At 37.7% G+C, this 60,948-nt stretch overlaps 2 protein-coding genes across 4 annotated transcripts; both read left to right on the forward strand.

Annotated features, from left to right (window-relative positions):
* Positions 1-12,323: 12,323 nt before the first annotated feature.
* On the forward strand, positions 12,324-40,152 carry LOC110956659 (neuroblast differentiation-associated protein AHNAK). Of its 3 annotated transcripts, none has more exons than XM_051947345.1 (8): positions 12,324-12,947; positions 24,202-24,251; positions 25,726-25,836; positions 27,070-27,177; positions 27,296-27,449; positions 27,766-27,926; positions 28,016-33,632; positions 34,071-40,152. In XM_051947345.1, the coding sequence occupies exons 1-8, from the start codon at positions 12,890-12,892 to the stop codon at positions 39,245-39,247; spliced, it is 11,436 nt and encodes a 3,811-aa protein (XP_051803305.1). In that variant the 5' UTR covers positions 12,324-12,889; the 3' UTR covers positions 39,248-40,152. The 3 variants fall into 3 exon arrangements, with proteins under 3 accessions (XP_051803305.1, XP_051803308.1, XP_051803304.1); XM_051947348.1 differs by having other exon boundaries at positions 28,016-33,194; XM_051947344.1 differs by having other exon boundaries at positions 28,016-40,152.
* Positions 40,153-42,198: 2,046 nt separating this feature from the next.
* LOC110956649 (protein LBH-like) lies at positions 42,199-60,672 on the forward strand. The gene is made up of 4 exons (XM_022202267.2): positions 42,199-42,379; positions 54,004-54,082; positions 56,980-57,154; positions 59,707-60,672. The coding sequence occupies exons 2-4, from the start codon at positions 54,005-54,007 to the stop codon at positions 59,766-59,768; spliced, it is 315 nt and encodes a 104-aa protein (XP_022057959.1). The 5' UTR covers positions 42,199-42,379; position 54,004; the 3' UTR covers positions 59,769-60,672.
* The last annotated feature ends 276 nt before the right edge of the window (positions 60,673-60,948 follow it).

A 60,948-nucleotide genomic window follows, 5' to 3' on the forward strand; every position in this document is an offset into this window, starting at 1 on the left:
GAAGGATGGAAGGCTGGAAGGATGGACGGAAGGAAGGAAGGAAGGACAGAAGGAAGGATGGAAGGATGGACGGACGGAAGGACGGAAGGAAGGAAGGAAGGATGGACAGAAGGAAGGAAGGATGGAAGGACGGAAGGAACGAAGGACGGAAGGAAGCATGGAAGGATGGAAGGATGGAACGATGGACAGAAGGAAGGAAGGATGGAAGGAACGAAGGACGAAAGGAAGCATGGAAGGATGGAAGGATGGACAGAAGGAAGGAAGGATGGAAGGACGGAAGGATGGAAGGCTGGAAGGATGGACGAAGGAAGGAAGGAAGGAAGGACAGAAGGAAGGATGGAAGGATGGACGGACGGAAGGACGGAAGGACGGAAGGAAGGAAGGAAGGATGGACAGAAGGAAGGAAGGATGGAAGGACGGAAGGAAGGAAGGATGGAAGGAAGGCTGGAAGGCTGGAAGGATGGACGGAAGGAAGGAAGGATGGAAGGATGGACGGACGGAAGGACGGAAGGAAGGAAGGATGGAAGGAAGGATGGAAGGATGGAGGGATGGACGGACGGAAGGAAGGATGGAAGGATGGAAAGATGGATGGAAGGAAGGAAGGATGGACGGACGGAAGGAAGGAAGGAAGGATGGAAGGACGGAAGGATGGAAGGATGGAAGGACGGACGGACGGATGGAAATAAATACTCGTCTAACCTTGTGGAAACCATCGTTTGGACTGTTTCTGTGTTGCTCCTTCAGACAGCCGGGACAGAACAACGTTTTGTGGACTAAAGGCTAAACTCTGATGTTTTTAGAGTGACATGTTATACTACAGCCTTTTTTAATTGACATATTACTATGACGTTTTTATTGTTTGTTTTTTTTAGCAACACATAAGAATTCAAACAGTTTAAAAAATTACTATACTTTTACTTGTCCAATGAACTATTAGTCTGTGTTTTTTTAGACCACATACTCTGATGTTTTCTTGAATAACATACTATTTTGACAATATACTGCACTATGACATTTTTTGAACCACACATCATGTATGACAATTTTAAACAACATCCTATCATTTTGTGCTTTTTGAACCACAAAATAATCTATGGTTTTTTGCTGACATGTTGTACTATGAACTACAGGCCATACTATGTTATTCTTGAAAAGTAAACTATACTTTGACATTTTCTGAACTTCATCCTATACTATGGCATTATTCACAGAGTGCTTTGGTTACATGTTGATTTATAATCTAGTTTTTTTTCTGTTTTGTTTCTGACAGGATTACCACAGACCTGACCGTGAACATTGTTGACACCCACCTGAGGGAGACGCTGCCTCAGATCTCCAGGCTGCTTGGTCGTGGTCTTTCTGCTCCAGAAAATCTTCATCAACTACGTCTTCTTTTGAAGAGGCCCTCAGATGCTGCAACCTCTGACCTTAAGGAGGAACTGCTGCTTTCACTCTGTAATGAGACGACGGTTATTTTAAAGACCCAGCTCCTGGAGGCTTTGAGGGAAAATTTCACATCCATCAAAACGGAACTACAGACAGTTAAATCTGAGCTGTCGGTCAGTATTTCAAACATCAAGTGTCCTACACCATCTAAGGAATGCTGAGTCCATCTTTCCAAAGACGAAAACCTTTTAGGGTGAACATATCTTCTCTGATTGGCCTCAAACCTGTTGAACCCTGAGGTAACTCTTCCATAATTAAGCTTAGCTACAAAGATACAAGTAAATAAAATGAAAAAAATGTTTGCATTTCTAGAAATTTAGAGGGCTAACGAGTAGAGAACTTTCTTGTCTCTGCTGGTTTACACATCCAATGACTCTACTTTTAACATGAAGAAACACCTTGAGGTACGTTTTGTTTTTGTGTGGCTAAAGGAAAATGCTTGCAGGTCTCGTAGCGAGCTACCTGAGAAGGAAAAACGCCTTGTATTTCAATTTTAATTTTTGTATTTTAAAACGAAAATCAAATAACCACTCGTTTTTTGTTTTTCAATACCCGTTTCAGAACGGAAAATCCAATTGCCAGAAAAACACACAGACCCGTAAGGCTTTTGGTTTATGATATTTTTCAATGCACATGTATTTTATTTTGAATTATTTCCCAGAATTTCTACAATTTCTTTTTTTTTACGTGACAAATTGTGGAGCCTTAAAGGGCTGCAAACTTTTAGACTTTAGTGGTGGTTCTAGTGCAGCGCTGCAGCACCACATGCTGGTCTGAAGTGCTGCTTCAGGCCTTTATTTTCCTGAAAATAAAGTATAATTCTGGCCATAAGGAAACAAATCATTAAAGCCACTTGTTTATGCTCTGTATGAACTGCATAAAAATGGCAGCACGTCCTGTCATAGTTCTGAATTTTGTACTCTAATGTTTTCTTTTTAAGGTTGCAAGTAACAACTAATAAAAATTTTCATTGGTATTTTTTTATCCTGAATGCATTATTTGGTCTGAAAAGTGTCAGAAAATAGTGAATCCACCAAAAGATGAAGCAGATGCTGCCTGATTAACAGAAAAAAACTCAAATTAATGATTTGCTACTACATGTGAGTGATTAAAAAAAACTGTAAATCTTCAAAGTAATCTAGGATAGTTGCTGGAAAAATTATTTAATTATTTTGCTCGCGAATTAATTCAGTTTCAGATATATTATATATACGCGGTTCTCATTCTGTTCAATGCTTTTGCATCTCATGTTCACTTGTCTATCTGTTCCTGAAAGGTGTTGTATGAATAAAGTTTATTTAAAATGTTTCAATCTGGTTTAAATACACACAGAAGGATTCAAAGCGAGCAGTGGAGACCAATCTGTACATGAGTCGGGATCAAAAAGCGACTAAAATCTTGTAACATGGAGCAGTTCCTGAGTTTTGACTCGTCTCCTAAGGAAGACATGTCAGATGCGTCGGACAAACAAACAAGCGTCTCCACCCTGCAGCAGAAATTCCTTCACCTCGGGTCATCTGTAAGTGATTTACGATTTCCTGCAGACACCGTGAAGGCTCTGGGTCTGGTCTGGACCCTCATGGTCGTGTAGAAATGAATTTGAACCGGACATCTTCCCTCTAAATAGGCTCCCATTCACTTTTCACAGGGAAACAAATTAGCTGCTGGTATGTTGTTTTTCCTGATCCGAGGCCTCCTTGGAAAGGCTGAGGCCCTGAAACCACGTGGACTCGCTAATTGAACGGGGAAATGAGGGGAAGCTGGTGACCAGGTCAACTGCACCGACACAACTTTAACTCTCAGAGGACCTCACTTGACTCGGAGCACATTAAATACGACAAACTGTAGAAGTGGCCGCATTTTGGTGAATAATATTCAAGAAATAATGTTTTGAGGTGGCCGACATTTAACGAAAAAACAAAGCGCGATGATATTAACTTCTAATTTACCCAGAAAATTCCAGAATGACAGAATTAGTGTTGGAAAGTAACAACAAATGTGCTTTTACCAAAACACTTGTGTGTTTGGTTAAATGTTGTCACCCAGGCAGAAATACTACTGAGTTAATCCTCCTGTTGTATTCATTCATGGACACCAAAAAATATTGTTTCCTTGTCTGAAAAAAATCCAAAAATTCAGCAAAAAAATCTTAAAATTTCAGAAAATTTATAAAACCTTTGGGAAGAAAATTCCAATAATTCCTTAAAAGTTTCCCTTAAAAGTTTTATTTAAAAATTATTTTAAAAATCCCCCAAATTTGGCAAGAAAATTCTTGTAAATATTTTGAAAAAAAATTCTAAAAATCTTCCAAAATAATCTTAAAAATATCTAAAATGATTACATATATATCAGTAAAACTTCTAATATTCTCTTAAGAACATTCACAAAAAAAATGGATTTTGGTTGATTTTTTTTGTGAATGTTCTCGAGAAATATTTTTAACTTTTCTTTTTTTTACACACAAAAATGTTGAAAATGTGGACATCAGAAGTTTCACTGTGAAAATTATAATTTTTTCCCACATTTTCAAACTTTAAAACGGGTCATTTTGACCTGCAGGACGACACGAGGGTTAAAATAATTATTAATATTTTATAATTTTTTTAAAATAATTGTTGCATCTATTATGTTATGGAGTTAATTGCCAGGATGGTCAACAAGGTGAAAAGCAGGACAGAAAATAAAAGGAGTCAGTATGTTGATCTAGAAAACGAAAACAAGCAAGTATATAGAATAAACTGGAATATAATTGCTCAGTATGTCAATCTTTTATCGATGCATGTTTCTAAAACTGTGAAATGACTTAAGATGAAACTTTTGCTTTCAAATAATTAACTATATTTTTGTCACAAAATCTCAGATAATCTTTTAAAATTGCTGACCAGAAGGCTAAGCTGTGAAGTGAAATTTTAAAAAAAGGAGCAAAGATTTGTCATTTTTCTTCAATAAATGACCCCACTCGGTTCCCATTTAATTCCATCAATCAACTATTCAGTTATTTGTTTCAGAGTTTCAGGATTGATTTGTGTTCAGCTGATCTGGTGTCATTTAGATAAACTCTTCAGCCAGACAGTTTCTCCAGCGTGATAATCCACACAAACGAAGCTCTGTGGTTTCCACATGACGACACCGCTGATGATGACATTAATGAAGATAACGACGGTAAGTCTTGGCTGGAGACCAGCTGCAGTCCTGGAACAACACCGACACTGTGGCTCCTGCCTGCACGGTTCAATCTAATTTTCCCCAAATGAATTATAAATGTGGCTAATTAAAGGCAGAGGAGAAGCTATTAGTCACGTCTTCACTGCTCAAATGCAGATGAAGCTCATGTATGTGGAAGACGTGCGTTCACTGACATACATGACAGGCCGTCATGTGAGAAGCACATTTTAGCCGGCATGCTGTAATCACATTGATTGGCTACGAGACGCTCCGTCAAGCACAGCGATGCCACACCACATAGTCTTTACTTAGTTTTTAATCACTTTTGCGATCGTATTCATTTGATTTTTGATGGCTTCTCTGCTTGTATTACTTTCTACAGGCCACACTGTTCCTTATTTTTATGCTATACTGATCATATTGTCATTATTACTTTGGCTGCGTGAAATTAAACCTTCTTCAAAAATGTACTTTTTTCCCCCAAGTTGGAATTCTATTTACGTCATTTAACAGCTACCAGGTCTGCTTGACCAGCTCTGAAGTGCCTGAAGATATATTTTTTGATTTTAAATGGTTTCTTAAATTTTTCAGGGATAAATCATACACGTTTTGAGAAATAACAGTGAAATTTTCAAGATTTATCTTCAACAGTTCTTGACATATTGTCGTCCAAACACAGCCTCAAATTTCAATGCGCAAAAAAAAGAAAAAAAAAGCGCTAACTTCCAGCAGTTTGGACACACCTTCTCATTCAATGGCTTTTTTATTTAATTATTTTATACAATGTAGATTAATACTGAAAACATCAAAACTATTATACTAACTGAATGACAGTATTTTACTCTATGATCAAAATGACAAAAGTCAGACAAAAACAAGACACAATATTACAAAAATGAGACACAAAGCGGCAAAAAAGAAGACACAGAAAGACAAAAACTAGACACAAAACGACAAAGAACATATTAAAAGTTTTACTGATGTATATGTAATCACTTTAGACACTTTAAGGATTTTTTTGGAAGATTTTTACTCATTTTTTGAGAATTTTTTTGCCAAATTTGGTTGATTTTTTAAATCAAACTTTTAAGGGAAACTTTACACGAACAATTGGAATTTTCTTCCTGAAGGTTTTGCACATTTTCAGAAATCTTGTGGATTTTTTTTGCTGAATTTTTGGACTTTTTTCAGACAAGGAAACAATTTTTTTGGTGCCTGTAAATGAAGTCAGCAGGAGGGTTAAACTAGGGATGGACGAAGGGTTTGAGATGCTCAGTATATAATCACAAACTCCTGCTGTCAAGATGGACTGAAGACTTTTGATCCTTCTATGTTACTTTCACACTTTTGGCTGAAGACTTTCATTAGGATCATCCAAAAAAAAAAAAAAAAAAAGGTAAAAAGCACCAAAATAAATCTCTGTCAGAACACACCAAAAGGGCCAAATCAAAGTCTTTCAGATTAACTAATTGAATAAATGTGAAGCCATGAATGAAAAAAACACCTTCTCTTGCTTGTGTGCCTCGTTGTTATGTTTTTACATATGACGCTATAGAATTAACAGAATTAAAAACTGCTGACATGTTTCAATCTGGTTCATGCTGGTGAACAACTGGACTGAGCTACTTTAACCCTCCTGTTGTCCTGTGGGTCAAATTGACCCATTTTAAAGTTTCAAAAATGTGGAAAAAATATATATATTCTCACATTTTCAAATTTTTTTTAGGAATTTTTTAAACATTTTTTGGTGGAAAAAAAACAAATTAAAAAAATCTTTAAGAACATTCAGAAAAAAATCAACCAAAAAAAAAATTGGAGATTTTATATTTAAAAAAATAAAACTTTTGAGTTAAACTATTCAGGAATTTTCTTCCTGAAGATTTTGCAATTTTTTTTATAAATTTCAGGGAAAATTTTTCTGAATTTTTGGACTTTTTTCAGACAAGGCAACAACATTTTTTGGTGAAGACAAGAGGAAGGCTAGAGTGAGGAGTAAAAGTGATTTTAGACCCAAGGTAACCAGGTTATCTTCTGTATTTGTTTAAGCTGACTTGTGTAACTGAAGTACAGGAATGTGCAGTTTGCCCTGAACTCAGCCTAACAGAACCATCTGCTGAGCACCAAGCACTGAATGTCTGACTTCAAATCGGTGGGACTCCAGCGAGTTTATGGATCATTTACAGTCCCATCCGTGCACATTCCTGCAGAAATGCAAAGACTGAAGACACATCTAAGAATATATAGTATAAAATCAGAGGAATGTGCGCGTATACTGCTGTGTAGTCATGTGATGCCGGCTGGAATCATCAGGTTTGTATTTCACACTGTGCTGTGTGAAACTGAACGCTCGTTTCTCTGAGAACTGAGAAGTTTCTTGACACTTCACAGCGCTTTACCTGCAACAAATCGACAAGCGCCGGTTCAAAACCAGCAGTTAAATTGTGAAAACCAAAATAAGAAAAGCAGATTTTTTTTATTTTAGGAGCTGCACAGTGGTTTGGTGGTTAGCACTGACGGCTTGCAGCTAGAAGATCCCCGGTCCTTTGGGGGTCTTTCTGCATGAGTTTGCATGTTCTACCTGTGCATGTGTGGGTTTCCTCTGGGCTTCCACGGTCCAAAAACATGCTGAGGTTAACTGGTGATTCTAATTTGTCTGGAGGTGTGAATGTGAGTGATTGCTTGTCTCTATGTGTAGTTACCTGTACAGGTGTCTCCTGCCTTCACCCTCAGTCAGCTGGACTAGACTCCAGCCCTCCATGACCCTAAAGAGCATGAAGCAGTGTTTAGATAATGGATGGATGTTTATGTTAGTGAAGTCAGCCAGAGTTACCGTAGGTACAAATCTAACGGTCAACTTTTGATGCAAATACTTACTGTTTGCTAAAATGTTTGGGATTCAAACATCATAGAGAGAAAACACTGTCATGTCTGTGTCTGTTCGATGTGTAAATAAGCAACTGTTTGCTAACAGGCTTACGACATCATTATATGTTGTGTTTGTCTGCTGGTCTGGTGTGACATTACAGCCGTTTCCGATTTCAACCGCTCCTTCAGATTCAGTGTCACTAAGCTGTTCCAGCAGCTTCTCATTCATTCAGACCTGTTTTGGGGCGAATTTTGGTTGACCATCCTGACCAATCGTCTCTCAGCAGCAGGTGGTAGTTTGTGTTTTATTCCTGATGGTGGCAGTAACACAACTGGACCATGAACTTTAACCTGACAAACAGATGATTTTGGGATCTGAAGCTGCTTTGAAATGGCTCCAATGCCTTTGCTGACTTGCTCAAGTCAACGATTTCCTTTTTCAGATCTTTGCTGAGCACCTTAAGCTTTACCGCCGTAGATTTTACGGCTTGGGGAGTCTGTTGATTGGATCAAATGGGCCTTATTTAAACTGGCCCAGAGGAGTCAGCAGCTGTAGTCAACTGTAATCACTCGCAAGAACTTAAGAGGTCATGAAACTAAGAAAACCGCATGTGTCCTCAAAACAAAAGCTGATTTTAGCCTCCTGTTGTCCTCATTTACAGGCACCAAAAAAAATTGTTTCCTTGCCTAAAAAAAAAAAAAAATCAAACAATTCAGCAAAAAAATATTCCCAAATTTAAGAAAATTTGTAAAACCTTCAGAAAGAAAATGTAAGTAATTCCTTAAAAGTTTCCCTTAAAAAATATATTCAAAAAAATCTCCCAAATTTGGCAAGAAAATTCTTGTAAATATTTTTTAAAAAATGAGTAAAAATCTTCCAAAAAAGGAGTAAAACTATCTCAAGTGATCACATATTTATCAGTAAAACTTCTATTTTCTTTAAAAACATTCACATAAAAATCAACCAAAATCCAGCGAATTTCGCTGGATTTTGGTTGATTTTTTTGTGAATGTTTTTAAAGAAACGTTTTTAACATTTCTTTTTTCCACCAAAAAATGTTCAAATATTTCCCAAAAATGCTGAAATGTGAACATCAGAAGTTTCACTGTGAAATTATATATTTTCCCTCCACATTTTCAAACTTTAAACCGGGAATAATGATAAATAAATGTCATTTCTGGTGCTGATCCATATCGTTTTGCTCATATCTGTTTGTCTTATAATAAGATTTACCAGATATGTGATCAGAAAGTGGACAAAAAGCCAGAATGTGGCGTCACGTCACTGTTTTATTTTCCAGATGGATGACAAAGAAAACTGCAGCTGCTCGGCTTGTGGCGAAGGCTCGTTCTTCTTCTTCTTCTTCTCCTCTGCGGCCAGAAATTGATTTAGGTTTGGAAGTGATTTTTGATCTGGAGCCAAAACTAAATGCTGTGTCACTTTGGCTGCTCACGGCCAAAAAGGAAAAAAAGGCAAAGAGATTATCTCATCTGTCTGGACATGACCTGACTTGAATGCAGAAAAAAATACTAAAACGCGTTCAGAAACTGGAACATTTATCACGGAAACGGTAAAACTGAGCGCCGATCTTGTGTTTGATGGGATAACATAACATAGCTCTCATTACTCTCCATTATTATTTTATTTTATCAGTTAGATTCGTTGCATTAGAGGACAGTAAGTGATCCCAGTCTGAGTGTGCACCTAAAAATATCTGCACTGAAACCTGATATTACTTTTGCCCCGATGGAGCGGACACACCCATCCTGAGCTCTAAACGCTGCAAATATGATTCAGAAATATTGCTGCAGTGCTGTTTTCCTCCCTGCCTAGCTGTTCTTTTCTTGTAGCTTTGCACACGCGTGTAAAGCCCGGCTGATAATCAGATTTGACACGGGGCCTGGACAACATGAGCTACCTGACACTTGCTGCCAGTCACACAATGATGCTGCCTTTGCATTTCTGCCCCATCGATCCGAGCGCTTGTTCCAACGAGGCTAATGCACCGCTAGCTTCACTCTCGGGTCCAAACGTCACTTAGTGCTGAAACACAAAGGCGGTGAGTGCAGCCATCGCTGGTCGGGCCGGCCGGCAGGTGAAATGGATTTTCTAATAAAGCCTGACGCTGACGGAGGGGATGTGAGCAAAGTTTTGAGGGACGCCGTGCACTGCAAAAAAATTAACTTCACAAGCGACGTTTCAGGAAGATGGAGGGACTTGTTTTAAGACGATGGATCTTAAATAAATTGTTAGGTCAAACAATCTTGAAATTATCTTGTTTTGAGTTGAATTTTACAAGAAAACTCAAAATAAGTTTAACCCTCATGCCGTCCTGCGGGTCAGATCGACCCGTTTTAAAGTTTGAAAATGTAAAAAAAATATATTTTCACAGTGAAAATTCTGATGTCCACATTTTCAACATTTTTGGGAAATTTTTGAACATTTTTTGGTGGAAAAAAAAGAAATTTTAAAAATGTTTCTTTAAGAATATTCACATAAAAATCGACCAAAATCCAGCGAATTTCGCTGGATTTTGGTCGATTTTTATGTGAATGTTCTTAAAGAAAATATGAGAAGTTTTACTGATATATATGGAATCACTTTAGATATTTTTAGGATTTTTTTTGGAAGATTTTTACTCATTTTTTGAATTTGAAGAATTTTCTTGCCGAATTTGGGGGATTTTTTTCTTTGTTAAATTAAACTTTTAAGGGAAACTTTTAAGAAATTATTGGAATTTTCTTCCTGAAGGTTTTGCAAATTTTCAGAAATTTTGGGAATTTTTTTTTCAATTTTTTTGTATTTTTTTTCAGACGAGGAAACAATATTTTTTAGTGCCCATAAAGGAAGACAGCAGGAGGGTTAACACATCTCAAATTAGGAGGCTACATGAAAGTGAAAATCTATTTTTGAGTGAAAAACTGCTTCTTTTTCTTTTTTTGCATATCTGGCTGATTTTAAGACACCTAAGCTTGACAATCCTGGTAAAATAAAGCTTAAAATAAGTTTTCCAGCTAATTTTGAGATCCTAAATATCATATTTTAACAAATCTTACCAAGCCACTTGTTCTATTGGCAGATTTGTTCACTTATTTCAAAGTAAACGTTCCTTGAAATAAGCTATTTTCTTGTTTTGAGAGGAGCATTTTTTCCAGTGTGGTGTTTAGCAGCGTTTAGGTAAATATATGGTCGCATCAGTAACCTCCCCCCAAGGGGTACATTTTTTTTTCTTCTATTTTTGGACAGCAGCCATGTCGTAATTGCGGTTTTAAAAGGCTCTTTACCTGCACATCACAGAAGGGATCCCTGTTCTCATTTGAACTCACATGTTCGCTGTGTTTCAGGAAAGAGGCCTAATGAGTGTGTAGCCTCAGGGCTCCAGGACTAGCAGCCCACACAGTCTGTTTAGGGAATAATCAGCCCTAAAGCAACGTAAAACTCCTATAAACATTACCAATGCAGGGGTTTTTCATGGCTCAGAATGGGTCTGCGTACAGTAAAGATGATGAGTCTGTGCTACCTCTGGATAGATTACTACCTTACAAAAATAACTTTGCATTTTTTTGGTATTTATTCAGTGTTCTTTTTTTTAACTTATTAACTATTCAAGGTGTTTGAGGAAATGTGTGGTTTTACGTCTGTTATGAAACCGCTGTGGAACTGTAATTTCCTGTAAAGGAGTATTAAAGGATCCATCCATCCATCCATCCATCCTTCCATCCATCCATCCATCCTTCCATCCATCCATCCATGTTCTTGGACATGAAGTGATATTTTGTCTTGAATAAACCTTTAAAGCCAGAACTTGTTAGAAAGTACTGTTTGGGTGGAATAAAACAAGTGTTTTGGCTGAATAAATAAGCACTTTATCGGGTAGTATTTTGTTTGGAGCACTCCTTGAATAATCTTTTGAAAGTACAAGTAGTATTTCGTGTGGAATTAGCCTTTAAAAGCGCGTTAAGTTCGCTTTTTGTAATTGATTTCTGGGGATAAAGGATCAGGCAAAATAAGACTTGTCTTCTTTCTGCTCCCTTTCATTCTAGCTTGGAGATTGTTTGTATTTACATAAAGCATTTTTCCGTTTTACAAATGAATGAAATAAAGAATAAAATGAAATGAAATAAAACTGTAGGTCGCGTTTATCCACTGCAGTAGGTGGCGCTGTTTCTAAACGAAGGGCTCCAGATAATTACTAATAGTTAAATCTTATTACCTTCGCCAAGGAGGTTATGTGACACCCGGCGTCTGTCTGTCTGTCTGTCTGCCTGTCTGTTATCAAGATAACTCAAAAACGCCTGGGCAGATTCAGATGAAATTTTGAGGGGATATAGACTATGGTAAGAGGAAGAGCTGATTTAATTTTGGTGGCAATCCGGAAAGGATCCTGGATTCTGGATCACTTTGAATTTTGTAGTATGTTTTAGTATGTGGTCCAAAACATGACAAAAACATCATAGGTTAGTATGTCGTCCAACAAATTGGAGCAAGGTGTCCAGATAGCTCAACTGGTTAAAAAGGTGATTCGTAAACAGAACTGTGTCAGAGATGCAGGTTTGATTCCAGCTCATGATCTTTTACAGCATGGGTTTCCTGTTTTCCTCTCTATCCTTGGCGGAGGTCTGCACTCTCTGAGTGCTTTTCTAGTTTTTCCACTTGATTCTTTCCGTGGTCCTACAGACGCACAGTTTTTCCGGCTCTTTGCCATCTGATCACAAAGTTACCGTTTCTATTAGTGATTTTTTTTGTGGTCTCAGTACAAATTAGACGCATCACATTGAGGGACGGGATCGAGTATTGCCAGAATATGATGTGCTAAATCGAATTAATCGTCGAAGAATCAGCCTCGTGGGAAGCTCCCCTGACTGCTCGAAGAAGTTTATCGGGCCATCGCGACACATGCGACACGACACGCGCCGCTTTAGCTTCACGTCCAGACCGAGGGGCTTTAAAGCGAGCACACAAACTGAGTCCATGTCAGTACAGTGTGTCACCTCCTCCCATCGCCGCTGAAGCCTGAAGCTGACATCCAGCTTGTCCTTGTCGGATCAGGGTAATCGATGAGACTGACCAGGAGAGAGGGTGAAGCAGAGGAAGAACTGAGGGATGTGTCTGTACTTGTGAAGGAGGAGGAGGAGGGGGGGGGGGCAGCTCCTCCCATAATTAAGTTAGTGTGCTGCGCTGGAGGTCCATGTTTACGGGACGGGCGAGGGAGTTTCCTTCAGTCGGCGGACAGCTCTCAGAAGGCAGCTCGCTCTCTGCTCTCTGCTCTCGCTGGTTATTCCTGCATCTTTCTCCTCCGACAGGCCGATAGAGGACGAGGCGGAAGGGAAGAAGCAGCACCTGCCTTAACCCTCCACCGCCACCTCCGTCCGCTCTGCCTGCCCGGCCCAGGACCTCGACTCGACCGCCATCATGTGCGACTGTTTCCACCTGGCCTTCCCCAACTGGCACGCTGCCTCCTCAGGAACGGGTGGGCATCACTCTCTCTGCTCTGTTTCTTTTTTTTCACCTCTTTGTCTGTGCTGTTGTGCTGTGTCCCCCCCCCCTTCCCTGAGCAATTCACCGATCCAGCAGCAGGGTTCAGTAGTGCAGTGCAGTGGGAGAGATTGGAGTGTGTGTGCGGTGATGGAGGGAGCGTGAGGCGGCTGGTGCTGATGCTGAGTCGTGCTTGCTGACCTGCAGCAGAGCGCTGGGTGTGTCTGTGCAGCGTTTGAAGATGGCATCGTCGAGGATGTCAGGCAGCGCCGCACGTCTCCCCGCTTTCCCTCCCAGCTGTGCGTTTGAAGCTCGGGCTGAAAAAGGCAAACACAGCCGTCGGTTACTGCAGCGAAGGAAAGGAATCGAGGGGGGGTTGCGAAAAATAGCAGCAGAGGAGAAGTTTTCTCGGGGGTGGAGATGAAAAATGACAAAAACTGCTCCCCAAAATTAGCAGCACGGATGGCGGCAAAAGATAGAAAAACATGGATGTGAACGAGGGAAAAACTGCTGCCTGTAACTGTGCTGCAGTTTTAGTATAAAGTTCAGACTGCTGACGTGTTGCTCACAGTTTTTCTCTTTTATCACATGTTGATCTTTTTCACGGTCAGAAAGTTTAAATGTATACTGATAAGCTGCTGATTTAAACACACCTACATGCCATGTAAATAATATCTGAAACTACAGTAAAGACGTTGTGTGTATAAGTCTGCAATCTTTAAATCATGCTGATAGCAGAAAACAGATGCGTCATTCACCCTGATGAAAGCAGAAACAGCAAATTTATATAAAGTTTATCTTTGGCCGTCAGCTCTCGGTTTAAAATCCTGTAGATTTCACGTGTATATGATTGATTCTGCTCGTCTGAGTGCATGTTTTGCTGGTGCAGCAGCAGCAGAAGCACTTTAATGGACTACATATAAACGACAATCATTCCTCCCTTAAAATCTGCCTACTGAGCACTAATGGAGTGGACGCTTTTACCGAGAATAAACAAGTCGAGCACTAAAATGAGCTCAAGAAATCGCTGCATCACCGCCACGACAGGTGGATGATCTATTCAGGGTCAGGAGATAGAGACGCTTCCTGGAGATTATCTAGTTTCTCACCGTTTTGTTGATCATTTCTTGTGATTTTACACTATACTGGTGACAGCATAGTGTTAAATCTTCTTATCAAGCCCAACCCCGTCTCCCACAATTCTGCTGATTTTCCTCTGCTGCTACTTTTAATTAAGTCTGCCTGAAGATGCAGAGAGGTTTCAAGGTCAGGGAGAGAACAAATGAGAGACAGAGATGAGGAAATGATCCAGACGATGAGGCTGATCTGCTCCTCAGTGGAGCTGAAACAAAGCAGTCCTGATCCATTACATCAGCGTCAGATGGAGACGAATCCTGCCCTAAAATCAATTTTATTCCACTTGAACACTTTATGTGTGTGTGGATGCTCCTACAGTCAAAAAGTCGATCTGTGCATTTGCTTTAACTTCATTCTTTTATGTTTCTTAATCCTCCTGTTGTCCTCATTTACGAGCACCAAAAAGTATTGTTTCCTTGTCTGAAAAAAAATTCTCCCAAATTTCAGAAAATTTGCAAAACCTTCAGGAAGAAAATTCCAATAATTCCTTAAAAGTTTCCCTTAAAAGTTTTACTTAAAGAAAAAACAAATTTGGCGAGAAAATTCTTGTAAATATTTTCCAAAAAATCAGTAAAAATCTTCCAAAAAGTCCTAAAAATATCTAAAGTGATTACGCATGTATGAGTAAAACTTCTAATATTTTCTTTAAGAACATTGACACAAAAATCAACCAAAATCCAACGAATTTCGCTGGAACACGAGGGTTAATAACTGGTAAAGGTTCGACCAACTGAGGCTCCACAGACTTTAAGAGTTCATCTGGGGTTGCATCTGTTTTGAGTGATAATTGCATTTTCGCATTTAATCCATTTGCCTCTAGATTCTCAGCAATCCAGAGACTCTTTTGAAGCTCTAATCTCCTGCTATAATTAAAAAAAAAAAACACTGAAAGTAATCCATTATTGAAGAAGCGGACATACCATGTTAAATAAAGATAGTGCTTGGAGGAATTTTGAAACAAGTAACGACTTTTTTCCAAATTAACTTACATATTCATTATGTTTTCAGTTACATGACGGTTCCTTTACGGGACAAAGGGACTGAAAAGCAGTAAAAAGGGGCTTTTATATGTTTGAAGAAACTCCCTGTGACATCTTGAACCAGATCCAAGCAAGTAAATCTCATATTAAATGTGCCATATAACATTTTAGATGCTGGAATCAGAGATTTTTTTTGCATTTAAAGAGGAATTTATGGCAACTAAATCAGTGTCGTTTCCTTTTTTTCCCCTTTAACAAGTTGACTGCTTCAGTCTGACGTGAATTAAATTTGTATATCGTGCAAAATAATCCAACATTTAATCCCAAGATAATGACAAAAACAAACTGAAGTGTAGGTGCTCAGCAGCTGATTCTCTCTGTGGTCCGACATTAGCATCTATTATTAATCGCACACTGTTTTAAAGTGACTACTTCCCATCAGATTTGTTATTTTAGGCCATTATAGGACAATTACACACATCGAAAAGCAGACTAGAGGATCTCGTTGTTGCAAAGAATCAATATTTAAAAACACAACTGAATTAAATACAAATAAAAACCCATCAGTGAACATTTTCGTCAGTAATCGGTTCATTTAGTCCACATTCTAGCTAACATGTCCATCAGGTCATTTGAGTAGCTCGACTATTAAACTGTTTGTATAAAGAGTCACTTTAGAGCCAGTAGTGTGCCTAAAGTTCATATTTCTGGGTGGCTAACTCGACAGTATTGCTTTTATTTCTTCCTAACTGCACGTCGTGGGAACACAAGCAGATTAAGATGTAAATTCCAGAGCTGTGATGAAACTTGCCGTAAGTTTGCAGCAGATTAATAGATTGAAAACATGCGCTTTTGCAGTCTCATGCTCATGTAATCCATGCAGAAAATCTAATTCTGTTTTTTTCCCCCCACCCTCGCACTCAAATCTCATTATAATTTGGATCCGAACAGACTGCCGTCGAGTGAAAGGAGCTTGTGTCCGTCTTTTGCACACACACAAAAAAAAACAAAAAACGAGCGGAATCCAAATCCAAGAGCACTGATAATGAGCTGTGTTATATTACACCGGTTTGGTGGAGGTGGGGGAGCTTCGGGGAGCCTTCCAGGTGCTTTTCAAACAGGAAACACAAACTAGAGCAGAAGGTGATTATGTAAGAGACGAGCTGAGGACAGGCGACTGACACAACACAGTGAAGATTCTCAGTCAGCTTTGGTTTGTGGGATCTTGTTATTTCAGGTGAGTCTCGGTGCAGGTGCTGTTTGAGGCTCATTCCCTGCTACGTTAGAGGAGCGCCGAGGGACGAACCGCGCCCAAATCCAGAGCTGCAGTTGCACCCAAACATGAATCATGCAGGATCTGCAGCGCAACAGACGCCACCTCCCGCTGCTTCTGTTTAGGTTTCCGCAGAGCGCTGCAATCAAAGTCAAACTGCACCGGAAAAAAAAACGCTCCTCTCAAAACAACAAAAAGACAAACTTATTTCACAGAACTTTCACCTTGAAATAAGTGAAAAAAATCTGCCAGTAGAACAAGTGAAAAATGCCTTGGTAAGATTTCTCAAAATAAGATGTGATATTTAGAATATTGAGATCTTAAAATTAGCAGGGAAAACTTATTTTAAGCTTTATTTTACCAGGATTGTCAAGATTAGGTGTCTAAAAATAAGCCAGACATGATAAATAAAAGCGGTTTTCACTCAAAAATAGATTTTTACTTTCATGTAGCCTCCTGCTTTGAGATGTGTTAACGCTCTTGTTGTCCACATTTACGGGCATCAAAAAATATTTTTTCCTTGTCTGAAAAAAATTAAAATATACAGCAAAAAAATTCCCAAGTTTCTGAAAATTTGCAAAACTTTCAGGAATCAAATTCTGATAACTCCTTAAAAGTTTCCCTTAAAAGTTTTATTTTTAAAAAATGAGTAAAAATCTTGAAATGGAGGTATGACACCTGGTCCTGTGGTACGTTGATTTATCGACATTCATTGAACATTTAACACCAACATGCACACAACTTATGACTGAAATTATTCAATTTTTCAATATAGACTTGTTTCGTCGTCTGAAAAAAATCCAAAAATTCTGCAAAAAAAATCCCCAAATTTCTAAAAAATTTGCAAAACCTTCAGGAAGAAAATTCCAATAATTCCTTAAAAGTTTCCCTTAAAAGTTTATTTAAAAAAATCCTTGTGAATATTTTCAAAAAATGGGTAAAAATCTTCCAAAAAATCCTAAAAATATCTAAAGTGATTCCATATATATATATATATCAGTAAAGCTTCTAATATTTTCTTTAAGAACATTCACAAAAAAAATCAACCAAAATCCAGCGAAATTCGCTGGATTTTGGTTGATTTTTATGTGAATGTTCTTAAAGAAACATTTCTAACATTTCTTTTTTTTTCCACCAAAGAATGTTCAAAGATTCCCAAAAATGTTGAAAATGTGAAAATCTGTGAAAATCTGTTTTTTATCCCCACATTTTCAAACTTTAAAGCGGGTCAATCTGAGCCACAGGACCACACGAGGGTTAATATTTACAATCTATGACAAGTCAAACAACCAAACGGTTCTGCTCTGTGATTTCATTTTAACGTCTCCAGTGAGAGCTGTTATCGAGGCCTCCGCAGCGCCCACATAGCAAATATTTGAGAAAGGAGTTCTTGTGCATGTGCGGTGGCAGCAGGGATAGTGGACATCCGGCTGTGTGAAGCGGTGAGGAATCAATCATGCCGTCATTCTACAGCAGCTCTTCAACCCGCCCGTAAAACTCGCCGCGCGCACCGTCAGCGGCTGTTTACTCGGCACATGACGCCTTCCAGCCTTCAGGGATCCCAACGCCCCGCTTAAAATTTAATGAAGCTAATTTTGTTCAGTTCGGCTTCCGGAAGACTTCACTCAGACTGAACGTGGACACGCAGCAGCTGTTCAGACCTGAGCATACGTTTATATAATGGTGATAATTGCGAGGTGGGAGGAGAGGTGCAGCTGTAAACACTCAGAACATCAGAGGAAAAGCTTTACTAAGTCAGTACTTCTCCGCATTTGTCCTCTACTACTTTCTCTCCAACTAATCTCTTCGTTATGGATGAAACATGGCGTCTCTATGGGGACTGTCTGCATTTAAAGACGCATGTTTAACATAAACTTTTTTCTTTGGGGGAAGTGATGCATAACATGATGTATCTTCAGTAGCTTATGGTGTGAACTGGAAACAGACTGGAAGCAGAACTACCACTAAACCTTATTTTTGCTCCTTAAATCAGTAGTTACGGACTCAAATTTTAAACTATTTAAATGCAGTGTGACTTTTAATGGATCTAATGCTGCTTATGTGCAATCTCCTATTCTGTTTTATTGGTTTTTATGTGATTTCATTGGCCTCCCACACTGTATTGTATATATGTTGTAATTCTTAACACAAACGAACATATTTCCCGAAAACACACCATTTCTCCCAGAAATTGTTGCAATTTCAAATGTTTTTGGTACACACAAGTTTATTTCCTTGATGTGCATTGGAAAAACGCAAAAAAAGCAGAAGAAAAAAGCCAAAACTGACATAATTTTACACAAAACTCAAAATTGTTGGCACCCTCAATTACTGAAACTGAAATAACTGAAACCAGTCGCTTCCTATAACCATCAACAACCTCTCAAACTGAATTTTGGACCACTGTTCTTTTCTTAAACCGCTCCAGGTCTCCCAGATTTGACAAAAAAAAATTGTAATTGCAACAATTTGGGAGAGAAATTAGCTTTTTCTGGAAAAATTCCAGCGGTGCCAATGCTTTCATCCATGACTGTAAGTACATTTGGCTTTATTATTTATTGTTGTTAATTTAGCTTTTATCAATGCACCGTCCAGTGGTAGTTATGTATATTTTCATCATGTCCCCATATATGATGACAGTAAAGCTATTCTATTCTATTCGATAGTCAGTCCCATTAACAATAATTAATGAATGAATAAAATGCTAAAATGCAATGGTCATTTTCCAACATTCGAATGATTTTTTAACCACTAAACTTTATGTTTAATGCAAAATTAGCTCATGTGCTTTAGAAATTTAACGCACAGATGAAGTAAACACCAGTCACAGAAATTAAAAGCTCAATATTGTGTAACGATGTGCCGGAAAGAAACGCAGTAAAGGAGCTGATCTTCTACAGTAAATAATTTTAACAGTGGTTTGATATCAGAATAATCTTCATCGCTGCAGCAACTTCGTCAGTCCAGGAAACCTGTCGATATTTACTGCCACCTCTGAAACTGATTTACACTCAGAGCAGAGCATCTCCAACACACTTCATCACTTTAATGTTATATGAAGCATGTTAGCTGCTGGATGTTAGCAGCTTCTCTCCTGATCAGACGCTCGGCTCCTGGTCTGTGTTAGCGAAAATCTTAGCTTAGCATCAGCGTTAGCCTCAGGTAGCTACCTAAACCTAACACCCTTTCACAATTGGCTTATAAACACGATTGCAACAGTTAGCCACTAAGACAGCAAACACACTTGTAAGTCCACCTGACTAAACAATAAAAGGCTCTACCTGGTGGTGCATCCAGGTACTGCATCCATGTCCCTCATCTTCTGCCATATCGAATAACGGGTTTCTAATTAATTACATTACTAAGGGCGAACAATTGGTTAGCAATGAATCATTACCATCCCTTACTACAGATGTTTTGTATATTAATACGACAAGTTTACAGCTGTGCTAGCATTTAAAGCTACACATAGGCTAGCAGTGTGCTAACATGCTCACAATAACATGAGGTTGTGTAGCAGTTTTACCAACTTAATTTAGCCTGTGTGTATGCTAACATTAGCTAATTAGTCTGAAACTCAAAGTACAGCTGAGACAAAGGGAATGTTGTTGGTGTTGGGAGTATTTGCTCATAAACAAAGTACTGAAGTGACGTTTTCAACTGAGAATGGTGGTAGATATAAACTTCCGGTGCCACTAAAACTTTTCAAATTTATTCTGAGGGCAACGTGAGAATCTAAACAAGATTTATTCAAGACCCAACAAATAGAGAGATATTTGGGCAAACGTCGGGACATGGAGGATTTATAGGTTTGTTTACAGAAACTCTAGTGATTAAGGGACTGTAATTTGTTCTGTTCTTTGGTGTTTAATTGATAAATGAGAAGAGACTCATTAGGGATCTCCGGAATCTGTTAATTAACCCTTGTGGGATTACTTTCAAATGCACTTAAATTGGCAACCAAAAGTAGCACTCTCTTAATATGAAAGTCTCGTAATATCTGCACTGAAATGTAGTGATTAAACTAATTTAAAAGATTTACAAGGATGTGGAATTACTTAGCTGGAGATGACTTTAAAACTATTCAAAGTACCGTGTTGTAAAGACTTAAATCTGTTACCTAAAGGCACCACGAGGACCTTTTAAAAACACTTAGTTCAGTTTGGGAGCGACAACATAAGACAAGGTATTACTGTAGCCTAAAAGTGTCCCGCCTTCTTTGTCCATGTGAGGCTCAACAATCACTTTATCAGTCAGACTCACATCAGGAATGCTTCAGGGCAGTTTGGCAAACGTCTTTCTGACTCTTTGGTTCGTTTTGAGGAGTTACACCTACAGCAGCAGCAGGTAGGTGAGAGCTGTTTGATAAAACTAAATGAGATAAAAACGAAAGAGAAAGACGGTGATGACTGCACGATAAAGATTCCTACACTTGACTCGACACTTGACTGAACGGTGTAGGCAGCTGTGAGGACTTCTCTGATTATTATGTTTCACAACACGTCTAGACTGTGGCGTCTTCGCTCAGCGTGAGTTCACAGGGTGAGGCTTCTGTTCAGACAAATGTTCTGTGGTGTTGTTTCTAATCCTGGTGTCAGAGGGATGTGATTCTATGACAACGGAGCGCGTTGTGTTTTATATTCCTGTTTGTCTGCAGAGCTTTGGTTTTTCTTGAACCGTCTTGAATTATCAGCCTTGAAGCGGCGATGCATCCTGATACCGTAGGAGGTCATTAAACCGTCAGTCTCTTGTCTTAACTGCCTTCTAATGCACTTATAGAGGCTGTAAGAGCTCTTCACATGACATGCATTACTGTAAGGCGGTGGGTAGAGTGGATAGTTTAGAAGCTATAGGGTGTTACACTTCATATTGTCCAATACTGTGCATAGGCAGCACTATTATATCATAAAATAATGATAAGAATAGCACACAGTGTTTATATAGTGCTTCTAAAGACACTCAAAGACGCTTTAAAAAGTAGCAAAATAAATGAAATAAAGTGGAGAAAGGAGCATTATGAGTCGTAGGCGATATTCAAAAGATTTATGGATTTCTTGGTAATATGGAGGAAAAGTCTTGATTCAACACAGTTTTAAGGTTTTGATGGAAAAATTACAGTATTTTGCACCAATTATTTGCCATTTGCAGCATGAAAGGCCTAAAGAAAGTAGGTTTTATAAAAAATTCACACAAAGTTTGGCCTATTTAAATTAAGATTTATGTCATTTTTTGTTAAAAAAAAAATTGGTCGCTGATTAACGTAACAGTTTTATTATTTCTTTTTGGAGTCAACAAACCTCCTTATCTAGCTTTCATTAGGGTTGGCGGGTGTTGTTTCCTGTTAGTTTCTTGATTTGAGGAGCTACAGTAAGATCGTAGTCTTACAGCCATGGCCATAAGTTTGGACACAGCATGACTTACTATGTCTGTTTTGATGTCTATTACAGAACATAACTAATATTTTTTGACAGCACCAGTTTAATTAGTCAACAAATCAACAAGGGGTATAATATTATCAATAAATTCCAACAATTGGAACAACTTTGTTCCCAAAACATAATATTAGAAGAAAATAATAAAAAAAATGCAGTACTTTCACAACCGAATTTGGTAAGAATAACAAAATGACACCAAACTCTTTTGATGTTTTTTTTAAATATGAAACTTAATATAGTTCTCAGGAGTTGTGTACTGTATTGTAAGTGACAATTTTGTGGTATTTTCTAAGATTCACAAGCGTCATGGTACTTGTGTCCAAACTTATGGCCATGGCTGTAGTTTACAACTTATCAGCTATCACTTAATATGAAAAGACTGAGCTGCTCAGAGATAAAACATTTTATCTGTTATGGAAACAGTTTGATTTTCTATATTCAGTCTGACTGCATTTATTCATTACTAATTTATACAGTTGGTGTCCCATCTCTTGCTTTCGATAATGTTTATGAGCCAATGATGCTTTAAATCCACAGAAAACATCTAAAATTTCATTGTTCAGGACTGTGTAAATCCATTTCTTCTCTTTTTCTCGCCTTATTTAACTCTAATATATCAACTTTATGCTGTTTTTTATCCAAAACGTGAGGAATGAACGGCATCCTGACACAGCAGACTTCTCAAATGGCCTGAATAACAGGGTAGATGAAAGTGGAATCAAATTAAATAGAGTTTGGGTATCAGAGCAGGTAATAACTTGACTAATCGGATTCATCTGGAGTCAGACTTTCCCTTTTCGGCAACCTTGAGGGGCCGAGCTGAGAGGCTGCAGAGTCTAATCTGCGGATCGATGCGGTGGATCACTTAACGGTCAAAGGAGGGTCTCTGGGGGAATTATTGCCAGGAAGAACTCTAAATAGTCTCATCTTCGGCTCCAGTGTCTCTCTGAGCCTCAGAACAACTGGCAGGAGTCAGACTGAGTCTCAACTTGCTGCTGAGGAAACACAAACCCAGATAAACCAGAGTGCTTCGTGGAGGATTTGTAGTTTCTTTAAAAAGGCAAACGTTCTTATTAAAACAATGTGCTAATGATAAATGTATTATAGTAGGATGCATCTTATTTGCAGTGGTCGTGAATGTACAAGTCACAGTTGAAAAGCAACATTCTGTAAGTGGAGCTTTACAGTCACAGAAAGTCAACTTTTTTAACCCTTGTGTCGTCCTGTGGCTCAAATTGATCTGTTTTAAAGTTTGAAAATGTGAAAAAATATATATATTTTCACAGTGAAACTTCTGATGTCCATGTTTGCAACATTTTTGGGAAATCTTTGAACATTTTTTGTTGGAAAAAAGAAATGTTAAAAATGTTTCTTAAGAACTTTCACATAAAAATCAACCAAAATCCAGCGATCTTCGCTGGATTTTGGTTGATTTTTATGTGAAAGTTCTTAATTTTATTTCTTGCCAAATTTGAGGATTTTTAAAAAAGAAAAATACAACTTTTAAGAGAAACCTTTAAGGAAGATTTTGCATTTTTTTTAATATATTTTGGGAAAATATTGTTTCCTTGTCTGAAAAAAATCTAAAAAATTCAGCAAAAAATCCCCCAAATTTCTGAAAATTTGCAAAACCTTCAGGAAGAAAATTCCAATAATTCCTTAAAGGTCTCGCTTGAAAGTTTTATTCAAAAAATCCTCCAAGTTTGGCAAGAAAATTTGTGTAAATATTTTCAAAAAATAAGTAAAATCTTCCAAAAAAAGAAATCCTAAAAACTTCTAAAGTAATATTTTCCCCCCATGTTTTCAAACTTTAAAATTGCAAAACTGTCAGGAAGAAAACTCCAACAATTCCTTAAAAGTTTACCTTACAAGTTTTATAAAAATAAAAATAAAAAATCCCCCAAATTTGCCAAGAAAATTCTTGTAAATATTTCAAAAAAAGTTTAAAAATCTTCCAAAAAAATCGTAAAAATATCTAAATTGATTACATATATATCAGTAAAACTTCTAATATTACCTTTAAGAACATTCACATAAAAATCAAACAAAATCCAGTGAATTTTTCTGGATTTTGGTTTATTTTTATGCAAATGTTCTTAAGAAACATTTTTGACATTTCTTTATTTCCACCAAAAAAGTTCAAAAATTTCCCAAAAATGCTGAAAATGTGGACATCAGAAGTTTCACTGTGAAAATATATTTTTTTCCCACATTTTCAAACTTTAAAACGGGTCAATTTTGACGACACGAGGGTTAAAGCTGCTCTGTGACTTGACTAAAATGAGCTAATGCAATTTTCTGTTTCGCTACATATCGACATGCACGATGCGTGTGGAATGTGGTTTAAAATTTTATTAAATATTACATTCCCTCATATCAGATGTTATTCTGGTTTTTATGTGGGTTTTTTGTGTGTTTGAACAGGAGCTGGGCGAAGGCTGCGAGGACCAGAAGCTGCCACAGAGGACGATTCAGTGAGTGACTTTACTGAGGCTGACGGTGAAATTAATGTTTAATTTTAGTTATTTATGAATCACTTCTTCTTCAGCTACTCAAGGTTTGAATCTCAACTTCAGTCAACAGAAAACAGCACACTAAAACCACCAGTATTCATTCATTTTTATCTGTATGTGTTGATATTGTTAGCAGATATTCCCATAAATCCATTTAACGTTTCTTTTTTCCACCAAAAAATGTTCAAAAATTTCCCCAAAAATGTTGAAAATGTGGACATCAGAAGTTTCACTGTGAAAATATACTTTTTTCCCACATTTTCAAACTTTAAAGCGGGTCCATTTTGACCCACAGGACGACACGAGGGTTAATCCAGAGAAAAATCTCCACTGTAGTTCCTCAAAGTTGTGCTACATTCTTAGAATTTTAGAATAAAAATCTTAGAATAGTCCATTGATAGATTTTTCCGTATTTGGTCCTGTACGTTAGTCGATTGTAAAAAAGTTTGGAAAAAATCTGAACTGTACTGCATTGTGTTTGGGAATAAAATATTTCAAAACCAACGATGCTAGTTTACTGTAGGAAAGGTCTAACATTAGCATGTTAAAACGTGCAATTGACATCTTAATACGCTTATTTTAACCCTCGTGTCGTCCTGATTGTCAAATTGACCCATTTTACAGTTTGAAAATGTGGAAATAATATATATATTTTTACAGTAAAAACTTAAACATTTTTAACATTTTGGAAAAAATTTTTAACATATTTTGGTGTAAAAAAAGAAATGTTAAAAAAAATGTTTCACGGGATTCTGGATTTTTTTTTGCAAATGTTCTTAAAGAAAATATCAGAATTTTTACTGATTTTTATGTAATCATTTTAGATATTTTTAGGATTTTTTAGGAAGATTTTTCTCATTTTTTGAAAATATTTGCATTTTTTATTTCTTGCCAAATTTGGGGATTTTTTAAAAATAAAAACTTTAAAGGAATTTTCTTCCTGAAGATTTTGCAAATTTGTATAAATTTGGGAAATTTTTTGCTGAACTTTTGGATTTTTTTCAGACAAGGGAACCATATTTTTTGGTGCCCGTAAATGAGGACAACAGAAACATTCATGCTGGCATGTCATGAAAAGTCAGGAGAACACCGCAGTTATCAAGATTAAGCTTGAGGACACATTTTACAGGAAAACTAAAGACCTTATTTTGTAGATATTTTGCTCTGTCAGTGTTGGACTGACATACTAGCTAAGTGGCAGTTATTGAATGCCAAATAACTAAACACCCAGGCAGCGCTGCCTTTGGCTTAGCAAGGTGTTATCACACTATTTGCCATCCAGTTTTCTGTGTAACTTTGTTGTACAAGCTGGAGGTTTGAACATTTTCTTAGGTGGCTAGGATGCCGTTTATGCAAGAAAACCTGTCCGCCTTAAAATGACAGGAAGGATAGCCGTTTTGGTTTAGTGCTGACTGACCTCTTTGCGTCCTTGCAGACATGTGAGGAACCGTCTCAGTTCACGGAGGGGGAGCGACCGCGACCGCAGGGATCGTCCCCCGTCGAGGAGTTTCCTGAAAGCGACAAATACGGCGACAGTGACAAAGAGGTACAGAGCACCAACATGTCGCCGTGTTACACAACAAACCGGGATACAGGGAAAAAAGCAGGTTAAGACCATCAATCAGAAAACCTGCTAACATGCATTTCTGGTATAAACACGCAACAGAACCGTGTTTCTTCGAACCCTTCAGCTCAACTCTTCTAAACATGACATTTCAGAAATTAGGTTACTTCAGACATACAATTATTGCATGACCTGGTTACTTCATTGCATGTAAACACACTGCGTAGCTCCACATCCAATTTTGCTCAGGCTGCAGACAAATGAAGTTAGAAAAAGGCTTGTGACCAATTGACCTCTTTAATCGTCACGCAGAGCTATGTATGTCCCAGAATGAAAGCATGAGGAATGTCTTTAATGACCCAAGCTGCTCCAACAGAGTGGAGAAACTGAAGAAGTCTGGACTGCGTTTCCATGAATTTTTTAGCATTTTCTATTAGTGGAAATGCATAAAACCTCCCTAGAAATTGTATTCTCTAATCTTCAGATCTGTGTTAAATTAGATTTCCTATTCATTAATTTCTTATGGGCCTCTCTCTTTAGAAAAAAATCATTTTCACCTCGGTGTCAGTACTTTTAAAACAACATTTTTGATGATTGCTCCTTGGCTCTTTTCCTTTTTCGCAGTCTTGAGGCGTCCACAGAAACAAATCCATAAATTGCTTGCTGTTGTAAGACAAAGTCTGTAAAACATTTTTTGATAAACTGTTCCATCCATTTAGTGATTTGCTTCCTCACATTACTTAATTCACTCCAATCAAGGTTAAGGTTGATTTAATTATCATCCTCAATCTATTTCTTTTACCCTGACATCCTTCTACTTTATGCAACTGTGAAACAATATCAATTTATTTTCATCTCAGACTGAGATATGTTGATTTACTTTGGGTTTTTTGGCTCTATACTGATACGCATTGATGAAAGTGTATTGCTGGCTTAGAAGACGGAACAAAGAACAAGAAATAAATCCATAAATAGTGAATCGTTTAAAATCACAGACAGTATTTTCTGAGCAAAAAAGAACCAGATGCCTTAAATGTAAAATAAATAATATAAAGTGCATAATTTAATATTTTGGGTGTACAGTAAACCTGTTCTGTACACCGTTGGAAAAACTTCTTCGCTGCATGAATGTTTGAAAATAAGGAGTATTATTCTACTGTTTTGAATAATATATGTAGTCATATTGCAAAGACTTATTTCCTATTTTCCTTTCAGTGTGAAGCAGAGCATGACCACAAAAGCGGGAGTGGAAAGAAAACTAAAAAGTCTGGGCTTGGGTCCATGTTTGAGAAGCGTTCGACTCCAAAGATGAGTAAACTGAAGGTGAGATTATCCCACTGTCTCCTCTCTGGACTGTATCTGTGAATCCATTCAAACTGTGCTGCAGCAGAGGACACTATAGCTGAAGGTAAACTAGACTTCTGTTGTGACGTGTTGGCAGGAGGTTCACAGCCCTGAGTCGGAGGTGATCGTCAAAACAGCCAAAGATGGATGTGCAGAGGGTCTCGTTTATGGTGGAGGAGGAAGAGAGGGTATCTTCATCAAACAAGTGGTGCCAGAGTCACCGGCATCCAAAAGTTTGAAAGTGAAAGAAGGTAAACTAGCAGCTGGGAATGAAAAATTAGAGCTTATTTCCCAATTTTAACATCGTAAATGCCAGTAAGACTTGATGCATTGTATAGTATGTGTTTTGGATCATGCATCATATGAAAATCTTCAATAAAGTCCATCACAAATCCAATTAAAAACTGCAAACAGATGAAGTACTGACATTTTTTCAATACAAATGTAAGTGCACAAGGGCTATGACTGACCATAATGTGTTTAAATTTATGTTTTTATTCAGTATTTCCACTTTACCATGTGCAAAAAGAGTTCTAAAAACTGAAAACACTTCTCTCGTTCGTACAGGTGATCAGATTCTGAGTGCCACCGTTTATTTCGACAACGTGACCTATGAGGATGCCATTCAGATTCTGGAGCACGCTCAGGCCTACAAACTGAAGCTTTGCCTGAAGCGCAAACCAGACATCACAGAGACCGAACCAGTCATCGATTCTGATGTCATCCCTGTAACTATTTTCAATTTGTCTGCTCAGTCTCTCTTTGATAGGTCGTAATGTGGCTCAAACTGACATTTCACATTTCTGGTGCTCAACAGGAGGAAGAGGTCGACACTCCAGAGATGAGGGAGCAAGGAAAAACCAAAAGAAGAGGAGACGCCCGCATTTCGTGGCCCAAGTTTCCCTCCTTTGGAAAAGGACGAAAATCACGTTTTGCAAGATCTCACAGCTCCTCAGAGGCTGATGAGCAGAGAAAGCTTGAGCTTAGCCCAACAACAAGTGACACAGAGTCCCCTATAAAATCTCAGGATGCTCTCAAAGGCAAGAAGAAGCATAAAATGAAGCTCTCCTTGACTAAGAGAAGCCGCATAAGTTCTTCTGAAGACCAGGATACCGACGCACCAACAACCGGTCAGACCAGCAGCGATGTTCACCAGGCAGGAGAGTCAGATATGCTGGCAGCTGAGTGCCTTGAAAGTCCCTCAGGAGAAACACCGCAAGTCTACTTGACAGAGGATCTGAAGGTAAAAGAAGAATTAAAATTGGAACAAAGCATCCCAGCACTGACTGAAACTCAAACTGCTCAGCATAAAGTGGAACTCATCAGCATAGACAGCACTCTGAAAACAACAGATCTAACTGTGGGGCTGACAAATCAAGAAAGCCCCACCAAGTCTCCTGACGGGAAGAAAAAGAAGAAAGAAAAGTCTGAAATAAAGATTAAACTTTTGGGGAAGGACAAATCCCAAAAGAAAGAAGCAAAAGCCAAATCCTCACCAAAAAGGCTAAAAACACTGGGGGCAAGTTTTGAAATAGTGGATCAACCTGAAAATCAAAAATCTGCAAAACCACCTCAAGACCAGCCCGCACTTGATGTCAATACCCAAATGAACGTCCCAAAAGTGGAACTTGAAGCATCAGATGTTACATTTCCACAAAAATCTCCAAAGAAAGGTGAAGAAAAAACACAGAAAGGCAAAGCCAAACAAAAACAAGAGACTAAATCAAGTACAATGTTCAAACTGCCTAAAGTAGGCTTGAGCGATATTTCTCCTGAGGAAATCATTCAAAAAACAACCGCAAATGTTGAAGATTGCACAACTAAAGTTCAACAGCTCCCAACCAAAGGTGCAGAAGTCAAAGAAGATCCTTATGAGATACTTTCAAAAAGCAGTGTTTCCAGAACCCAACTTCCAAAACGTGAAGACATTGAGATTCCAGGTATGGAAGACGTGTCCAGGAAGACCACAGCCAAAGGAATTAAAGAGCCTAAAGCTGTGTATACAGGATATCATGAAGAAATTCACGCTGAAACTGTACAGATGTCAATAGATGTTGACAGTGTGAAGGAGGCAGTTTCAAAATTGCCTGGATTCAAGCTGCCAAAGGTTGATACATCTGGGGTGCCTATTCCAGAGGAAATTACTGTGATAGATGCAAATGCACAAAGAATATCAGTGAAAACACCTACTAAAGTGGTAGATAACAAGGCAAAGCATGAGGTACACTTCACAAAGTTTGAAATAACTGCCTCTCCAGAGGTCTCCAAGACGACAGTCAAACTACCAAAGATCACACCTGCTGATTTCATCTCAGAGGAGCTTTTAGTTGCAACCAAGGTAGAGTGTAAAAAAACTCAAAAGGAACACAAAACTAAGACAAAACGCAGTGACAAAGACATCAAAACCGAGGAATGTAAAAGAGATGAAATTGTAATACCTGGAAAAGAAAGTGCATCAGGAGTGTTCGTTATTCAGACACAAGAAACAGAGGGAATTCAGTTGGAATATGAATCTGCAGCTACAAAAGACTCAGAGAAGAAATCAAAAAAGGCAAAGATAACAATGCCTAGCTTTGGAATCGGAAAACCAGACATCAGAATCCCTGATATAGGAATTGATTTGCCAAAACAAAGGATCTCTGAGCAAAAAGGTGATGCAGTAAAAGAGGGAACTACAGTTCTCCAAGAAGAAAAGATGTCACAAAGTGAAACAAAGGAAGGCAAGGGGCAGATTGGAGGATTCATGTGCGATGTCAAAATACCTGAAATCGATGGCATTGAATACATTGATTCAACAGAAGGTTCACCTGCCAAAACGGATGGTGGTACACGGCGTACGGGCTTTGATGTTAATCTAGAAGCAAAACCAAAGGCTGACATTTCCTTACCAGAGGTCAAACATGAAGTAAAGGATGTAACAATTAAACTGCCCAAATTTGAAGCAAGTGTGCCTGATGGGGATAAGGATGTAAACATTGATGGAGTTGAGATAAAAACTCTTGAAAGAGAAAGAAAAGGCAGCAAGTTTAAAGTGCCAAATCTTGGCATCTCCATGCCAAAAGTGAAAGGACCGAAAGTTGATTTAAGCTTGTCAAAGAAAGATGCAGAGGCTAAAGCTGAGGTACAACTTCCAGAAGTCCCTGGGAAAGATGTTACTCTTGGAAGCGTGGATGTTTCTATCCCAGAACAAAAGTTAGAGGTTCAAAGATCAGAAGTGGAAATCAAACCACCAGAGCTTGAAGGTGAACTTGATGGACAAGGAAGCAAATTCAAAATGCCAAAGTTTGGTATTCAAATGCCAAAAATAACAGGCCCTGAATTTGATTTAAGCCTGTCACAGAAAGACGCAGACGCAGATGTCAAACTCCCAGAGGCTAAAGCTGAGGTACAACTTCCAGAAGCCCCTCAGACTGGTGTTTCTCTGGGAAGCATGAATGTTTCTATTCCAGAGCAAAAGATAGAGGTCCAAAAACCTGAACTTGAAGGTGGACTTGATGGACAAGGAAGCAAGTTTAAGATGCCAAAGCTGGGAATCGCAATGCCAAAAGGAAAAGGGCCTGAATTTGATTTGAGCTTGTCAAAGAAAGATGTTGATGTCGCACTACCAGAAGCCAAGGGGAAGCTCCTTGGTGTTGAACTGAAGGATTCCTCTGCAAAAATCGAAATTCAAGCTCCTGAAATTGAAGTGGTAGAAAAAGATGCAGAAGATTCACCATCAAAATTTAAAATGGCATCTTTCAAATTGCCCAAATTTGGAGCGGGCATTAGTTCTCCAGAGGTTGGGTCTGCAGTTAACGCTGCAGTTGATTTAAAAACTACAGGAGCTGAGCATGAGGGAAAAGGAAGCAAGTTTAAAATGCCACATCTCGGTTTCTCTATGCCAAAGGTGAAAGGACCCAAAATTGACTTAGGCTCACCAAAGAAACACATAGATACCACATTACCAGAGGCTGAAGCAGATGTCAAACTTCCTGATGTCAATCTTGAAGAAGCAGATGTTTCAATTCCAGAGGTGACGATGGAGGTCAAAAAACCTGAACTGGAAATGCAGACCCTGCAGGCTGAAGGTCAACTTGATGGACAAGGAGGAAAGTTCAAAATGCCAAAGTTTGGAATGTCAATGCCGAAAGTAAAGGGACCCGAATTTCATCTAGGATCTTCAAAGAAAGATGTACATGTCACAACACCAGAAGTAAAAGCCGGCATCTACCTTCCTGATACTGAATTGGAAACACCTTCCACAAAAGTAGAAATGAAAGCTCCTGATATTGAAATTGCCGCTAAGGATACAGAAGGATCATCGTCAACATTTAAAATGCCAAATTTAAGTCTCTCTTTGCCTAAAGTTAAAGGGCCTGATATAAATTTGAGCTTACCAAAGAAAGAAACAGATATCACAATGCCAGAGGTTGAAACTGAGGTCAAATTCCCAGAAGCCTCTAAACGTGATGTCAGTCTTGGAAAAGCAGAGGTTGTGATACCAGAGGCAGCAGTGCAAGTTAAAAAACCTGAAGTGCAAATCAAAGCTTTGCAGACCGAAGTTGAACTTGAAGGACAAGGAGGCAAGTTTAAAATGCCAAAGTTTGGAATCACAATGCCAAAAGTAAAGGGGCCTGAAATTGATTTGAGTTTATCAAAGAAAGATGCACATGCAAAACTACCAGAGGCTAAAGCTGATGTTAAACTTAAGGAGGGCCCTGAAGTTGATGTTGAGATTGAAGGTGAATTTGATGGAAAAAGAAACAAGTTTAAGATGCCTAAGCTTGGAATTAAAATGCCAAAAATAAAAGGCCCTGAATTTGATGTAAGCATGTCAAAGAAAGATGCAGATGCAGCGGTACGACTCCCTGAAGCCCCTAGTACTGATGTTACTCTTGGAAGCATAGATGGTTCGATTCCAGAAGCAAGGATGGAGGTTATAAAACCTGAACTGGAAATCAAACCAGCTCAAACTGAAGGGGAAATGGATGGACAAGGAAGCAAGTTCAAAATGCCAGCATTTGGAATGTCAGTGCCAAAAGTTAAAGGACCTGAAGTTGATTTCAGTTTATCAAAGAAAGACGTAGACATCACACTACCAGAAGCCAAAGCAGAAGTCAGTATGCCTGGTGCTGGCATAAAAGAACCCTCTGCTAAGGTGGACTTCAAACCTGCTGACGTTGAAGCTCAATTAGGCGATGTGAAAGGATCACCATCGAAATTTAAATTGCCAAATTTCAAATTTCCCAAATTTGGTGTCACTACACCACATATCAGTGCTGAAATACCTGATTCAGAAAAAGATATCAAAATTGATGCTGGTGACATGCACATATCAGACATAGATGTGACACTACCAGAGGCCAAACCTGAAGTCAAACTCCCTGATGTTGAACTGAAAAAACCTTCTGCTGAAGTGGAAGTTAAAGGTCCCGAGATCAGGGTTGTGAAGAAGGAAAGGGAAGGATCACCATCAAAATTTAAGATGCCGATATTCAAATTACCAAAATTTGGAGCTGGTAGTCCAAGTGTCACAGCAGAAGTACGAGATGTTGATAAAGGTGTCAAAATAGATGGAGGTGAGATTAAGGTTCCAGAGGAGGTTCTTTCAGTTACCATTGAAGGCCCCAGCATTGACACAAAAGGTCCATCAATAGACATAAAAAGTACAGGAACAGAACATGAAGGAAAAGGAAGCAAGTTCAAACTGCCAAGTCTTGGATTTTCTATGTCTCAAGCCAAAGCACCTGAGATAGATTTAAGTGTATCAAAGAAAGATGTAGATGTGACACTACCAGAGGCCAAAGGTGAGATCAAAGTCCCTGATGTTGAACTGAAAAAACCTTCTGCTGAAGTGGAGGTTAAAGCTCCTGAGATCAAAGTTGTGAAGAAGGAAAAAGAAGTGTCACCATCCAAATTTAAGATGCCAACAATCAAATTACCAAAATTTGGAGTTGGTATTCCAAGTGTCACAGCAGAGGGACCTGATGTAGACAAAAGCTTCAAAATAGATGGAGGTGATATTAAAGTTCCTGAGGAGGTTCTTACAGTTAGTGTTGCAGCCCCAAGCATTGATGCAAAAGGCCCTTCAATAGATATACCAAGCACAGGAACCGAACTTGAAGGGAAAGAAGGCAAGTTTAAAATGCCAAGTCTCGGATTTTCTGGATCTCAAGCCAAAGGGCCAGACATTGGTTTAAGCTTATCAAAGAAAGATATAAACGCGTCACTACCAGAGGCCCAAGCTGAAGTCAAACTTCCTGATGTTGAACTGAAAAAACCTTCTGTTGAAGTGGAGGTTAAAGCTCCTGAGATCAAAGTTGTGAAGAAGGAAAAAGAAGTGTCACCATCCAAATTTAAGATGCCAACAATCAAATTACCAAAATTTGGAGTTGGTATTCCAAGTGTCACAGCAGAGGGACCTGATGTAGACAAAAGCTTCAAAATAGATGGAGGTGATATTAAAGTTCCTGAGGAGGTTCTTACAGTTAGTGTTGCAGCCCCAAGCATTGATGCAAAAGGCCCTTCAATAGATATACCAAGCACAGGAACCGAACTTGAAGGGAAAGAAGGCAAGTTTAAAATGCCAAGTCTCGGATTTTCTGGATCTCAAGCCAAAGGGCCAGACATTGGTTTAAGCTTATCAAAGAAAGATATAAACGCGTCACTATCAGAGGCCCAAGCTGAAGTCAAACTTCCTGATGTTGAACTGAAAAAACCTTCTGTTGAAGTGGAGGTTAAAGCTCCTGAGATCAAAGTTGTGAAGAAGGAAAAAGAAGTGTCACCATCCAAATTTAAGATGCCAACAATCAAATTACCAAAATTTGGAGTTGGTATTCCAAGTGTCACAGCAGAGGGACCTGATGTAGACAAAAGCCTCAAAATAGATGGAGGTGATATTAAAGTTCCAGAGGAGGTTCTTACAGTTAGTGTTGCAGCCCCAAGCATTGATGCAAAAGGCCCTTCAATAGATATACCAAGCACAGGAACCGAACTTGAGGGGAAAGAAGGCAAGTTTAAAATGCCAAGTCTCGGATTTTCTGGATCTCAAGCCAAAGGGCCAGACATTGATTTAAGCTTATCAAAGAAAGATATAAACGCGTCACTACCAGAGGCCCAAGCTGAAGTCAAACTTCCTGATGTTGAACTGAAAAAACCTTCTGTTGAAGTGGGGGTTAAAGCTCCTGAGATCAAAGTTGTGAAGAAGGAAAAAGAAGTGTCACCATCCAAATTTAAGATGCCAACAATCAAATTACCAAAATTTGGAGTTGGTATTCCAAGTGTCACAGCAGAAGGACCTCATGTGGACAAAAATGTGAAATTAGACGGAGGTGACATTAAGGTTCCCGAGGAAGTTCTTGCAGTTAATGTCGCAGCACCAAGCATTGACACAAAAGCTTCATCAATAGACATAAAATGTACAGGAACTGAACATGAAGGAAAAGAAAGCAAGTTTAAACTGCCAAGCATCGGATTGTCTGGGTCTCAAGTCAAAGGGCCAGGCTTTGATTTAAGCGTATCAAAGAAAGATGTTGATGTGTCACTACCAGAGGCCGAAGGTGAAGTCAAACTTCCTGAAGTTGAACTGAAAAAACCTTCTGTTGAAGTGGAAATCAAAGCTCCTGAGATCAAATCTGGCACAAAGAAAACAGAAGTATCACCATTAAAATTTAAGATGCCAACATTCAAATTACCCAAATTTGGAGCTGGAACCCCAAGTGTCACAGCAGAAGGACCTGATGTGGACAAAAGTTTCAAAGTAGATGGAGCTGGCACTGAGGTTTCGGAGAAGGTTCTTTCCGTTACCATTGCAGCACCAAGCATTGACACAAAAGGTCCAACAATAGACATGAAAAGTACTGAAACTGAACATGAAGGAAAAAGAAGCAAGTTTAAAATGCCAAGTCTCGGGTTTTCTGGGTCTCAAGTCAAAGGGCCAGACTTTGATTTAAGCGTATCAAAGAAAGATGTAGATGTGTCACTACCAGAGGCCGAAGGTGAAGTCAAACTTCCTGAAGTTGAACTGAAAAAACCTTCTGTTGAAGTGGAAATCAAAGCTCCTGAGATCAAATCTGGCACAAAGAAAACAGAAGTATCACCATTAAAATTTAAGATGCCAACATTCAAATTACCCAAATTCGGAGCTGGTAGTCCAAGTGTCACAGCAGAAGGACCTGATGTGAACAAAAGTTTCAAAGTTGATGGAGCTGACATTGAGGTTCCAGAGGAGGTTCTTTCAGTTACCATTGAAGGCCCCAGCATTGACACAAAAGGTCCAACAATAGACATAAAAAGTACAGGAACTGAACATGAAGGCAAAGGAAGCAAGTTTAAAATGCCAAGTCTTGGATTTTCTATGTCTCAAGCCAAAGCACCTGAGATAGATTTAAGCTTATCAAAGAAAGATGTAGATGTGACACTACCAGAGGCCAAAGGTGAAGTCAAACTCCCTGAAGTTGAACTGAAAAAACCTTCTGCTGAAGTGGAAGTGAAAGCTTCTGAGATCAAGGTGGGGACCAAGGAGACAGATGGGTCACCGTCAAAATTTAAGATGCCGACATTAAAACTACCAAAATTTGGAGTTGGTACATCAAGTGTCACAGTAGAAGGACCTGATATGGACAAAGATGTCAAAATAGATGGGGGTAACATCAAGGTGCCTGAGCAGGTTCTTGCAGTTAACATTGCAGCTCCGAGCATTGACACAAAAGCTCCATCAATTGATATAAAAACTTCAGGAACTGACCATGAAGGGAAAGGAAGCAAGTTCAAACTGCCAAGTCTTGGATTTTCTATGTCTCAAGCCAAACGGTCAGACATTGATTTCAGTTTGTCAAAGGAAGATGCTGATGTGACACTACCAGAGGCCAAAGGTGAGGTGAAAAAATCTTCTGCTGAAATGGAAGTGAAAGGTCCTGAGGTCAAAGTTGGGACCAAGGACACAGATGGATCACCATCAAAATTTAAGATGCCAGCATTCAAATTACCAAAGTTTGGAGCTGGTAGTCCAAGTGTCACAGCAGAAGTACCAAATGTTGATAGAGGTGTCAAAATAGATGGAGGTGAGATTAAGGTTCCAGAGGAGGTTCTTTCAATTATCATTGAAGGCCCCGGCATTGACACAAAAGTTCCATCAATAGACATAAAAAGTACAGGAACAGAACATGAAGGAAAAGGAAGCAAGTTCAAACTGCCAAGTCTCGGATTTTCTATGTCTCAAGCCAAAGCGCCTGAGATAGATTTAAGTGTATCAAAGAAAGATGTAGATGTGACACTACCAGAGGCCAAAGGTGAGATCAAAGTCCCTGATGTTGAACTGAAAAAACCTTCTGCTGAAGTGGAGGTTAAAGCTCCTGAGATCAAAGTTGTGAAGAAGGAAAAAGAAGTGTCACCATCCAAATTTAAGATGCCAACAATCAAATTACCAAAATTTGGAGTCGGTGTCCCAAGTGTCACAGCAGAAGGACCTGATATGGACAAAGGTGTCGAAATAGATGGAGGTGACATTAAGGTTCCTGAGGAGGTTCTTTCAGTTACTGTTGCAGCACCGAGCATTGACACAAAAGCTCCATCAATAGACATAAAAAGTACAGGAACTGAACATGAAGGAAAAGGAAGCAAGTTCAAACTGCCAAGTCTTGGATTTTCTGGGTCACAAGCCAAACGGCCAGACATTGATTTAAGCTTGTCAAAGAAAGATGTTGATGTGACACTACCAGAGTCCAAAGCTGAGGTGAAAAAACCTTCTGCTGAAGTGGAAGTGAAAGGTCCCGAGATCAAGGTTGGGACCAAGGACACAGATGGATCACCATCAAAATTTAAGATGACAGCATTCAAATTACCAAAGTTTGGAGTTGGTAGTCCAAGTGTCACAGCAGAAGGACCTGATATGGACAAAGGTGTCAAAATAGATGGAGCTGACATGAAGGTTCCTCAGGAAGTTCTTGCGGTTAAGGTTTCAGCCCCAAGCATTGATGTAGAAGGACCTTCAGCTGATATAAAAACTACTGGAGTTGTACATGAGGGAAAAGGAATCAAGTTTAAAATGCCAAGTCTTGGATTTTCTGTGTCTCAAGCCAAAGGGCCAGACACTGATTTAGGCTTATCAAAGAAAGATGTAGATGTGACATTACCAGATGTCAAAGCTGAAGTCAAACTTCCTGCTGTTGAAGTCAAAGAAGCGGAGGGTGCAGCTTCAGCACCAGATGTGAAAGGACCAAGCTGGGCATTTCCAAGATTTTCGTTTTCACGTCCAAGTGGTAAAACCCCCGATGCTGATGTGAATCTTGAAACACCAAAAGGTGATATTCCATCAGAGGCCAAAGCAGAAATCAGTCTACCAGATGCTGAAGTCAAAGGACCTTTTTCAACAGAACTGCCTCCTGCTGCGGAATCTGATACGAACTTGAAAAAAACAAGATTTTCACTGCCCAGGTTTTCTTTTTCAAAGTCAAGCAGTAAAGAGCCTGAAGTGAGTGCCGAGGTTCCACAAGTGGACGTATGTATCGCAGCGGGAGAAGTGAAAGTCAAACACCCTGAAATGGAAATTAAAGCGCCTGAGCTTGAAGCTGAACAAAGTGGACAAGGAAGCACATTTAAATTGCCAAAGTTAGGAATTGGACAACTAAAAGCAAAAGGACCTGAAGTTGATGCCACAGTGTCAGAAGTAAAAGCAGACATAAAACTCCCTGACAAGAATGTCAAAGAATCTTCAGCTGGTGTGGAAATGAAAAGTTCTGAGGTTGAAGCTAAGTCAAAAGATGTTGGAGATTCACCATTAAAGTTTAAAATGCCAACTCTAAAAATGAAATTTGGCGGTGCTAGTTATGATGTTACCAAAGAAGCAGCCAATGCAGAAAAAGCAGCTGAAATTGAAGAAGCGAAACTGAAGGAGGATGTTACTGTCGCTATGAAAAGTCTCAGCGTTGATATTAAAACTGATGTTCCCAAAGCAGCAGCATCCGATCCTGAAACACCAAAGACTGAGACTGATGATGTGGTTCTTGGATCTCCAAATAAATTCAAACTACCAATCTTTAAAATGCCAAGGTTAAGTTTCTCAAAACCTAAACCTGAGGACGAATATATCCCTGTCGACTCTGAATTAAAAGAGGATGAACTGAAAAAGGAAGAAGAACCAAAAGGAGAGAGCAAATCGCCAAAATTGAGTTTGACATCATTTGGTGAGATCCTCAAGAACATTGACGTTGAATTTGATGTATCAAAAGCTGAAGAAAATCTGGACGGTCACGAGGCAGAAAAACTCACTGAAAAGCAGTTAGCAGCAAAAGAAAAAGAAACAAATACCAAGGCAGACACGGTCAAAAGTCCTGAGAGGACGGGTTGGTTTAAATTCCCGAGGTTTGGCCTGTCCTCCCCATCAGAACCGGCCAAAACTTCTCCAGAAAGTGAGCAAAAAGATGAAGAAATAAGCCCTACCTTTTCCGTCCAGTCATCAGACGCCTTTGCCGATGTTAGCTCTGCAGTCACAAGTGAGAATCTTGGCCCGTCCTTATCTCCTCCAACCAAGGTAACCGTCAAATACTCTGGTCCAGATATTTCTGACCTGGGCGAGATTCACAGCAACATCATTACTTCCACCGCGAGGACCGAGCTGATCTCAGTCGAGCCCTACTTGCCCGAGAAAATCACCATCCTATCATCTGGAGTTTCATCTTCATCAGAAGACACGCTCAGACTCGATTCTGGGAAAATACACGTCATTACATCAAACATACAGGGAACTCCAGAAGCAGAGCACGCCAAGCTACTGAGTGCTGTCGAAACCGAATCAGCTGGAGGCCTTCTTTTGAAATCAGAGGGGAACGAAGCAGCATCGAAGACTGTCGAAGAATCGCCAAGCGGCAAGAAGTCGCTGTTTGAGAGTTTGAGGCGCTTCTCAAGTGAGACACATGAGAGCAAACAAGAAACAGTCGTCATAACTAAACAAATTACGCATGTTTTCGAATCTTCCGAGCCCATTTCAGGTGAGACAGCTTCTTCCATTCAACGGCTGAGAGACTCTGTGCACTCTGAGAAGATGAGGTTCTTTGATGGAGCTGAGAAGTGAAGTGGCTAGATGTCATTTTTATGTAAAGATACAAATACTAATTGCCAGATTTAGTGGCTTGTGACAGAAAAACGAGAGAGAAAGCATGATGGATAATGGAAGTGGTCGTTACTTACCAGTTGTTGGAAATAAATCGTCAATCTTCAGGTGTTAACATGATGATGATGATGTCTGGTTGCACTTTGTTGACCTACAAAGAAACTAATTATTATAATTCTCACTGACAATGCAATCAAGTTGTTCATAAGCTGTGTAAATGAGTGCCCTTACTGCAATTTATGACACCAAATATCCTCGCTTACGGTACAGAAACATTGGGTTTTGCATCCCAAAACGTACATGAAAAGCTTCGACTTTTCATGTACCTCTTGTTACTTGTGCTCCTACTTTACACGAAGATAATCACCAGTGCATTGAAAAATATGACTGTTTGGGACTGTTGCAAAAATCAATCAATGCTACTGACATTCCAAAATAAAAATGTTTACAATAATTTCACTAGTAAGCTAATGGTAGAGCGTATCAACAATGCAGAAATAGAGTATGTGATGGAAAAAACAAATATGTATCACCAAGATGTTGCTGTTGCTGTAGCTAAAATGTAAAGAGACACTAGCAATGCTAAGCTAAAAATGAAATGCTCATGATCAAACACAGCTGTGTACTGCTGGAACTATATTTTTTATTAATAGTTTGCTACTTAGAACCTAATTTGCTACTATAGAAATCTGTCAAGAGTATGTTTTCCTTCAATATCTCTGTACAAAGTGGGAATATTGAACTGGCCGTGTAAATAGCTTTTAATGGAGTTTTATTTCATTACTGCTCCTGTTTGTATTCTGATAGGCTTTAACTCAACGTGTTTGCAAAGTTATACACAATAAATAAATACTATTATATGCCAACTTGTGTCTGAAGCTGATTTACAGTTAAAACAGATCGTTTATTTTATTCTTGGCTGTTAGTCTGTTTCATTTAATTGACTTAAATAGATAAAATGTTGTGAAAATTCACCAAATAAACTATTTAGAGCTTTTAATTTAGATCAAAATGGACTCATTGAGTCCTAGAAACTCCTCAAACACCGAATCATTCTGTTTATTAGCTTGAATAAAGCGAAATTTAATTGGATTTTTTCAAAAAGATATTAAAAATGACAATATTCAAGTTAAATATATCATCCCATGACTACACAGCACTCTTATAGGAAGCATTAATATTTATGTTTTTGCACACTAGAGGGAGACACAGCTCACAGGAATATTTTTGACAAACACTGTGTTCTTTGGAAGGAATAAACAGCTAAAAAGTGAATTATCTGTACAGCTAAACCTCCTTGTGCTAGCTTAAAGAGAAAATAAGCTAGTTTATCGCTATGTTGACTTTCTGTTTCACCGTCGTCAATGTGGCACCAAACTTTCACAAACTTCACTTAAAACATAAAGTATAACAACAGACAGCATATCATTGTCAGCAATTTAAGGTTTCATGGTATAATTGTGGTATTTTACCTGATAAATTCGATAAAAACCGGCTGCTAACGTTAGCAAGTTTTGAATCATCAACAGCTGCGTTTCAACAGCTTGTTAGGTGTTGCCTTCAGGTCGCCTCGTAAGTTCCAATTTTATCCGAGAAATGAAGTTAAAAATCAATTATCGACAGTAATTTTTGTTTTATACACTATACATGTGCTTTTATTACAGTCTATGGGTACAAGTGATGCTGTTTTATGACAGTTTGTACTTCACTAAAGAACAAGGAACTGCTCGCTAGCTGTGAAATCAGAGCTTAATCATTGAAAAAACAAAAATTAGCTCATAACCTAAATGCATCACAGCTATAGTCTAAATTAATTGTACAGGTCACTGAAAAAACACCTGCAAGTTTATCAGATTAATGTAAATATTAAGGTTGATATTCAGTAGAAAAATCTACCTTAAAAAAATACAAATATATATGTAATACACATCTACCTGACCAACCTGACAACGAAGATTAAGGTCCTAAAATATTATTTATTATAGAAAATTTAACTTGCAAATGAAATAGAATGATTAAGACCCTATAGTATTACATGCAGTTCTATTTAAAATATAAATGCCTTACAATATATTTTAAAATACAAACGCATCTGAAAGATTCCAAAATTAATGTAAGGACCCTACCAACATTATTAATTATGCAAATTGTCTGACTAGTTTAGACTATTAATTAAGATTAGGACTGTATAATTTAAAATACTGCTAATAATTTGACTAATTCAGATGATTAATTAAGGTTAGGACCCTACAATATTAAAGTTACACAAATACTCTGATTAATTTTGACTATTAATTCATGTTAGGACCCTACAACGTTTTTTAAATGCAAATTGCCTGACTAGATTTGACTATTAATTAAGGTTAGGATCCTACAATATCAATTAGTTTGCTAATAGCCTGGCAAATTTGGACTATTATTTAAGGTCAGGACCTCATAACAATATTCATTATGCAATTTGCCTGACTAGTTTAGACTAATAATTAAGGTTGGGACCCTACAATATAATTAGTCTGTCACAAATTACTTTACTGACTGAGATTATAAATTCAGGTTAAGACCCTACAATACTATATAATCTGACAAATTAGCAAGCAAAGTAGCAAGCAAGTAAAATTCAGACCCTACAATAAAAATAATTAGAATTTACCTAACAAGTTTAAATACTAAGGTTAGGACCGTACAATATTGATTCAATATTTACAATTATGCAAATTCTCTGGCTAAATTAGACCTTTTAAAAAAGTTTGGACCCTAAAATTTCAAACACATTATTATAGAGTGTATACAAATAAATAGAGAAATAAATGTTGTCTTACAAGTGGTTTCCATTTGACAATAAAAGACATTTGGCCATAAAACTCCAATTTCCTGGCAGTCAGTGAAGGCAGCATCAGCTCGACTCCACTGCGCAGACTCTGAACACTTTCCTGCTACTAACTTCACCGGAGCTGAGCGCCCACAACAGCCCGCATCATCATCCTCATCATCATCACCATCATCATCATCATCATCCTCCTCAGCAGCAGCATCAGTGTGATGAAGCAGCGGAAGATCTTGCTCTGAGACACCGGATCAGCCCACAGCGGACAGGTACCGGAGCTTTTATTCACTCGCATCCCCTCCATCCTTCATTTCCTCTCGCTAAAAGCCGCTTTTAGTCGTTTTTTCATCAAAGAAACTTAACACAGAGATCATTTTGGCGATTTAAACTGCACCTCGGACCTTTAAACATCCACCAAAGCTGCTTTATATTGAGTTTTTATTCCCTTTTTCAGTGTTAGATTGCGGGCAGAATAAAGCCCAGATCAGCCTGACAGAGTGGAGAAAGTGTGGGTGGAAGTGGAGCTGTGCTTTAATATAAATCTATTTATAGTATCTACCTGTTGTGTGTGCAGCCAAATCGGTCGTCTTGCATGAATTTACAACAAATGCATCCACAAAAAATGTGAAAAAAAACAAGTTTCTGTGGCGTTAAAATCCAAAAATAGGACAGGAAATTTGAAGTGGGGCAACAAAAACACAAGTGAAACTGAATTTGAACAGAAACAGAGCAGTGGAAGAAGTTAAAAAAAAAGAAGGAAAAGAGCAGCAGTGTTTTTGGCCGCAGATTGGATTTTATCTTCATGTCCTTGGGCTGCTAAGAGAGAAACTTGGTGGATTTGTGCAAGAAAAGCTGCATGTGAGGAGGCGGTGCAGCTTCTGGCTCTGGTTTAGCAGCACAAATGGAAAAAGTGATCGACAAAAGACTCATATCTGCAAAAAAATAGAATGAAACAGTGAAATTAAAGTGGACAGAGGAGAGGTGGAGGTCAGCGAGGATGGAAGGAGGAAACGGAGGCTGGGAGGTGAATCATTTCCTCAAGATTTTAGATGGAAATTAGTTGTTTTTTAAAAAATAAAGGCACTAGTTGGTGCAAACATCTGGCTCCAAAATCCAGGCTGCGATCCAACACTGGGAAGAGTGTGAAGATGCTCCCGTGGGCTTTTGGCTTGTACTTTTAGCGCTGTGACTAGCAATGATCTGCATTATTAATGAACCTGCAGGTTATTTATTATCTGGAAAATCTGTGACAAAGTGAGAAAAAAATATTCAAAGCCCCAAAAGATTCTCATAAAACAATGAAAAACAGCAAAATCCTGAAGCTGAGACACTTAAATAGGTGAATTTTGGCCAATTTTTTGCTTGAAAATGTAGGATTTTTGCACTGTTTTTAAGGTTATTTGTAGTGTAAGCTTCACAAAAGACAGTATTTCATGAATAATCCATCAGAATGGCCAAATAAAGTAAAAAAAAATCCAACAATTTTTGCTTACAGCTTCCTAAATAAGATAAGATAGACTTTATTAATCTCACAAAGGATGATGTGAGGATTTTATCCCAATTTCCAACCATTCTGCATTGAAATTAGCGATTTCTAGGATTATTAGTCAGATTTTTACAATTAAAACCCTTTTTTATGGAGCAGAAACTGGATGTAAACAGCTAATTTGCATTTTGGCGTCCCCAGAAGGCTTTTATAAGACTAAGAGGGCTGTCATTATCGTTAAATTTTAGTTTCCACGATTTATTGTCATGCTAATCATCGCAGTTAATGATTTAGCGCTGCAACTGGCAATGAACCTGCAGGTTTTTTATCATCTTTAAAATCTGTGAAAAAGTGACAAAAAACATCCAAAAAACCCCAAAAGATTCACATAAACCAATGAAAATCCTGAAGCTAAGACACTGAAATAAGTAAATTTTGGGACATTTTTGCTTGAAAATGTTGAATTTTTCCCCATTTTTGAAGATTATTTGTAGTTTAAGCTTCAGGAAAGAGACTATTTCATGAATAATTAATCAGAATGACTGAATAAAGTAAAAATATGGAACAATTTTTGCTTACCGCTTCCTAAATGTGAGGATTTTATTCCAATTTCCAATTAATACAAAATCAAATAATCATTCCGTATTGAAATTTGCAGTTTCTATGATCATTAGTTGGGTTTTTGTAAATAAATACATTATTTATGAGGCAGGTACTGGATGTAAACAACTAACTTACATTTTTAAGACTAAAGTGTAATTTAAGCTTCTGGAAAGGTTTACACACCAGATAATAATTTTAAAAAAAATCATGAATAATTAATCAGAATGACTGAATAATGTAAATATCTCAAACAATTTTTGCTTACAGCTTCTAAATGTGAGTATTTTATCCCAATTTCCAACTATTCTGCATTAAAATTAGCCGTTTCTAGGATTATTAGTTGGATTTTTACAATTAAAAATCTTGATTTATGGAGCAGATACTGGATATAAACCGCTAATTTGCATTTTTAAAACCAACATGGCTGTCATTATCATTAAATTTTTGTTTCTGCGATTATTTGTCATGCTAGTCGCAACTAATGGCTTATTCGTCTTTTTCTCTTCATTTTATGCCTTAATTAGTGCTATTAACTCATTTAAACGCTACATTTTTGCAGCAGATCCAACAAATGACCTCCTGGGCTTTGGTTTTTCATCAGTTTTCACACCAGAATGTGCCTAAAGTGGTAAATCAGTGGCGTTAATGTCAGCAGACGCTCGTCTAAATCAAGAATGTTAGGAGTGAAGCGACTTGAGGCCAACAGTTGGTGCAGACGAAGGTGGAAAAAGTGACTGAAATATGATGTTTGTGTTGGTTTCACGCCGCTGTTTTCATACCAGTGACTGGAAACTATTCTAAAAATAAGCTGAAGACAACCGTGAGGTTACAACAGTGCAGTAAAAAAACACAAAGTGAAATAAAAGGAAACAAAAGCTGCACTTGAGCTTGAGCCCTTTTTGCTACTTCTTTATTTCACTACATTTTTACTCCTTTACGTTTTTCTGATCACCATAGTTACCAGTAACTGGGCAGAGTAGAAGTATATTGATTTAAAGTATTTGTATATTGTAGTTTTAATACATTTCTTCAAAGGAAATTCAAGTTTTTGTTTGTTACTGAGCCTTAAAGATCCCGGTAGTCAGGTTTAGTTACTTTAGGACCGAGCTAAGCTAACTGTTCCCCTCTGTTTCCAGTGTTTGTGCTAAGCTAAGCTAAGCTAACTGTTCCCCTCTGTTTCCAGTGTTTGTGCTAAGCTAAGCTAAGCTAAGCTAACTGTTCCCCTCTGTTTCCAGTGTTTGTGCTAAGCTAAGCTAAGCTAACTGTTCCCCTCTGTTTCCAGTGTTTGTGCTAAGCTAAGCTAAGCTAAGCTAACTGTTCCCCTCTGTTTCCAGTGTTTGTGCTAAGCTAAGCTAAGCTAATTGGCTGCAAAACAAAACACCGAACCATTCTTTCAATTAATTCTGAAAACTATTTAAAGACTAATTGAGGCTATTAAGTCTAAGACGATACAATATTATATGAAATACAAATTATCAGACAAATTTAGGTTATTATCAAAGGTTGAAACCCTACAATATGATATAAAATGCAACTTTAACTGAATGAGTTGAATATTATTGAGGTTAAGACCCTACAATATCGTATACAATACAGTTTATCGGACAAATTTAGGTCAAAGGAGGAAAGAAACCAGAAAATATTCAGAGAATTTTGACTTTTTTTTTAATAATTGAGCCAAAAATACACAAATATGTTAAAATTTCCTGTTATGTACGACAGAAAAATCACTGAATTCTTATATTTAAGGAGCTGAAACCAGAAAATGTTTAACACTTCTGCGAAAGAAATGTAAATTATTATGTGATGATCAAAATAGAGGCTGTCTGCAGCCATAAAGGATTAAAGAAACCAGAAAATGTCCACATTTAAGGAGCTGAAATCAAAGAATGTGGACTTTTTTCCATTAGAAACTACTGAAACTGATAAATCCATTATCACAAGAGTTGGCGATTAATTTAATAGCTGACAACAAGCTGATTAATGGCAGGAAATAGTGAAAAATACACAAATATTTTCAAAATTCGTGTCATGTATAGCAGAGAAAATGACTGAATTATTAAAATAGAGGCAGTTTACTGTCATTGTGTAGGAAAGAAACCAGGAAGTATTCACATTTAAGGATCTAAATTGACAGAATCTGGACTTTTTTTCATTAAAAAGTTGCTCAAACTGGTAAATCATTGATCAAAGTAGTTGTTTGCTAGTTATCTTCATTACTTGCTGCGGCTGAAAACACCGAAACGAGGATTTTATTGCACCAACTGAAGCCTTAACCTGACTGTAAATTTATTCAGCGGTGGAAACGCTCGCTGCTGCTTCCTGACCTCGCTAAAAATGCAAATAATAGAAGTGTCTCAGCATGTCGAGTCTCTGCTGAGGCGGAAGTGAAGCAGCTTCCAGGAAACTCTTTCACACATGGACGAACCGTTCAGACCCGCTGCTCTCGAGAAGACATTATTTTTACTCGGCTCCAGAAACAATAACAGCAAGATTCAAATCCTGGTGTCTGTTACGCTTCACGTCACTTCTCAGAGCCGAGTTTCTACCTCCAGAGCAGCAGAGTCTGACCCGACCGGAACAATCCGGGCCTCTGATCGGGGACAACAAGGCTGCATTGTTTCTGCTCTGAGCTGACGATGGTGATGATGAAGGTCAGAGGCGGCGGCTCGGCCTCGTCCTGACGCCGGTAATCGCTGCGTAACGGCACACATGAATACCTCCGAATCATCGCTGGGCCCGGAGTGCGGCGCTTCAGACAATCACGGGCATGAAAAAGTAAAAAAATCCCAACCGCTCGTCCCCATGGCAACAGCAGGTCTGATTGTATGGAAAGTGGTGTTTCTGATAAGTTGTCACATCTAAAGTCTGCCTTTCAGCGCCGAGCAGACCGCTGCTGGTTAAACGACCTGAATGGTGCACTGAGGTCGACTTAATGATGCCGTACGATGCATTTAACCCTCTAAAAATCATGCTATAGTCAATAGATCGACAAAATTATGCTATTTAGGAAAGCCACAAGCTGTAAAAATAGAAAGAATCATCAGATTTCAGCTTTCTAAAGGTCCTTGAACTACTCATCTATGGTTCCTTTATAACCAAATTTAACCTTAACATTGTAATATTTTTCATCATCGCTTTATTCTACATGTCTCATTTAAAAATTCGTCAAAAATAAATCGTTTCTACAAGCCAGATTCTGTAAAATAACTAAAATTCTGTCTTTCTCGATGTAACCATGAAGCCATTAGTGACTCAGCTGAGACCAACAGTTGTGTGTCAAAAATTCATCGACTTTTTGGTTGAACTGCAGGTGGTGCTTAAGCCGAGCAGAGAAAAATCGACGATGTGCAGAGGTTAACTTAGCGATGCCATATGATGCATTTAGCCCTTTAAAAGTCAAGTTATATTTAAAAAATTGTCCAAATTATACTATTTAGCAAAGCCAAAAACTGTAAAAATATAAAGAATCATCAGATTTTCAGCTTTCTAAAGGTACTTGAACTACTCATCTATGGTTCCTTTATAACCAAATTTAACCTTAACATTGTAATATTTTGTAGCATCGCTTTATTCTACACGTCTCATTTAAAAATTCGCCAAAAATACATCATTTGCACTCGCCAGATCCTGTCAAAAAACAAAAATTCTGTCTTTCTCGTCTCAACTGTGAAGCCATTAGTGACTCAGCTGAGACCAACAGTCACATGTCAAAATTTCAGCAAGTTTTCGGTTAAACTGTAGGGCAGTGGTCGGCAACTGGCGGCCCGTGGGCCAAAACTGGCCCGTCAGGAATAATATCTGGCCCGCCAGATGATTTTGAAAATTTGATTTGGCACGGAGCCAAGCCAGTCCGTCACCGCAACACAAAACTCGCGTGGTCGGCTGCTGCCGGGCACTTCCGCCTTTGCGCTACTGGTCCGACACGGTTGTACCGGCCAGATTTCACTGAGCAACAGTGTGTGCAAAACGTGTGTGTGTCTCGGGAGTCATTTTTAATACATCTGTGATCAGAATTGAGACTTGTGTCCCAAGCAGCAGCGATCAGCTGTAGAAGCTCCGCTGCTCGCGGTATCGCCCCCCCGCTCGCGGAATCGGAGCGCACCCCCTCGCAGGTTGGCCCGCTGTTCGATTGTTTACAAACATTTTGTCCCGAAGCCACATCTACTTGCCGACCCCTGCTGTAGGGTGTGCTTACATCAAGCTTAAAAAAAATCGACAATAAAGTTACAACGAACACTGAGATGTGCAGATGTTAACCTGTAGAAGCACAACCTCAAAACTCCACTGATCACATGGACAAAGAAAATACCTTGTGAGGGAAAGTTTTGAGGTCAGATGGAACAAAAACTGAGCAGAAACATGTTAGGAGGAGAGAAGGTGAAGCCTTTAACCCCAAGAACACCAAACCTACCATCAAGCATGGTGGTGGCAGTATCATGCTTTTGGCCTGGTTTTAGACTGACATTTGGACTGGTTTTGGACTTTCTTGTGTCTTGGTTCTCCTGGTTTTGGATGTGATTTAAAGCTGGTTTAGGATTTCTTTTACACTGGATCTGGTCCTGGCTGAGGTCTGGTTTTAGACTGTCTTGGGCAGGTACAGGACTTTTTTTTTAGGAAAAGTTTAGATTTAGTGTTAGTCCCAATTTTGTACTGGTTTTTGACCTTTTTTGAGGACTAGTTTCAGACTGTGTGTTGAACTGGTTTGGGACTTTCTTGAGACTGGTTTATGCTTGGTTTCAGTCTTGGTTCTCCTGGTTTGGGATGTGATTTAAAGTTGGTTTAGGAATTCTACCTAATGATAATAATGCTACCGATGTCCTTTCTAAAATTAAAGAAATGAAAAATATAGGCTTAGAAGCATTCATGGTCACTATGGATGTGGAAAGCCTCTATTCTAACATTGTACATGAAGAAGGACTGGCAGCAATGAGGTTTTATCTTAGTGACCGCCTCCCCACAGATATGCCTCCTAATGAGTTCTTGATTTCACTTACCAAGTGGACTTTAAATAATAATATTTTTGTATTTGAAGATAAAGTTTTTTAGACAGGTTAAGGGTTGTGCTATGGGAGCCTGTTATAGCCCTTCATATGCAGGACTATTCCTAGGAAAATGGGAACAAGACTATGTCCTTAACACAGAGTTTAACAGGTTCTATAAATACATTATTTGGTGGGGGCGATATATTGATGATGTTTGTTTATTCTGGTCTGGTACAGAGCAAGAATTAAAAGAATTTCATTTATTTCTGAATAATATTAATCCCAATATACGGCTCTCATTAGAATACAGCAAAGAAAAAGTTAATTTTTTGGATATGACAATTTATAAAGATCATTTGGGTAATCTACACACAACTCTATTCAGAAAAATAACTGACAGGAACACCATTTTGCACAATAAAAGCTGTCATCCTAATTTGTTGAAAGAAAATATTCCATATGGACAGTTACAAAGAGTCAGAAGAATATGTGATGACGATAATGATTTTGAGATTAAATCTAAGGAGATGATTTCCAGATTTGAGGAAAGAGGATATAACAGAAAGACTCTGCAAAAGGCTTATCTAAGGGTACAAAATTTGAATAGGGATATGCTTTTGGTAAGAAATCCCCCCAAGGATTCTAGGGAAGGTGTTGTTTTTTGCACTACATACAGCGTTGAGGCTAATGGTATTAGAAACATTATCAAAAAGAACTGGGATATTATTAACAGTGATGAAACTCTGAGACAAATTTTCCCAAAGCCTCCTTTATTTTGTTTTAAAAAATGCCCCACCCTTAAAGACAAACTGGTTCATAGTTATCAGCCTTCTTCCTGTAAAAGAACTTGGCTTGACTTTAAACCTATTGGTTCATACAAATGTCAAAACTGTAATCATTGCACTAATGTTCTGAATACAAAAACCTTTTTGGATCTTCATTCAGGCCAGGAGTTTTCAATTAAGCACTTAATTAATTGTAAAACTACTTTTGTCATCTATAGACTGGTCTGCCCAACATGTCAAGTCTTTTACATAGGGATGACTAAGAGACGACTGCAGGACAGATTGGCTGAACATAAATATGCTATCCGTACAGCTAACACCAATTATCCTATGGCTAGACATTTCTTGGACCTCCACAATAGTAACCCATCTTCTCTCCAAATACATGGAATTGAACATATACAGGACTCAATACAAAAAGGAAATAGACTGAAAAAACTAAGACAACGTGAGACCTTTTGGATATATAAATTACAAGCTACGAAATATCCTGGACTGAATGAGGATATTGATTATTCTGTTTTTCTTTGATTTTTTTTTTTTTTTTTAGTGCTTGCAAGCACTGGTTACTCTCTCCACTTCCTCCTTGACAGGTGGAGGATTTCTATTGGTTGGTTCTTTTGATTATAAGGACCACATGGTGTGTCCTTTTACTCTGTTTGTCCCCCGAGGAAAGCCTTGTAGGCTGAAACGCGTCGGGGCTTATTGTCTCCTTTTTTGACTTGCCATGTAGTATTAAAGGCATTTTATTCACCCAGAGAGTGCCTTGGTGTTTTATGCTTTTATTACGATTTTTCCCCTACCAAAGAGCACCTCTGTTTTGTGAATATTTACTCAGTGGATGTCCAGGAAGCGTTCCTCTTTTACCCTCTTTTTTGGTTTAGGAATTATTTTACACTGGATTTGGTCCTGGCTGAGGACTGGTTTCAGACCGTCTTGGACAAGTTTTGGACTTTTTTTTTTTTAGGAGTAGTTCAGGTTTGGTGTTGGTCCCAATTTTGCACTGGGTTTTGACTTATTTTAGGACTGGTTTCAGACTGTATTCTGACTGGTTCTGAACACTTTTTGGGACTGGTTTGAGTTTGATTTTGATCCTGGTTTTAGACCTTTTAAGGACTAGTTTAGGACTGTCTTGGGTGGGTCTATTTTAACCCCAAGAACACCAAACCTACCACCAAGCATGGTGGTGGCAGTATCATGCTCTGTGGGACTTGAGCCTTACACTAAGTAAATTGAATTGAATTGAGTTAAAATCATAAGCAGAAAGTTGATCTTGGACACAGTTGGATGTTTCAACAAGACAATGAGCCCAAACACACATCAGACGTGGTAAAGAAATGGTTCCATCAGGCTAGAAAGAAGGTTCTAGATGGTCTCTACCAATTCCTGACTTAAACCCATCAAGAACTTGTGGACTGATGAAGAAGCAAGTTAAAATCAGTTGAATTGAACCAATTGTGTCCAGAGGAGTCAACAATAAACCAGAAGCTTGTGGACAGAAAGCAAAAGCAGCAGATTTTGTCATTGTTTCAGAAGCTTTAAAATAAATACCTGCAAATGTCGATATCTGTCAGTTTAGCTAATGTTGTTAGCTAATGTTAATGTTGTGGCTGCAGGACTTTATACTGCTTGACTTACAATGCCCCAAAAACTGCTTGGATTCAGTGTTAAAATGGTTTAAAGTTCCTTCTTCTATTCAGGCTGATGAAAGTGAAAGAATTAAACTTCTGTATTCTGAGTTAAAACTGTTTGAGCTCTCAGTTCCTCCTCTGTGGTTCCCCCAGATAGAGTTTGCTTCCTCCAATCAAACCAGTGGAACCAGTATAGCTGTTACGTATGTCAGGTATACTTCTGGCAGAGGTTTGGACAGTAAATCAGACAGCAGAGGTTTGGACAGCAACTCAGACAGCAGAGGTGCATCGAGTCGACAGTTGGCTGCTGTATCTTCGTCAGTTTGGGATCGTTGGCACTAATTGGTCATTATTGTTCGCCAATTAGCACCAACTGCTGCCAGAACCATCAGTGACTGGGCCTGAAAATAAAGCTGCCAAAATGATACACGAGTAAATGTGCTGAATAATATGAATGATGCCCTGCGCTAATCCACAAGCAGTAAGCGAACGCTGTAAAAACGAAAAAAGAAAAATCTGCTAAAAAAACAGTAGCGTTCAAAAACTATTAAAAAATATATGCCCATAACTCGAAATATCTGTATAATAGTGATGTCTTTGGTTGATTTAAATGCAGTAATACAGTGTCACACATTTTCAACAAATAAATTATTATTTGTTAGATAATCCAGATTTTTTAAATGTAGACAATAACTTTTTTTGCATTAAAATAAATAAATTATTTGGTCAGTTTTTGCAGTTTTGGCTTTTTGTACATTTTTCTTTTTTTCACAGTCAACATGTAAATGAATTTTTTTTTCAGGAATTTTACGAGATATTATCTGTAATTTAACAATGAAAGAAAAAACATTTTTAATTGTTAAAAATACTTATTTTGTCATCACAATAACAGAAAATATCTGTATAACAGTGATATATTTTGCTGATTTAAATACAGCAAACTGTGTCATTTTATGGTCACACATTTTAAATGAATAAGTTATTATTTGTTAAAAAATATAGATTTTTATGTGGATACTATATTTTTGGCTTGATTTTTATTTTTATTAAAATAAATTATTTGAACATTATTTATATTTCTTTTTTATAGACAACATTAAATGAATATTTTTTTCTAGAGTTTTTCTATATATTATCTGTAATTTAACAGCAGAAGAAATTACATTTTTAATTTTTAAAAATACCTATTTTTTTAATGACAATAACAGGGAATATCTGTACAATAATGATATTTTTCAGTTGATTTAAATACAAAAAAACTGTAATTTTATGATCACACATTTGTTTATTCTGTGGATATTACAGTTCTGACTTGGTATTTATTTTGTATTTCTATTTTTATTAAAATAAATTAATTATTTGAACATTATTTACAGTTTTGGCTTCTTCTTTTTTTTACAGTGAACTTGTATATTTATATTTTTTTCTGGTGATTTACTAGATAATTACCTGTAATTTGACAACACAAGGGAAAAAAAACATTTTTAATTATTTAAAAATACCTTTTTTTTCCATATTTCAATATTTTCTGTAACTGGAAAGAAAAATTGTATGTGAAATTAACTGTTGTTTCAATTGTCATTTATTTCCACAGTTTTGTTAAATATTACATAATAACTTGCAAAAAAACCATTAGTGAAATTTTACATTCAAACATAGAAGAACAAATTACATTTTTTTTTTACAATTTTTTATGTGAATCTTTTTTTCAGATTTGGCCTGTTTTTTGGAAATTAACGTCAAAAAATGTGTTGATAGTTTTTCAAATCATAATAAATATTCTGTTTTCCAATAACCTCACATATCTGTAAAAGTAATGATGTTCTGCAAATTTAAATTCAGTAAAAAAAGAAAAGAAAAGAAAAAATAATAAATACTTTTACAGTTAAACCTAAAACACTGAATTGCAATTTGTAAAAATACAGATTTCTGATGTGGAAATTAAATACAATAACGTGAAAAATTAATACATTTTTATTTATTGATTTATTTTTACAAATTATCTAATAATTTAACAAAACTGTGGAAATAAATGACAATTAAAATAGCAGTTTAAAAAATGTGTATCATATATATTTTTTCTTTCTAGGAACAGAAAATATTTGAAAAATATTGGGATTTTTGCTCGTTTAAAGACTGCTATAAAAACATAAAAGAACATATTACTATTTGTATAAATCTATATTTTTTAATGTGAACTTTATGTACAGATTTGCCTGTTTTGTGACAATTAACGTGTAAATTTATACGTTTTTTTGTCTGATTTTGCCAGTTATTATTTGTAATTTAACAAAACAGAGAACATCTGTAACATTCCAATACATTATCAAAAACATTTGCTGTTGTAAAGTTGCAGAAATCACCTCCAGTTAATTGACTATTGATGATCTTGATCTCCTGCAGGATGACTGAGGTGATGAACTCTCTGGAGCCGGCGTCGGAGGACTTCAGCGGTGGAGGAGCAGCAGGAGATCAGGACTCAGTATCCTCGTTTCTGTTTGGTTTATCTCTGAAGTCATCCAGCGGTGAGTCACGGCGGCGATGAGTAAAATGTGGGTCGCTAGTTGGACTCAGTCCTGCTGTGAGTAAATGTTACATCAGCTGAGCCAAAAGGACAAGCGAGTTATTGTCTACTACTCAGCGCTTCATTTTCTGACACAATGCGTCATCGCCAGGTGAGCTGGGAGCCGTTTGAAGCTTGTTTTCATCTAGTTTTTTCCTCTATTTTCACACTTGTCCGTCAATGGATCCATTATTTTACAGTCTGAACATGTTTTGAATGAATTGCAATGAAGTTTTAAACAGACGTCTGCATTTTAAAGACACCATCAGGTCATAATTCCAATTTTTGCACTTTGGCTTGTGGCTAAAAACCTGCAAAACTAGCATCAGTTGCATTTTATGCTAATTAACAGTAAAAGATCATTAATTTAGCACATTATTGACTTTTTAGAGAATTTAACAAATCAAAATCAGGTTTTTGACGTTAAAGACAACCCGAGTTGCCCTTTAGAGTCTCTCTTTATGTGCAACCTGTGGTCAAAATCTGCTCTTTTTAGGTGTTTATAGCCGAGTTTAATCCATAGCTGGATCATCGTTAGGTGAGCCGGGAGCTGTTTGATGCTAGTTTTCATTTATTTCGTTTCTCTATGACCACACTTTTATGTCGATGGATCTGTTATTTTACAGTCTGAACATGTTTTGGATGACATTGTAAGGACGATGTCAGGTCATAATATCAATTTTTCCACTTTGGCTTGTGACTAAACACTTGCAAAACTAGCCTCAGTTGCGCTTTTTGCTAAATAACAAGAAGGAACCCTGTTAATTTGGCACATTATTGACTTTTCAGAAGGATTTTACAAATCAAAATAAGGTTTTTTGACAGTCCAAGACAGTCAAAGTTTCTCTTTGTGTACAGCCAGATGTCAAAAATGTGCTGGTTCTAAATCTCCTCAAGTGTTTTTAGCCAAATTTAATCCGAAGCTGGACTAAATTTGGTTGAGAAAGGAACATTTTCTTACGAGATCTATAGAACCTGAATTTGCCAGTAATGACGCCAGCTTCCGTTCAAGTCTATGGAGTAAGAATCAAAGAGACTTAGTGGAGACACAGCAAGACTTGTCCCATCTGTAACCACTTGGGCTAGCTGGTTAGCAGTGTCTGGATTTTTAAAAGAAGCATCAAAATGGCCACTTCTGATGTGTGAGGTTTTGTCTCGCTCGAGTAATTCTGGGAGTTCATCGGAGGCCAGCAGGAGTTTCAGGCTAATTAGTAAATACATTAATTGAAATGTTTTTAGCGATGCTAGCAGCATGGTTGTGTGGTTCTGTTTGTGTGTTGAGGGCTCTATCACTTAAATCCAGACCAAAACATCTGAGAAATTCCTGGCTAAATTGCAATGAAATCTTATATTTACATTCTTGGTCCCCAGAACATGACTCGTGTTGATTGCGACTTTAAGTCTTGCTCCAAAATCTGGTCAAACTTTGGTTTTTCTAGGTTGATTTAAGACCAAACTGCCGGCAAATCCAACAGCATTCCCATCAGCCTCATGTTACTGCTAATTAGCAATGTTAGCATGCTACTATGCTAAAGCCCAGACCGTTCCCCTAGCGCCACAATCAGATCTAGCTTTAATTTATTAAGGTAGATTTACGACCAAATTACCTGAAAACAGCATTCCCATCAGCCTCAGCTGCATTTAGCATTTACAGCTAGTTAACAAAGGTTAGCATGCTACTGTGCTAAACTTACACTACCATTCAAAAGTTTGGGCTCACTTAGAAATGTCCTTATTTTTGACAGGAAACCTTTTTTTCAATGAAGATAACATTAAATGAATGATAAATCCAGTGTAGACATTGTTATTATGATAAATGACTATTGTAGCTGTAAACGTCTGATTTTTAATGGAATATCTCCATAGGGGTACAGAGGAACATTTCCAGCAACCATCACTCCTGTGTTCTAATGCTACATTGTGTTAGCTAATGGTATTGAAAGGCTCATTGATGATTAGAAAACCCTTGTACAGTTATGTTAGCACATGGATAAAAGTGTGAATTTTCATTGAAAACATGAAATTGTCTGGGTGAGCCCAAACTTTTGAACTGTATTGTACAGAGGGGCCTGGACTTATGTTGGAGTTCTGTTCCTACGGATCGGCGTAAGTCGATTTTCACCGTAAGTCGGAACTCCGGCGATAAAGTCAAGAAAGTCGTTACGTCCATCACAGTATCGATCAGTTCTTCGGGAAAGTCATGAATACACACAATCCAAGGTGGAGTACAACCAGAGAATATAAACAAAGCCGTCTTATAGCGCCACATGACGACGTATTCGTCCGCTCCACTCGCCAACTAGTTCCACATAACCAGTTCAAACATAACGATGAAATACCGTAGGCCGAGGACGTTGTAAACCGAGGACCCCCGTATATATTTTTGTTCTCTTTCATTAGTACTCAATACATTTTTCTTCTGTCAACTGTCAACAATTGATGTCTAATCTGTTAAATTTGGGCCGCAGTTGGGCCAAATTTGGTTGAGAAATGTAGAAAATGAAGTTATATGAAACCCACATTTCTAAAAAAAACTCCACTTTTTAATCAGATTTCTGCTCATTCAGGTTCAGATACGTCTTAACGGAAAAACAGAAATAGCATCATGATTTCTTGCGCTACAGAGCATGAGACGTAGTTCAACATCAAAGGAAGACTTTAGTCGTCTTCTCAGAGATCTTCCACCTCATGCTCACAGCCTTCCTAATCCGCTTTTTGCCACATTATTGTTCTTTCATGTCCTGTTCGGGCAAGGATGCTTTAATCCCCCCAAATATGACAAACCTCCGAGTCGACCTTACATGAGCTCCTCACAGATCTTCCCAGATACCCATGAAAGGTATCCCAAGCTGTCCAAGAGGCTTCCCTCCATCGTGGTCGAGCCGACGGACGCCACCGAGGTGGAAAGTGGAGAACTCCGCTGGCCGCCGGACGAGCCGACCTCTCCAGACGCTCAGGGGGAGAGGAAGATTCCAGGAGAGCAAACTGCAGGTGAGAAAATAGAGGAGTCAGTCCAGCCAATCACAGAGAACCAGGAAGTGGAAGAAGAACACAGATCCTTAAACAGTAACAGTTCAGCAGAGTAAAAATACTCCATCAAAGTGTCAGTGGGGACAATTTTATCCCTAACTTAAGTCTTTTTATTACTGTAGCAGTGGCTGAAAACAACAAACCAAAAATACTAATAAAAAATATATATATAATAATAATAATAATAATAACTACTCATTATTTTGTACCTTTATTTAACATTTTTTTCCTATTTCTTATTTTATTTTATTTTATTTTATTTATCTTTTACATAATTTATACAATGTTATACGTTTATTTAGCTATTTTCACTTTTTTCACATTTTTTTATATTTTTATTTTATGTTATTTCATTTCATTTTATTTCACTTCATTTCATTTTCTTTTATTTTTATTTTTACATATTTTATACAGTCCAATACCTTTATATAGCTATTATTAATTTTTTGGAACATTTAATTTTTTATTTATGTTATTTTATTTTATTTCGTTTTTATTTTATTTCTATTTATTTTTTATTTCTACATATTTTGTGCCGTCCGATATGTTGATCTATTTTTACTTTTTCTGCATATTTGTTTTATTTTATGCTATTTATTTATTTATTTCATTTTATTTTATTTTACTTCTATTTATCTTTTTTTTTAATATTTTGTATTTATTAATAACTTAATAATTATTACTGTATGTAAAAATGCAGATTTTTATTTCTGACTTCATTTACAATTGAAATATTTTTTAAACAGTCAACAAACAGAAAAAGTCCGTAAGACAACAGTTAAATAATATTTATCATTTTTAGTATTAATTATACATAATGTTTCTTCTAAATACTGGCAAACATCTGCAAAATAATATTTTTGTTCTGATTTAGATAAAGTAAAAACTATGCATTGTAATTGTGCACAATTTTTCTAAATATACTATATGTATATATATATATATATATTTATATTTGTTTTGCTGATTTAATAAAGTACAAACTTTATTTGTATTTTTGAACAGTTTAAAATGATTCTTATTCTTTGTAAAAATGCTGAACTGTATTTAGCTTCAGTTTTAGTCTTTTTAAAAAACTTTTACAATCAACATATAGATAAAAATCTGTAAATTATTTTAAAAATACATACTTAAATCTTACTCATTTTAAAGTGTGGGAACCCTCCAGTGAGATACAAGAACTTTAAATGCATCCTTGAATCGTTTTCTGCTCTTATCTGCTGCTCCTACAGTGGAACTCATTCAGTCACTCAAGCTGCTGGCATTTATGTCAGTTCATTTGCATTTTTCTTCCCCGATTGGCCATCAAAAAAAATTAGCATCCGTCTCTGTAAAGGTTACTTCTTGTGAAGTCTTCCTGTCTTTGTGCTAATGACGCACTCTGCAGTGGTTTTACCTGATCGCAGGAACTGAGCAAAACAGGAAAAACACTCGAGAGCGGACGTGTTGTGTTTTGCCGCGGCGTAATATTGTGATTATATGCATCAGTGAGTTGAAAAATGAACGCCGCTATCGAGTCCATCTAATCAGCTGCCTTCTAAACGGAGCGCAACTCAGAATAACTGCAATTTTCCACTTAGAGGGAATCATTTAAAGGACACATTTCAGCGGAGTTCAGCCGTCCTGTGTGGATCTGCTGCTTTATTAGCATCACGCTGCTGCTGAGAGCCACTCCACGTTTTAAAACGCAACCGAGCTGCAGGTTTCACCGGGATGGACAAAAAAAACTGGGGATCGCAGAATATTAACCTCTCCATTTTAGCTTGGTTTCATTGATGGGTTTTATTTTACCTCAGTTTATTTAAGATAAATTCCTACCTGAATAATTTTGACACATTAAACTGAATAATTCCACATCTGGATTGTTCCCTCTGGGTTAGCGGTGAGTTGCTCCAACAACAAAAGGACTTTCAGTATCTCCGGAGCTTATTCATGAGTTCCAACAATTACCTACACTGTACAATGTTTATGTTTTTACATTTAACAAAAAATTTTAACATTTTTTTAAACTGTAAATTCAAAAGTTAGTTACTGGTATTTTACTTTTTTGTTTTGTTTTGTTAAATTGCAGATAATAACTTGTAAAATCATGGAAAATAATAATTAAATTCTTTGTTATATGTTAGTGGGCTGAGTTTTTAAAACTTTTGACTAAAAACTATGAGGTAAAATTAGGATACTAAGTTGAAATTTAAAAAAAATAAAAGAATAACTGTTTAATGATCTTAACTAGAAAAGTCAAAAACAATGAAGCAAAAAAAAAAAAGTACAGTGTCTTAATCTTTAACTTGTGCCGTGAAAAAGTATTTGCCCCCTTCTAAAATTCTTATTTTTTGCAGTATTTACCCGGCTATGGATAAGCAGAACAAACTGGATGGATAGTTGTAAACCACTGTGGTGATCACATTCTGTCTGATTGGGGTTTTAGGTTTTCGTCGAGGCCGCCAGCACAAAGAAAACTCAAAAACTACGACTCCTACTAACGCGATTTGAATGATCTGCTTGCTTTCCAGATGTGGAGCAGCCAGACGAGGACGAGGAGGCTTCAGGTGTGGAGATGCAGGACTCCAACTGAGCAAACTCTCCTCCCGTCAAATACTCGCTTGCTTTGAGTGTGTCCGGAAGAGATGAGTGGCGTGCGTTAGAAGAGCTCGTGGATTAGAAAAGGTGGAAGACGGAGGGTAGAAAAACCGATTCTTAAACCCCAGCTGACGGCTTGGAGCCAGAGTCTTTTCTTTACATCCGATGAGGGAGGTTGTTCTGACACATGTAGGCTAATAAAGATGATGGAAGGGGACCAAGACGCCACTGCCTTTTCACTTAAATATCTTTTTTGTGTTTTTATCGTCCCTGTCTGATACGACTGTTGCCACATTTCCAGCTTTTGTAAATGCAGATTTTTAATTTCCCTCTCTGGCTCCAAGCCCTCGCCATCCACATCTGCACACGTGATCTGGACAGATGTTTCTAAATGCTGTATTAAGTATTTAGCTCATGCGTGCCATACTACTACTACTCCTACTACTTGTACTACTACTACTGATGGTAGCTACTGTATTTTGTGCACAGTTTTTACATTAACTCTAGACGTACTGTAAATGACACCACTGTTTGTTGAGTGCAGTAGTTTGGTGATCTTGGTCTCACTTTGTAATAATAATAACAATAATAGCGGCGAATTTGATGAATCCACGACTTTATTCGATGTCTTTACACTCTTTAATATATTCTACTATGTGAGCGTCGTCTTCGTACGGTAGGTAGGTGTTAAAGGGAATGTAATCGTGTTTTACTTTAAGACGTTGGAGCAATATGTTGGCAGGACTTTCAAGGCATTTTGTTACAGAAGTAAAAAAACAAAAAAACAAAAAGAAAATGGTATATTTTAGATGTGTGTCGCTTGTCACAGACATATTTTTTAAAATACTGGCAGCCTAAATTATTGCACAAGTAATAAACCTTTTGAAAATTCTTAAAAATGTCTTGTGGTTTGTACTGGTCTTTAATGACTATAGACATCTGGATCCAGCGCAACTTATCGGTCATTATTTTGCACGGCTAATGGGTCTAAATATTTTGTAAAAAGTCACACAGCCATAATCCCTTGCTGGTGGTCATTAAGCATCACAGAAGTCGTCATGGTGCCCCTTTACCAGCTAAATTGACACAATGCTTGCTAGTTCAAGATAAACAGCAGGAGTCTCCAACCAAGTACTACAACTAATCTACAATACCTGAAGTGTCTATTACCTAAG

This window comes from Acanthochromis polyacanthus, chromosome 1 (assembly GCF_021347895.1).
Source record: "Acanthochromis polyacanthus isolate Apoly-LR-REF ecotype Palm Island chromosome 1, KAUST_Apoly_ChrSc, whole genome shotgun sequence".
Classification (NCBI taxonomy): domain Eukaryota; kingdom Metazoa; phylum Chordata; class Actinopteri; family Pomacentridae; genus Acanthochromis; species Acanthochromis polyacanthus.

Excerpts from the sequence above, each read along its gene's own strand:
- LOC110956659 (XM_051947344.1), top strand. The coding sequence starts at position 12,890 with ATGTGCGACTGTTTCCACCTGGCCTTCCCCAACTGGCACGCTGCCTCC. Across the intron at positions 24,252-25,725 it reads CTGCCACAGAGGACGATTCA|ACATGTGAGGAACCGTCTCA; the intron begins GTGAGTGACTTT and ends GCGTCCTTGCAG. Across the intron at positions 27,178-27,295 it reads CAAAGATGAGTAAACTGAAG|GAGGTTCACAGCCCTGAGTC; the intron begins GTGAGATTATCC and ends ACGTGTTGGCAG.
- LOC110956649 (XM_022202267.2), top strand. The coding sequence starts at position 54,005 with ATGACTGAGGTGATGAACTCTCTGGAGCCGGCGTCGGAGGACTTCAGC. Across the intron at positions 54,083-56,979 it reads CAGCAGGAGATCAGGACTCA|ATCTTCCCAGATACCCATGA; the intron begins GTATCCTCGTTT and ends AGCTCCTCACAG. Across the intron at positions 57,155-59,706 it reads TCCAGGAGAGCAAACTGCAG|ATGTGGAGCAGCCAGACGAG; the intron begins GTGAGAAAATAG and ends CTTGCTTTCCAG.